The sequence below is a fragment of the Taudactylus pleione genome, unplaced genomic scaffold (assembly GCF_031769625.1).
Source record: "Taudactylus pleione unplaced genomic scaffold, aTauple2 ptg000032l, whole genome shotgun sequence".
Classification (NCBI taxonomy): domain Eukaryota; kingdom Metazoa; phylum Chordata; class Amphibia; order Anura; family Myobatrachidae; genus Taudactylus; species Taudactylus pleione.
Genome location: NW_028284434.1, coordinates 11,576,740 through 11,648,828, shown reverse-complemented (window position 1 = coordinate 11,648,828; position 72,089 = coordinate 11,576,740).

Here is a 72,089-nt window from a genome sequence, read left to right as displayed (position 1 = left end):
TTATACATAAAGTGAATAAATGAATGACTGAGTATATTTTTATTAGAGATGAGCAGTTTGGTTTTGGCTCGGATGCTTGGATCTTCCCACCAAGTTCAGATCTCAGAACGATGCAAAACTTCATCTTTCTTGGACATTTGTACTGAGATCTCTAATATTTAGGGTAAATACTGTATATTGGAATATATGTTAATATTATTTTGATTATGTACAGTAAGTGAAAGAAGCATAAATGTTAAAAAATATCCCCCTAGCCTTTTTATTTTCTGTTATTTTCATGCAGTTAGAGCAAACTCATACATGTAAATCGAGAAAACCTGTACATTGATTTGTGAATAAGGATGGAAAATACAGTATATCTTTTATACAAGAGGTTGAGACTAAGCATATGGGAATAAGATTTGTGTTGGTTAATTCATTTGTATCTGTTTCCTATTTGTGTTTTTATGTTGAATTCATGTTTTCTCTTTTGTGGGCAGGTCTTTACAAAGATCATTTGTCAGTACACTATAACATAAGCTTAAATGTCAGTGACATATATGATCATCACTGGCGTAACTGGGGCAGGGCCGCTGGGGCTCGTGCCCTGGGTGCCGTGGGATGCCCCTGAGCAGTTACCCAATAGCGCCAGATGAAGGGTGGGAGGTGGGCTCAGGCTAGCCAGTGCATTTACACACATTGCCGCCAATGCAGTGGTAATGTGTATGTTTCAGCAGCCAATGAGAGTCAGACAGACTCTCATTGGCTGCTGCTGCACCCACTGCAAAAGTTGGGCTGGAGTTCACTCATGAGCTCCGCCTTCCAGCTGCAGCTGTGAGTTATGGGAGAGACTTCATGATGTCATGCCATCTCTCCCATAATGCAGAGCATTCCTGCCCGGGAAGACCAACGTGCAGATGGCGGCAGAAGGCCTGAGCGGGGATTCAAGTAAGTGGGGTTTTTTTTTATATAACTTGTGTGTCTGCACTACTGGGGGCACTGCATCAGGGGGGACCACTATTAAGGGCACTGCATAGGGGTACCACTATTGGGGGCACTGCATGGGGGGACTACTACGGGTGGCACTATATAAGGTGCACTGCATAGGGGGGACCATTACTGGGGGCACTGAATAGGGAGGACCACTACAGGGGGCACTGTATAAGGATCACTGGATATGGGTGATCCCTACTGGGGCCCTGCATAAGGGGGAACACTACATGGGGCACTGCATAAGGGGGATCACTGCTGGGGCCTGCATAAGGGGGACCACTATTGGGGGCACTGTATAAGGGGCACTACTGGGGGCCAGTATAGTGGGGACCACAACTGGGGGCACTGTATAAGGGGAACTAATGGGGGGCTGCATAAGGGGGACCACTATTGGGGGCCTGTATAAGAGGGACCACTACTGGGGACATTGCATACTTGGGGTACTGTATAAGGGGCACTACTGGGAGGCCACTACTGGGGGCACTGCATAGGGGGGACTGTATAAGGGGCACTGCATTAAGGTGCAAATGGAATGGAAAGCAATGTTCAGAGTGATGAGAAAGGGGTGTGTGTCATGTTGACACGCCACATTTTTAAACGGCCACGTCCATTTTTTGGTGCACACGCACAGAGGTGGGGGGCCTCAATTTTTAATTTTGCCCTGGGCTCCAAATACCCTAGTTATGCCACTGATGATCATGTTCAAGTATGGTGTGTCATCAGCTAATGTTGGCTCCTCTGGCACCAAAGTTTTGACCCCTGCGCTTCCAGAATGTGTGCGTACCTAGAAAGGGAGTGTGACTGCTTAGACTACACCAAAACTAGAGAACTGGCAATGTATCCTCATCACTACATCTTCTTCCTTATGGGTTGTCAGCCTGTTACACATATTTCCATGATTTCCAAATCTATACTTAGGGCCATATTCAATTAGGTGCGAAAAGTTGCGTTTGATGAAAAGTGTTCTCCAGTGCATACATGCGTATCATGCTATCCAATTGCTTGCAAGTTGTTCGCATGTGCAAAAACTCCATAGGCAGAAACAGGCAAAAAGTTTTCAACATCTCAGAACAGGTGATAAAATGTGCAAAATCTCTATTTGTTGCTAAAAATGTGAGGATTTGGGGCCTGATTCACTACAGTACACAACTGTGAATACGCACACAATCTGCCGATTGCTTTGCTCTGTGTATGAGTATGCATCACAGTGCGCGTGCGCAAAATGGCCACTGCGATCGGGACTGCAATCGCAGTGACTATGCAGACCCATCACAGAGTGATTGACAGAAAGTACCGTTTGTGGGTGGTTATGGGGGGTGGTCTGCAAAATGCAGGCATGCCAGGGCATTTGAATGCCGTTGCAGGGGCATGCATAAATTATCCTATATGCAGCATGAGGCCTGATAGTGCGTGCTGAAGGGGTTGGGTATGAAATCCCGGCTGTCCAGATGCCACAGGTCAGAATACTGACAGCGGCATCCCAACAGCCAGTATCCCATAAGAACTAACGGAGTCTCCCACTAACGTCTACCCTAACCCTCCCTCCCCGGTGCCAACCCTAACCTACCCCCTAGTGCCTAAGTCTAACCTTCCCCTCCCTGCACCCTAAACCTAAAACCCCCTTCCCGATGCCTAAACCTAACCTTTCCCCCTAGTGACTAAACCTAACCTCCCCCTCCCTGCACCCTAACCCTCTATCCCCGGTGCCTAACCGTAGCCCTGCCTCTAGTGCCTAACCCTAACCCCACTACCTAACCCTGACTTCCCCCTAACACTTCGATACTTACTTTCAGGATGCCGGCAGTGGGGATACTGGTGCCATGATCCCGACCTGTCAGAATTTTGGTGTCGGTATTCAGACCATCTGCATCCCGCACGCCGGGATGCCAACTATATCCCGTGCTGAAGTTGGAAATTTCTGAGTAAGGTCAGGGCTTGTGCAAGTGTGCATGAGGCTGCGATGGTACTCGATTGTACAAGTGGTTTCGCTATTCTGCTAAACATTACAGATGTGTGTGAGGTCAAGTGGGCATCCTTATGTTGTGCATTGTGATCACAGTAGATTAGCTTGCTATTGCAGTTGAACTGCATGCGTACACAGAATTGATATCCGTAGTGAATCTGGCCATTGGTTCAGAACCCTTTGGACACCCCCCTAATGACTAATTAGGTAAACAAAAATTAATTGAGCTTAATTCACCCTAATAATGACATGTCATTTTTGGGGTGAAAATCTAAAAAGTGTTGGAAAATGGGCTTAAAGTACTAGTAAAAAATCTCAGCGCCTGATGACCAACTGCTGATAGATCCTCTATGCACACCTGCAGCAGAATAGTATGAGGTGTTGCCAACCTCACAAACTTGAACAATAAAGAAAAAAGATTCTGCGCTGGAGTGCAAATTCAATCAATTACGTTTATTCATACCATATGTTATCTCAATAAAAACAGCATATCATAGCATATATATAAGTGTGTAACTCTCTCTTATTAACTCTTATATGTAGTGTCTAAAATAGAAGGCAAATTAAATCACTACCTCTACATGTATATTCAGGTTGGAATGTGATCTTAGCGGCACAGGAAAGATATGAAAGCACCAGGAACAACAGTTGTTCCTGTTGTTCCTGGTGCCTTAATATCTTTCCTGTGCTGCTATCCTTGAATACCTACCTGAATGGTACACAGCAGTCATTGGCATAGAACCAGCATATCTGACAAAGTGACGACGGCCAGTGCTCCTGCTCAAAAGCTGGATTGATTGCGACGCCGTCAGGGCTGCCATCAGAAATTGTGGGGCCTGGTACTGGCAAAATAGGCAGGGCCCCCCCCCGGGATGGACGGAGCAGAGGTGGTGGGGTGGGACATCAGGTGGCGTGTAAACCAGTTTAAATACTGCTATAAAATTCACACACACATAAACTAAATTGTGTATATATATATATATATATATATATATATAGTGAAATCAACATTGATTCTTATATATATATATATATATATATGTATAGGATGTGTAGAAGGGCGCTCTGGTTCAAGTCACAAGTGATATTGCAACGTAGTGCAAAAATAAAGTCCAGTTAGTGCTAACAGGTGAGACACTTAAATCCCTCTGGTGAAGGTGGCAGCAGTCTTCCCGTATTCCTGAATGGCAGTCAGGGTGAATGTGATCTGGAAATAGGGTATGGAAAGAACATGCGCCTAATAGTGTAGTATTTCAAAATGTTTTTAGCACCTGCTCGAATATAAATGTGCATACCAGAAAATAAATCTTTAACGCTTATCTGTAAGTCTTTTGGGTGTATTCACAGCTTCAGGGTGACCAGGAACCTTAAATAAGATTGGCTCGCATCGAGCTAGAACAAGCACATATAGGGCCAAATGTAATAGGTAGTCTGTTTTGGTAAATTGCGAGTTTGGTGCTAAACTCGCAATTTTTCACAACTCTCCAATGTAATAGGGTGTCTGTTCACTAAAACTCGCATTTTTCAGAGTTACTAAAACTCTCCATTCTCAAACTCGCATCCAGATGTTTTCACATTGAAAACAATCAACTCGCCCAATGTAATAGAGTGTCTGTTTCAGACTTGCAAAAAAAAGATTACCAAAAGTCCCCAAATAATAGACCTGTTTCAGGCTAGCGAGTTCATCCTGAGCAGGTCAGATTATCACAGAAACATGCACATAACCATGAGATATGTACATGCTTCTGTGTGTACTTATGTTAAATGTTATAAAATAAAAAAAAAATTATGTGCACCCCCTCCCCAAAAGCATAACCAGCCCCGGGCTTTATAAAGCCTGTTCTGGTTCTAAAAATACAGGGGCCAAAATGCGTAGGGGGCCCCTGTATATTAAGAACCAGCACAGGGCTTTGTTGAGCTGGTCCTGGTTCTGGAAAATCTGGGGACAAAACAAGTAGGGGTCCCTTGAAAATTCCAGAACCAGCACTGAACTCTTTCTAGCAGGGGGATAATGCCACAGCCAGGGAAAACCTTTCACCGGTTTCTCCGGCCAAAGCATTATCCCTGACTGCTAGTCAGTCCAGGCCGGGGATCCCTGGGGAGTTGGGTACCCCCCCAATAAAGGGGTACTCCTCTCCAGGGCACCCCAGGCCTAGACAGATAGCCCGGGGCTTTCCCCGGCACCCTAGGGCGATGGGTGCCGGGTTGATAGTGTAAAGTGTAAAGTGTAAAATTAAATTTTCCATATTATCTTTATTTGTAGAACCACACATCGCGACATTGTATCATTGATGTAACCACAAGATTAACATCAATTAATCTTGCGGCTACGATGTAGCGGTTCCCACAATAGACGTCTATGGGGATTTCTCACCATAGACGGCTATGGGACACACAGGCTGGCCGCATTCAGCTAATCAGGGAGCTGCTCCGACGGAGATGCTCCCTGATTGGCTGGTGGCCCCTTCACTGACGGGGCACATGTGTGCCCCGGTCATTTACGCGGAGCAAAGGTATGTGTACACACATACCTTTGCTCGGTCCGTATGGTTCGGTTTTTTTGCGTTTTTTTATTTTAACCCCTGGATTGCCTACTTGCAGAAGAGGACGTGATTGACGCATAGTAGAGGTGAGAATGGATTTTTTTTTCAGGTCCACCCCTATGGATTACTTTGGATACTAGGTGAGTATGTGTGAGTGTGAGTGTGCATGTATTTTTTATTAAAATTATACTTTCACTGTCAGTTTGTTTATTTACGTATTTCTTTAGTTGTGGAACTACAAGTGCCAGCGGGCCCGTAATGCCCCGCATGCTGGTATTTGTGGTTCTCCAAATACCAGCATGCAGGGGAGGCTTGCTGGTACTTGTGGTTCTACAAATAAAGACAATATGGAAAATTTAGTTTTACACTTTACACTATCAACCCGGCACCCACCGCCCTAGGGTGCCGGGGATAGCCCCGGGCTATCAGTGTAGGCCTGGGGTGCCCTGGAGAGAGGGACCCCTTTATTGGAGGGGTCCTCAACTCCCCAGGGATCCCCGGCCTGGACTGACTAGCGGTCAGGGCTAATGCTTTGGCCGGGGAAACCGGTGAAAAGTTTTCCCTGGCTGTGGCATTATGCCCCCGCTAGACCGAGTTCGGTGCTGGTTTTGGAATTTTCAGGGGACCCCTACTCATTTTGTCCCCTGATTTTCCAGAACCAGGACCAGCTCAACAAAGCCCTGTGCTGGTTCTTAATATAGAGGGCCCCCCCACGCATTTTGGCCCCTGTATTTTTAGAACCAGAACAGGCTTTATAAAGCACGGGGCTGGTTATGCTTTTGGGGAGGGGGGTGCACGTTTTTTTTTTTAACACACACAGAAGCCATCACGGATCTCACTGATCTGTGATGGCTTCTCTAAAACTCACACCTTTTAATGCTACTCGCATTAAAAGGTGTCAGTTTACATAGTCCTAAACTCGCCTGCACTCGCAAATGCAGTAGCCTCGAGCAGAAAAGTTCGCAGGCTATTGAATTTGCGAGTTTCAGTACAAACTCACACTTTTTAAAAGTGCGAGAAATTGCGAGTTTGTACTGTTACTAAAACTGACACCCTATTACATTTGGCCCACAGTGTAGTAATTTTATGTCCAAATAGAATAGTGTGATAAACAGTTAAGAATGCATACCAGAATGTTACTTGAATCTCTGCATAAAGTACTAAGTCACCTCTTCAAACTCCTACAATGGCCCCAGCATTAGCATGTGCAGGTGGAGTAGGTCAACTTAAAATAAGCAGAAAATGACCCTTACTCAAAGGAGCTTCAACAAGTGTTTTTTTTAATAATACTTAGTACATGAGGAATACAAGGTACACAAAGGGTTTAAAAAACATAGAAGTAAGATAAAGGAATGCTTATCTGAATAATCAGTAGCATGGAGAGGAGCTGGAACAGGGGTCCCAATGCATTTCGTCCAAATAGACTTCTTCAGGGGTTGCTAGTTTAATTAGTGTTAACGCTAGGCTGTTTTAGCAGGGTGCTGCGCCCTGCCCCAATTTTTAAAGGGCAAAATAAGCCCTGCCCTTTTTAGCGGCACCCTGCTAAAACAGCCTGGCCACTTCTGTTCTTCTGCCGCATGAATAGATGCCGGCATCTATTCACATTAAGGGTGAGCTCCGTAGGTGCTGGGCACGCCCCCATTAGTGACACTGCTGGCTGGGCACGCCTTATTTAGTGACATCGGTGGGGCCACATCGCCCCCAACAGTGACGTCAGTGGGGCCATGTTCCCTTCACCGTCTGGTCCCCGCACTCCTGCACCCTGCCTGTCCCAAATCCTGCCGGGAGCACTATTAATTATAACAACAAAGGAGCTGCTTGAGAGATGAACATTATTTGAATGGATCAGCCCATTTTTCTGTGTACTGTGCATGCTGTGGAGCCAAATGCAGATATCTATGGGAAATTCAGAGTCGTACCCACTCATTCACATCTCCACTGACTGAAAGGGCATAACTGCTATGGTAAATGGGTGTTTGCACAAGTGTAACGTGGGACTGCTGACAGAATTGTGACCTATAAGGAGCTGTGAGGGCACAAAGATAAGTCTATTTTCAGAAGGATCTCCTGCACCAAGGATAGCGCTGGTGCAAGTGCACACCACATGTATGGAGAGGGGCAGTGGTCACATAGATTCGTACAGTGCCGAAAACAGGCAAATATTTGCATTTGGTTTCGTATACGCTATGTGGAACCATTTACTGACGGCTTGAGTGCAACTAAACTAATTTGCTGGGTTTTTCAAAATTGAGCACATTGTGGAGTGGCCTGGATGTCAACAGATGCAGATGTGCCTAAGCTGTCTTCCTGTATTTCAACATTAAATGTATGACCTTCACAGGAGGAGCAGTGCAGGGAGGTGGTGTCAAGTCTCGTTACCGGCTGCAGAAGTCCTCTGGCAGCTCTCAGCGGCTTGCTGATGGGTTCAGCGCTCCAGCTTAGGACGGCAACTAACTTGTGAACTCCATTACCTGCAGACACAGGGTTCTCTGCAGCACCTGCATGCCTTCTAAGTGCCCGCACTATTTGTGTCCCCTGAGAAGGCTGTCTCTTACAAGGCTGCCGGGTGAATGTGAAGATCTCCTCATTGTCTATTCCTTCTATGGGTTGCTGCCCTGATTAACTGCTTTCTTTGGCACTGCTGAGGGCTGGTCACACAGCTGGCTATATTGCACACAAGGAGTCTTATGGACTGTCCCTATATGGTACAACCCTTCCAGCTGTTATGTAGTTGTACAGGTGTTGGGGTTACCTGCCAGAATGTCTTCTATCTAATGGCCTGTACTCAATAACACTACTTGTATTATTGCCACACCTCTTAGTCTGGTTTCTGAAGTTTTCATTGTTATTGCCTATCTACTATGGCCCCTACAGAGCAAAGTTGTCCTGTACAGTCTCACAGGTGGCTGTTTTCAAACCTTCCCCCAGGCATAACAAGTATAAAAGCACGGGAGATTCTACTTCACAGAGGAAGTGTCAATCTACTAACTCCGTTGACATCTTCACGTCTTCTGCTTCTGGCTCTCCGCTGTGACAGATTAGTGACAGTAAGGCCCTCATGTTGGACTCCATGAAACACCTTTTGTCCCTTTTTAAAGAGGAAGTAGTGGCTGAATTTAGAGCAACCCTCCAGTCTTGTCAGCAATCTATAGATGATTTGGGAGGTCAGACAGATCACCTGGAAACTAAATTGGAAGAAAGTTGTGGCTCCCATAATGACCTGATCATTCTACATTAAACACTGCAGACAGAGGTAGTGGCTCTTAAAGAAAAAAATCACGATTTGGAATACAGATTACTCCACAACAATATTAAATTGTGAGGATGCATTAGTTTCATATTAAGGAGGCAATTCATAAGGTAACTAGGCCATCAGAAGAGTCAGCAGTGATCTTGGGCCAACTTCAAGTATTCAAAGTATTCAGAGTCCTCTCGCTGGCCACCCTAGCTAGGTGTTGAACCCTCCAGCCCATCACCATTGCTTTACGGAAAGCTAACATCCTCTACCATTGGGGATTCCCAACCAAGTTGCTTGTCTCTCACAATGGCTCCACAGTCATGATCTCTTCTTTGTAGGAAAGCACAAAAGTACTGGCCACATGGAATCTGGTTGGGACTTCTCCGCAATCCAGTTCTAGCCCTATGGTTCAGCAGTACTGGCCATATTGAGACCAATGGGATGAAGTCAGGTTCCTTGTTGCAGATACTTGCATTTATCTTTTCACTGTATCTCATTTGACAAGGCTGCTATGCAATTTTTCCTTACAGGTATTTGACATTGTTACATTTGGTCATTCCTTATAGTTCCCTTAGTGTATCGTTTTGTTCACTATGTTATCCAGTACAGATTTCAAATGCTGAGCATTGCATACTTTATTTCTGTACAAATTGGAGTCCCGACTGGATACTTTGTAGTTAGCTATCCTCCTATACGGGCCAGCTAGAACCTAGAGCAATGAATTTAACCTGTCCTAGTTAGTTAGCTTTGATACTGCATACCCCATATTTTCAGCTCGACTTTCTACCTGTCACCATATGTTAATTTTGAGTTGCTTTGGTTAGTTGATGTTATACATTTTTATGGGAAGTTAAGCTTTTATGTGATAGGAGACAGGCCTGTCATGGTTTGGTGGCCACTCTTGGCTTCAAGTGAAGCCAAATTGAGTTGTTTTTGTTATTTTTTCCTTCTTCCCTTTTCACTTTTGTTGGCTCTTCAATCTTTTCATGTATGTTTTATAATGGTGAGTATTGTATCAATTAATACAAGGGCTAACTCTCCGCACAAACGGAAACCCGCTCTGAACCATTTTGACAGACTGAAAGTACATGTATTTGCAGTTCAGGAAACTCACTTCCAACAATCTGCTCCACCAATGTTCACCAATCCAAGCTTCCCTTTCTGCTATACAGCAAACAGTATACATAAAAAAGCAGGTGTGGCCATTCTGATATCTAAACATTGCCCCTTTGTACTGGCAAGCAAACACAGATTTAAATGGCAGGTATTTAATTCTAAATGACTGTTTAGATAGGATAGAGATCACATTGGTGTCAATTTATGCACCTAACACCTGTCAGCTGTGTTATTACTTGATAATTTATATATGGTTCTAGATCCAGTACTGGAAAGGTCTCAAACTATTTCTCCTTGCACTTGTCAACTCCATGAGTTTCTACAGGTTTCCGACAACTCATAGCAGAGTACGAGCTACGATGTGTGGAGCTAAACACCGGCACCTAGGAACTATTTATTCTTTTCACATGTGCATAGCTCATACTCTAGGATTGACTTAGCCCTGTGATAAGTGGACTTTGCACTCTATTAAGAAATTGTATATTTTACCAATGTGATGGTCAGATCATTCCCCTTTGTTTCTTGTCTGAGATATTAGTCATAGGTGTCGGAATGGAAGGTGGGGGGGTGTAGCTCACCCCCCAAAACATCTGAAAGGCTCAGTGGATGGTCACGGGCTGTGCATTAAAGCAATAGGCTACACAGCCCCTGCACTGCATGATGGAGGTGTAATGTGTGATCTTAAAAGACCGCACATTACTGTGCAGCCTATTGCTATAAAGCACAGCCCCTGACCATCTGTGGTGTCGCTTCTTTCCCTGCGTGCCCAGCAACAGCCAGGTAAGTTGGAGGGATGGAGGTGGGGAGCGGCAGAGGCATCAAAATGATTTTTTGTTGCCCCCAAAATAAAATTGTTCCATTGCACCTGATGCTAGTGTTAGGTATGTCCCCCCTGGTGACTAAATGACTATTGCTATCACAAGTAGAATCTAAACAGGCTCTCCAGCAATCAATGTTCTTTTTTCTAGACACCAATAAACCTGATGATGCCTGTCTATAATTTCTGGTGTTCCTTGAAGGCAGTGGTTGGAGGTGCTGCAATTCAGGCAGTGTCTAGGCTCATATTCAACATAGGCTAGAATTAGAATCTGTAGTTGCTAAGCTGGAGGAGGGGCATAAAGCAAACCCTAATAATAGGGGACAATTTAAAAAATTACTCCAAGCGAAGGAGAAAGTTCATTTTTACTCTTTAGGAAGTCCATCTTTCTCGCCTCAACTAAAAATTCTTTGTTTCTGGTAATCGAGCCAATAAACTATTGGTATGCAGGATAAGGGGAAAGCAAACAAGAGAAAGAGTGCAGAACAAATTTAATTCCAAAGGGGTTAAGGTTTCTGATCCTCTAGTGATTGAAAATATGTTCACTGACTACTATTCTCGTTTGTACAACCTTGAGATCGATTCTAATACCCCCAAGCCCCCTGTGAGGGTATTGAAGAGTTCTTGAAAGGGATAAATCTTCCTTCTCATGGTCCCAAATTCTATCTCTCCCTGGATTCCCCTTGGTCGGTGGAAGAGGTTGAATGAGCTATTTATTTATATTTTTAATTTTTAGAAGACCTTTACGGGAGATTTGGTGTTGGTGTCTGCGTTCAAAGAGGCTTGTAAGGGACGTTCCCCCAAGAGATGTTAGAAGTACAGATTCTCGCTCTCTCCCCAAACCTGAGAAGGCTCCAACCTCTGTTCAAAATTACCATCCCATAGTCTTGTTGAACACGGATGTTAAACTGTAAGCTAAATTGGTTGCTATCAGATTATAGGCCTGATTCAGCTTGGATCGCAGTTGCTAATACGCACGCAATCTGGCGATTGTTGCATTCTGCGCATTTGTATGCATTGCAGTGCATGTGCGTGAACAGGCCACTGTGATTGGGACTACAATCGCAGTGACTACGCAGACCCATCGCAGAGTGGTTGACAGGAAGTGCCGTTTGTGGGTGGTGACGGGGGTGGTCGGCAAAACGCAGGAATGCCAGGGCGTTTGAATGCCATTGCAGGGGTGTACATAAATTATCCACTACGATGCTCTACGCAGCCTGAGGCCTGATAGCGTGCACTGAAATTAGCAATTTCTGAGTAAGGTCAGGGCTTGTGCAAGTGTGCGCGAGGGTCCGATGGTACTAGTGCTATGAGGGCATAGCGATCACAATGCAGTAGCATAATTTTTTGCAGTGGAAATGCGTACGTATTAGCAATTTCATTAGCAGTTGTGTTCCTTGCTGAATCAGGTCCTATGTCCTTTACTTCCCTCATTGATACATGCGGACCAGGAGGTTTTCATTATGGGCAGACAGGCTCCGGATAACTTCTGCCATGTCCTTAATATCATAGAGTATTGCGAGACATGCAGGGAGCCTCTACTTTTGACAGTCTCCATTGGGGTTACCTTAAAGCTGTCCTACTCCATTTTGGGTTTGGAGGTTGGATTTTTGTCTCAATTCTAGCCTTATTCTTCCCTTTGGCGAGAATATTTGTAAATAGTTTTCTTTCTGCTGGTTTTACTTTATTCAATGGTACTTGCCAGGGTCGTCCACTTTCCTCTGATTTTTATGCTTGTAATGGAGCCTCTAGCTGCAAAAATTAGGAACATGGATTCCATCCAAGTCCCCCAGAGAGGCAGTGCCTCATACAAGATGTATGTTCGCAGAAATATCTTGCTCTGCCTTTCAAACCCAGAGTTATCCCTCCCATCTTTACATTCAGTGTTTAAAGATTTTTCGCAAGACTCATTTTACTAAAGAAATACTAATAAAACTGAGGCCCTTCCCTTATATATATCACACTCTATGGGGGGTATTCAAATAGGCTGCAAAAAGTTGGAATCGGCGATCATTTATTGCCGATGACGTCATTTTCACCTATTTCAATTATCCCTGTATTCAATTTCAAAGACTTATCGCAGGTTCGAAAAGTTTTTGAAAAAAAAACGGGGATAACTTTTCACCATGTTATACATGGCGAAAAGTACAGAATTGGGGTTTAGGGGTGCAGGCTTAAAAAAATTAGCCTGCACCCCTGGGAATTACATTTAAAAATAAACTGTGTCAAAAAAAGTTTTAAAAATAAATAGGGACAACCCAAAAAAAGAAATATAAAATTCGGGGTGAAATAAAAAAAAAGGTACAACAGTGTTTAAAAATAGGGAAATAGGTTCAGGGCTATTCTGCAAGTATGCGGCAGGTGTATTCTAAAATAGATTATTAGCGGCAGATGCATTTTTGCAGAATTTTTAAAAAATGACTTTAGGGACTTAAACATATATGCTAGTACCCATTTTCATGTACCCCAAATTGCATGGGACCACTTAAAAAAATGAAAAAAGTAACCTAAGTGCTCTTCTGCATCACTTCTTATCGGGAAAAAACACCTGCCGCGGCTATTTAAAAATCGACTTTCTTTTGCAGGCAAAAACGGGGGTACCAATAGTGATCCCCCATGTCTGGACATCTTAAAGGGGGTCCTACAATTTTTCCCTGAAAAGTCTCGTTTTTTTTCGTACATTCCAATTCGCCGGGTCCCGTTTTCACTGATTTTGAATTGAATACGGGGATAAATCGGGCACACGCCCGATACTTTATCCCAGGAAAAGCTCAGATGTGGAGCGAAAAGTCCAACACAGACTTTTTGCTCCCAAATTGAATATGGGCCTATATTGGTTAATCTGCGTTCCACTTATAAATATGCCGCAAACCCAATCTCTTAGTTATCTGGTGGTTTATATATCTTGTAAGCAGGATCTCATGGCCTGTAATTATAACCCGCTTCTTAAGGTTTTTGATAAGAGCACTAAAGATTGGATGTTTCATATACACCATATACACACAGCCTATAGGTCAATTTATACTTTATTTTTAATAATTTTGTGCCTTAAACAAAGTTTGGGTGCATTGAACCATCAAAAATCTAAGTTTTCACCATCTCAGTCATGCTAAAAATATTCCATATTTCGGAATATTTGGATATGGGATACTCAACCTGTAATAGTTGTGACTTTACCTGCTTCCCGTTAGTCACTTTGTTTTATTACTATATACGGGGGAGATGACATCAAATGACTGGTACCTTTTAGGTCATATTTTGATAGCCACACAAGATGCCATTGCACATCACAAAGGGTAAGATACAGAAATTTTTTTAATTTGAGACAGCAGCTTGTAAATATTCATTCTCAGCCTCATCTCCTCTTGATTCAGTAGAGGTGAACACCGAGAAACACAGGGAATCCCCTCCTCACATTGTAGGACATCGATCCTAGCATCCTGGATTCCGCTCGTCCTCGTAACTGAGAAGTGGAACTTAGCTACTGCCCTCTTTGCTGTGTGCTTCCTTTCCAGGTAGAGTTCGTATATCTACACATCTGTAGATTTCATAAAGCACTTACCGTATATACTCGAGTATAAGTCGACCCGAATATAAGCCGAGGTACCTACTTTTACCACAAAAAACTGGGAAAACTTATTGACTCGAGTATAAGCCTAGGGTGGGAAAAGCAGCAGCTGGTAGTGCCCCCAGTAGTAATTCCCCCTGGTGGTGCCCCCAGTAGTAATCCCCCCTGGTAGTGCCCCCAGTGGTAATCCCCCCTTTCAGTGCCCCCAGTAGTAATCCCCCCTGGTAGTGCCCCCAGTGGTAATGCCCCCTTTCAGTGCCCCCAGTAGTAATCCCCCCCTGGTAGTGCCCCCAGTGGTAATGCCCCCTTTCAGTGCCCCCAGTAGTAATCCCCCCTGGTAGTGCCCCCAGTGGTAATCCCCCCTTTCAGTGCCCCCAATAGTAATCCCCCCTGGTAGTGCCCCCAGTAATAATCCCCCCCTGGCAGTACCCCCAGTGGTAGTCCCTTTTAGTGCCCCCTGTAGTAATCGCCCCCTGGTAGTTCCCCCAGTAGTCCCCCCCCAGTAGAGAGAGATGTAATAATATAAAAAAAAATCACTTACCTGAAACACCCGCTCCTGGTCCCGCCGCTAACAGCTCCTCCGGCCGCTTTACATTGGAGAGACATCATTACTCAAGACATCTCTCCCGTTACCCACTGCGGGAGCCAGAAGATGGCTCCCGCAGAGGGAGCAGCAGCCGTTGAGAGTCTGACAGACTCTCAGCGGCTGCTGATTACAACAAACACGCAGCTGCCAGCTCCGGCGGCTGTGTGAAGTGTAGCACTGACTCCATCCAGTCAGCGCTACACTTCACTCAAGTATAAGCCGAGGGGGTACTTTTTCTGCACAAAAAATGTGCTGAAAAACTCAGCTTATACTCAAGTATATACGGTACTGTGGTTTCCTGCATCATTTATATCATTATTATGTATTCATGCCTATCCCGGTATAGGTGTATTCTGTATGTTGTATAGAAATTACAGTCTATGACTTGCTGGGCTGCTGGCATAATCAGGATGTGATTGTTGGGATATAAATATCACAACATCCCAAGATAGCATTTATTGGTGCAATTGTTTGTGACAGTCACTTCAAATGCATTATATGGGTACTTGAGATAGGGTATAGGTTTATTCTGTATGTTGTATACCCCTTCCTTTGGCCTTGGCGTGCCCTATATTATGCTCCCATTGTCCCCTTCTCTTTTCTGTAGCCTTTTTTCCTTATGTGTGAAAAATGTGATAAAATATGTTTTTTTTATCTTTTTATTAAGATTTTCAAAATAGGGAAATACAAATCAAGAGAAAATAATATAGTACAAGGTGCATTACAGAACATTTTTCATGAAGAAAATTTGACAAAAACAATTGTCTTTAGCTGATCTACGTTCAGAGCACGATATTATGTTATTATCTGAGTCATTTAAAATCAACAAAATTTAAGCAGTGAATTTATATGCAAATAAACTCAGAGTCTTACAATATAATCAAGCAACCAATAAACTAACCATGCAATGATTTAAATAGATTACAAAAGTAAATTTGAATGAACATAAACTGGATCATACAATGCCGGTTAAGGAGATTGTATTACATTGAATGACATAAAGTGAAATGGAATGGGACAAACTGAATTTTGGGCCTGATTCAGAGCCACTCGTAAGTGGCAGCTCGTTCGCTCCGAGCGATGTTTGCCCAACTGCGCATGCGTACGGATCGTTATACGCATGCGAGAACCAGTCAGTGCGGTCGAAATTCATGTGCTTGCAAAATAGCGAATGCCTGATAATTTGAGTGACAGAATGAGGTGTATGTGGGTGATAACAGGGGAAAGTGCTTGAAAACGGGGAGAGGAAATCCGATCGAGGGTGTGCTTAAAGGTCAAAACGGGCATTTTAAGGGAGTGCATAATTAATCCAGCCGCATCATTGACAACGTCACTTGGTTGTTTTATAGTCAGAACTGCTCGCAAAATAGTGGTTGAAAAAACCAACCACAAGAATAGCGAGCAGTTCATACGCTGGTCGATGTACTCGATTAATCTAATAAATAGCGGACATGACGTATGGTGCGAGCGGCCAGGGAGTGTATTTTTCAAATTTACGTTCGCATGTTTTGCTCGCTCGTTCAGACTTAGAGGCGTGAACAGACCGCAAAGTGCGAGCGGTTCATTCGAATAGCCACCCCTTTTTAGAAAACGAATGACCGCAGATAGCGAGCGGCTCTGAATGAGGGCCTTTGTTCAATGTAAATGATATGATTTAAACTGAAATGAAACAAGACAAACTATAATAAAATTAAACAAAATAAAATAAAATGAGAGGGAGAAGGGAAACACATGAGGGAAGCAGGTGGGGGGACATTACTATGAATCGAGTAGTAATTGTTGATGAAGGTAAAAATATAATGTTTAAAAAAAGTAAACACATTACTCGTATTAACATATATCTAACATCTAGAAAAGGAGGAATACAGTCACACCAGTACAAGTCATTCACCACATACAGTGCAAAAGAATAAATATTACCCCATCGGTACAATATTAAACCAGGGAAAGTTCCAATGTATTAAATATAATCCAAGTAACTGTTATTTAGGACTCCATAGTATTTTATAAATTCTGTGATGTCCCCCCAGGAAACTAGATCAGTGTTTATTAACCTTTTAAAAGTGATCTTAACCCTCCAGTTTTCATAAAAAAAATTTCCAGACCCCATGTCAATTATTATGTAAGATAACTTTGCAGTAGGTAAATGAGTATATAGGGCATAAGCCAAATATGTGGATACACCTATTATTCTAATATATATAATGTTAGAGGAATGAAGAAGCATCCATCACAAGCTCAATGAACAATTTACCAAAAACTAACTAAATCCCCATTCTCCCTATCAACAATATTGAATTTATGATAATGTCATCATTTTAGTCACATCAAGAAATGCAGAAAGATAAACTTCAACCGTAATACGCAGTACGCACAGACACAGAGCTAGTGGGTCTTTTGTTGTTATTTTTCATCAGTGATGATCCTGAAACAAGATTCTTTGAAAAAAAAAAAATAGCCACACACGTCGCCACATACAAACGGTTCCTGGCCCCTCGCTTTGATAGGCACAAGTGTTGAGTAGCTGGTCACAAATGGCATGACCTTCAGAGTTCTCTCCGTTAACTGGGGGAATGTTTGAGTTGTGTATACTAGAAGGTTCTTGGGACATAATACTAGTGCCAAGTGCTGGAACGGAACACGTAACCAGCATGCACTGTACAAGTAGAAATTACAGTGTATGACTTGCTGAGCTGCTGGCATAAGCAGGATGTAAGGGTTGGTATATAAATATCACAACATCCCAAGATAGCATCTGTTGGTGCAATTGTTTACTGTGACAGTCACTTCAAAAGCATTATATGGGTACTCGAGATACAGGTAGATTAGCAAAATAGAATTTTCTTGATTAAAAAAAAATAAAAGTAAGACAAAGTTGATATTTGTCAACGTAAACCTTGTGGATGGATACAATAAATACATCTTTTATACGTAAATCTTGTATTTTGTTAATATTCTAGCAGATAGATATTCATTGTGATACATTTTTGAGGTTGCAATATTATCTTGTATGTTGTTTATATCAGAATATCTTTGTACAGGTATGAAGCAAAGGTGAATAGTTACATAACATAAATGAAAGTACAACTGGCCGACACACAGTTGCAACTTCTGCACCAAATTCAGAACACGAAGAGTTGGCCCTGTCCAATTTTGTGTCCTAGGCAAGATTTTAGCTGGTGTCACTCTAACAACATGGTTACTGGCCATTATACATGCTATGCACCTCCTTGGAGCAATGGCGCCTTAGGCATTTACCTATATGACCTATGCGCAGTGATGGATCTGTGCCCCCGTGTTATGCAACAAGGAACTTGAACTTAGACAATACCAACCTGGTACCCCAAAACAGAAGGCACAGCTGCCATAAACCTCTCTGCCAGTGCTAGTCCCCAATAAAATCAGAACACATCTCTTATGGCCTGTTACCCCAGCACACTTCTATTACTGCCAGGCATGTCATCATTCGCTATAGCAGATGAAAACCTCACTATATAATATCAATAACCTATACTGAAGCCTGGTTGTTCATTATATCAAATCTCTACCTTCAGCAAATAAACACAAAGTGTTACTAAGATAAAGTTAAGTCATGTCTTAAGCTGGGTACGGAATGGATCAATCGGTACACCGATCTCCCGTCAGAGCAGACGATTGGTAAGCTATAAACACTTACCAATCGGCAACTCTGAAGTGTCTGGGCTGACATTACAACGGGGCGGGCATTTAAATTTCCCATCCTATTGAGATGTCAGAGTCGGCGGTCTCCTGCAGCCAGTGTACGGGTGGTCAGCAGGTTGCCTGTGCACACAGCCAGACGTACCAATATATCTGCAAGATATATCAGCATCGGCTATGCTGCCGGGCAGACCTCATATATCTGTGAACTACATACTTCACAGGCATATCAGGTATACACACCTGCCGATACACTACCGTTATATTGCGCGTTGATGCAACGAGAGCTAAATTGACTAGTGTGCACCCTGCCTAACTTGGTATCCAACCACATCAGTATTATATTAATCAACCCCCTAGTCCAGGGTGACATTATAGAGAACAAGCAAGTAAGCAAAGTCACAATGTGCGCATAATTCAGGAAAAGACAGCATACATATCACATTTATTATGTGCAACATAAAATGTTTTCAGATGGTTCAGCAAAATCTTGTTTAAAATAAATGGAGAGTTTGTGCTTAAAGATAAAGGAGCTCATCCAGATATGCTCGCTAATTGCAGGCGCTCGCTCCCAGCGTATTTACATTTTGCAAAGTGTCGTCAAGGCAGCCGCTTGCTCGGCAAGGCATGTGCACGCTCACTATTTTTTGGCGAGCGATCAATTGTCAAAGTAGACGCCCATTAGCGTGTATTTAGACGCCCACTAGTGCACGTCATCTCCAGGAGGTGTCTTAAAACATTGGTACATCGAAGACCATCGGAAGCGATCGCAGCGCTTCTGGTTGACTCTACCCTCCCGCAAGCACTGCGAGCAGTTCAGGCTAAAAAACAACCAAGTGACGTGTTCAATGACGCTACTCTGCTAATTATGCACACCCATTAAACTACGTTCTGACAGCCAGACATGCCTGCGTTCACAAATCCACTCCCCCGTTCCCAAGCACCTTCCCGTTACCACCCACAAACGGCACATTCTGTCACTCAAAGTAGAGGGCAGTCTGTGTACTACGAGGGCACGATTCCCCATCACTGAGACTGGTTTGCGCATGCGCACTGCGAATTATACGCATGCGCAGACAGGCTACTATCGGTCAGTGCAAGCGGCTGCAGCTTAGTGAGCAGGTCTGAAGCAGGTCCAAAGTGTGGACTACAAAAAAATAAATCAGATGTGCTTTTATTAAAGTTTCAGTTATTTTAATAAATGTATTGATCCAAACCAGATAATGGCGTGTGGTTGCAATTATTTTGTTGTTTCATATTAATATATTGTTAATATTATTGTTATATTAACAATATTATTGTTTTTAAATCATATAGTTGTATATTTGACATAACACAAAATATACACTATCATACAGCCAATGTAATATACTAAAGAATAAGGGAGGACAGGAATAGAGGGTTCATATATAGTTTGCATGCTCCTGTAGGTAGTGCAGTCAGTACTCTTTGTCATCAATTTCCTTGAGATATAACCTGTGATTTGGTTAAAAAAATATTATCCAGTCCATGCACATTGGTGTCCTTATATAACCTCAATAATTCCCGGGTTGAGGAATGTAATTTATATAGACATTAGTGCTCCTTATAGTTGCACTCCTTCATCCTGTATATGAATGTTTTTAGGTAAGATAAGTCTCACTTAATACTATACGCAATAAAATGAGCAGCCTATTAATTAACTGCATGCGTTACATGTACAGTATCAACTATATGACAAGTATTTATCGTAGTACATAGGTGTGTCACGTGATAACTATTCCTGTTGTGACGTCATAGTACACTAAGTTCTGATTATGACACTACACACAGCTCCAGCCACAGGCACCGCAGTGCACCAAGCCATTGTTACTCCGCATCGCTCTCCTTTACCCCGGGAAGGACACCCCCCCTCCAACGCCGTTACACCGGGCAGGGCATCCCCACTCCTTTAATCTGGGTAGGGCTCCCCCACTGCTTTACTCCAGGCAAGGTCCCTCCCACTTATTAGCCCAGTTCCAACCACACCGCTATCCGCGCAGTGATGGGCCATGCTAGAGAGCGGAAAGGGTGAGGCTGGAGAGGAGCGGCTACCTGCGAGCCAACACACCGACCCGGCTTCCGTTCCAGGACCCCTGGGTGAGTGATAACAATAAGCGCCTACCCCCGTACAGTCCTCCGCTCAGCAGCATCGGCACCGCCCACTCCTATGTTCACCAATGACTGACCGAGCAGTAGCAGCGGCTGCGCCACCACCACCAGGATCACCGACACCGATCATCTATCAGCTGAGACAGTGCAGCGCGAGACAAACACTGGTTGCTAGGGGGCGCTTCTACAGACTGGCTCCGCCGACCGCTAGGAACGCGCGCTCATCGTCTACCCCGCCCATTGTTGTAACCACGCCTACTCGAAAGGCTCTTTCACTATCCAGTGTCCACCATTGACGGACAGACCGCAAGTCCTTCCACCTCCACACCTATGGTAAGTATTATATTCTATTGTATATATACCAGAGTCACAATGTAATGAGGTAGTCAGTGCTATGCTATATACCACATAGGGGCATATTCAATTAGATGCGATCATAGCAAAAGTTTACTCTTCAATTAGGTGCAGGATTATTTAGATATTGAGCACCAGGAGGTATTTGTTAGCGCACCTCCAGATTAAGTCTGATTTCTCCTACAATTGTAAATTTTAAGAAAAACCAACGGGACTTGTTCTGGGACCTGGCGGAACACCCCATAAAGACTAATTAAGCAATTGGAAGTTTTTAATTAACTTAATTAGTCCTTACACACCGTCTGCAGCGCTGTCTTCTTCCTCCAGCGTCGGGTTCCGGTCTCCTGCAGCAGCGGTGAGTATGTCAGTGTATGAGTGCTTGTCTGTATGAGTGAGTGTGTGTGTGAGTTACCCCCCCCCCCGTGTGAATGTACACCCCCCTGTACCGAGCGCTAGGAGAACTACATCTCCCAGCAGCCCTTGCACTACCCAGCACCCCCGGAGGCTTTCAGCAGCCCCCTCCCCAGTGATAAGAAGGAGGAGAGGCCACCGGGAGCCGAAGAGTCCACCCGACATGCAAGTTTTTTTTTTTTTTTTCACATGCCGCAGGGTTTTTTAGAGCCGAAAACCCTGCAACCACTTTTTTTGGGGGAGATACCGCTGATATCAGGAGTAATTCCAAATTAGGAGCAAGATTTTTTACCTAACTAAACCCCGCTCCCAAATGAATATGCCCCATAGTGTGATGAGGTAGTCAGTCATATATACCACATAGTGTAAGGAGGTAGTCAGTACATCTGCCCCACTATGTGTTATACAGTATATGTCTAAGCTCTGGAAAGTGATAAATTGGAGAGTGATGAAGTATCAACCAATAAGCTCCTAACTGTCATTTTTCAAATAGCCTGTAACATGACAGGAGCTGAGTGGCTAGTAGTTTATCACTCTCCAATTTATCACTTTTTGGAGCTTAGTACATTGCCCTCCAGTGTAAGGAGGCAGTCAGTTATATATACAGTACCACATAATGTAAGGAGGCAGTCAGTTATATATACAGTACCACAGTTTAAGGAGGTAGTCAGTTATATATACAGTACCACATAGTCTAAGGAGGTAGTCAGTTATATATACAGTACCGCATAGTGTAAGGAGGCAGTCAGTTATATATACAGTACCGCATAGTGTAAGGAGGCAGTCAGTTATATATACAGTACCACATAGTCTAAAGAGGTAGTCAGTTATATATACAGTACCACATAGTCTAAGGAGGTAGTCAGTTATATATACAGTACCGCATAGTGTAAGGAGGCAGTCAGTTATATATACAGTACCACATAGTGTAAGGAGGCAGTTAGTTATATATACAGTACCACATAGTCTAAAGAGGTAGTCAGTTATATATACAGTACCACATTGTGTAAGTAGGTAGGTAGTCAGTTATATATACAGTACCACATAGTGTAAGTAGGTAGTCAGTTATGTATACAGTACCACATAGTGCAGGTTTGGCCAACCTGTGGCTCTCCAGCTGTTGTAAAACTACAATTCCCAGCATGCCCTGCCACAGTTTTGCTATTAGGGAATGCTAAAAATCTGGCAAGGCATGCTGGAACTTGTAGTTTTACAACAGCTGGAGAGCCACAGGTTGGCCAGGCCTGACATAGTGTAAGTAGGTAGTCAGTTATATATACAGTACCACATAGTGTAAGCAGTGCCAGATTAAGGTCCACATGGGCCTGGAGCCAGGGCCGGATTTACAATGGGGCTGGTGGAGCTACAGCTCCAGGTCCCCAATGAAAATAGGCCCACATGAACCAGTGTAGTGTAGTCTAGAAAGTGCTGACAGGAATTTTTTTTCCTGTTCCCTCCACCAGCATTGCAAAGCCCCACCCACTCTCCTCCGATAGTCGTTAGCCACGCCCATCTATTCACCCACATTAGCTGAAGCCCCGCCCACCCACGGTAGTCAGAAGCCCCGCCCACCAGCGGCAGTGCGAAGCCCAGGCGACCCGTGACCATCCGAAGCCCCACCCATCTCTCTCCCTTGTCAACCGATGGGATCTGGGAGCCGCACAGGCTGAGCTGCTGGTGGAAATACCAGGCTGAGGAACACAAAGGCACAAGGCAGCTGTCACAAAAATCAACAGGTCAGTGTAATGTCTGGTTCTATTCTGACTGTATGTCTGTCTGTCTGTCTCTCACTCGAAGATATGTCTATATCTATGTACCTATCTCTCTTTCTCTATATCTATCTATATATATATATATATACATACATATACAGTACACACACATATATATGTGTGTATATATATATATATATATATATATACACACACACACACACATGTACAGTATGTACATGTGTGTGTATGTAGTATATGTGTGTTTGAATATATGACCTCTCTTTATCTGCTGTCTGTGTAGCTCCGATATATTTATTTATTTAAAATATATATTTAAAAAAGATGGACGTTCCAGTAGTCCAATGTAGGTAGAGTGACAGAAATTAAACAATGTTGGTGATCAACATTTACAATATCAACAGCATTGATAACCTCAATAACAGTGCCGCCTGCAAAATATCGACATTATCAGAATATAGACATTGTAAATGTTGATTTTGTCATAAGGTGACATTTCCAGCAGGGTTAGAGTTGCCGTTAGGGTTAGGGACAGGAGAAGAAAACCTGCATTATAACAATGTCGACATAACATCCGTGTCAACTAGCTGCTGTCAACATCATTTACTATATATGATGATTGTCAACATTGTAATGCTCTAATTAATATATCAAACCCTTTTGAACTATACCTTGGAGTACCGTTCGCATCAGCAATCCATCCATCCATCCATACACATAATGGGCCTGATTCTGAGACAGACAGGTCTCTGTTCAAGGGCATAGATGGCGAGTGTTTGCATGCAGCGCATGCGCAGATGTAAATTGAAGGTTTATTTTTTGTATCACACCTTTCCGGCGACGTTCAAAGAAGTCATCACGCACAGACGCAACCGCGCACTGTGCTGACAACAAGTGGACCATACCCATAGGAACTGTATAACAAAACACAGGAACAAATCAATACACGCCAATCACATGGTATCAAAAGACAAAACAAACATAATAAATCAGGCATTGAATACAGACAAACAGATGGATTCATTTAAACCCCTAGGTGAAATTAAATCCTTGCGGTGGATCCAGTGAGATTCACAGCATAGGGGCATCAGATCACGGTTCCCACCCCGCATCGGTGTGGGAACGTGATCTATCATCCTATATTTTAGACTAGCCAAATTATGTTTGAATTCAGCAAAGTGGCGTGCGACAGGTTGGTCACTACTGCCACTGAGGAGTGCTGCCCTAATCGAAGAACGGTGGGTAGCCATCCGTTCTTTGAACTTACGTTGTGTCTTCCCAATATAGGATAATCCACATGGGCAAATAATCTGATAAATAACGTAAGAACTATTACATGTCAGTTGAAAATGAATAGAATATTTTTTACCAGAATGCGGATGACAGAACGTATCACCCTGGATCAAATACTGGCAGGTAACACAGTCACAACGAAAGCAGCCTAATTTTTTGTTCACCTGAAAAAATGCAGAAAAACTATCTACTTTCTGTTTACAAGTAATGTCCGATTTCACCAAAAGGTCATGGAGATTGCTACCACGTGAAAAACATGGCAGCAAATGGGTGGTGGATAGGCCTATGGAAGAATCAGATGTAATAATGGGCCGATGTTGCTTAACCGCATTCTTAATAACTGGTGACAACACATTGTACTGATTAACCCATGGGAACATGGCCTCAGAACTGGTATTCGTATGCTTGTTAAGCAGTGATTCCCTCTCAAAACACATAACTGTATCCTTAGTCTGCATCAACACATCTCTAGAATAACCCCTATCAACAAACTTATCAATAAGGAGATTGATTTGGCACTCAGCCATCTGCACATCAGAATTGATTCTTCTGATTCTGATCATTTGGGAATATGGTAACCCTTTCTTTAAATTAAAGGGATGGCAACTCTGAGCCTGCAACAAAGTGTTACGATCTGTATCCTTATAATGAACAGATGTAGATAGTTGGGTACCATCCCTCCTGATCAGAACATCCAGAAAGTCAATTTGTGTCTGACTCAACCTAACAGTCAGTTTAACCGGACAATCACTGGCATTATGGGCTTCAATCACCTCTGAAAAAGCAATATCTGTGTCCTTCCAAACCACAAAGATATCGTCTATATACCTAGTATATAATATAATCTTAGACGATATCAAAGGGTCACCAAAGAACAACAGACGCTCCACATCGAACACATAAGCATTGGCATAGCTAGGTGCCACGCAGAGCCCATGGCACATCCATTGACCTGCCTATAAAAGGTACCATCAAAGAAAAATAAATTATTAGTTAAAATAAATTCCAATAACAAAAGGCAAAAGTTAATAAAGGCAGCATCATATAAGCCACTAGCAGTCAGCAACGCCCTCGTAGCTCTCATGCTAGCACCATGTGGAATGACCGTATATAAACTGGTAACATCCACACAGATTAACCTGGTATCCACAGGAATCTGTCCTAGACCTTTTAATTTATTAAGGAAAGATGTAGTATCCAATAAACAGTTCTCATGACTTTGTACTACAGGCTGTAATATTGTTTCCAAAAAAATTGATATAGGTTGTGCTAATGAGCCTCGGGCCGCAATAATAGGGCGGCCAGGTGGAGGATTGACCTTTTGGTGAAATCGGACATTACTTGTAAACAGAAAGTAGATAGTTTTTCTGCATTTTATCAGGTGAACAAAAAATTAGGCTGCTTTCGTTGTGGCTGTGTTACCTGCCATTATTTGATCCAGGGTGACACGTTCTGTCATCCGCATACTGGTAAAAAATATTCTGTTCGTTTTCAACTGACATGTAATAGTTCTTACGTTATTTATCAGATTATTTGCCCATGTGGATTATCCTATATTGGGAAGACACAACGTAAATTCAAAGAACGGATGGCTACCCACCATTCTTCGATTAGGGCAGCACTCCTCAGTGGCAGTAGTGACCAACCTGTCACACGGCACTTTGTTGAATTCAAACATAATTTGGCTAGTTTAAAATATAGGATGATAGATCACGTTCCCACACCGATGCGGGGTGGGAACCATGATCTGATGCCCCTACGCTGTGAATCTCGCTGGATCCACCGCCTGGATGTAGTTGCACCTAGGGGTTTAAATGAATCCATCTGTTTGTATGTATTCAATGCCTGATTTATTATGTTTGTTTTGTCTTTTGATACCATGTGTATGGTGTGTATTGATTTGTTCCTGTGTTTTGTTATACAGTTCCTATGGTGATGGTCCACTTGTTGTCAGCACAGTGCACGGTTGCGTCTGTGCGTGATGACTTCTTTGAACGTTGCCGGAGGGGTGTGCGGTCCTGTCTACGGCGCGATGTGTGCACTTGGGTGATGTGTCTACTTAAGGTAAGACGTCTTTTAATCTTTGTATCCTGATGATAGTGTCGTGAACACTGAAACGTTGATGACCAAACTTGTGTAGTTGTGTTCATTTATGGAGCTGAGTGCCGCACCTCTTGTTCTCTGTTGTCTTTATTTATGAGGGCACCAGTCATACTTGCTGGTTGTACAGAGAGTGCCGGACCATTGGAATTGCTATATATATATATATATATATATATATATATATTTGATGGTGGGCTATTTAATTTAATAGTGCTGCTCCAAGGGAGGGTACTCCACCCATACACATCTGCAAAGCAGTACATTAACCCTTAACACCCTAGACCAGTATTGCCATTGCAGCTATTTATTTTTTGAAAAAGGCTACAGATAAAGCAGTTCATATATCATTTGCTTCAGTGGCTAGTGATGTGTGATAAACACTTCTAGAAATATGGCAATAAACAGTGAACAGTTTTAGATATTTTTCTTTTTTATTAATCTAAACTATTCTGGCCCTCAAAAAAAGGCAGACAATACAGTTCGCAAAAAAAAAAATTGTTATACAGTAGCTGCACTATAAAGAAAACTGGCTAAAGGTAGGCGCTAGCTATGTCTTCCATGGCACTAGTCACATTCCCCATGCAGACCACATACACACAGCACTGGTCACACCTCCACATGACTAGTCTCCGCCACCACAGCTCCAATCACCACCTCCCCCACAGTGGCACACAATAGGCCCTTCATAAATTTCAGCTCCAGGCCCATATCAACCTTAATCTGGCACTGCCTGGAGCTGAACTTTATCAAGGGTCTATTGTGAGATGTTCTGCCGGGTGAACATTGGGGGTGTGGTGGCACAGTACATCACTACGCTACCTCTCCACAGTACATCACTACGCTACCTCTCCACACTACATCACTAAGCTACCTCTCCACACTACATCACTACGCTACCTCTCCACACTACATCACTACGCTACCTCTCCACACTACATCACTAAGCTACCTCTCCACAGTACATCACTACGCTACCTCTCCACACTACATCACTAAGCTACCTCTCCACACTACATCACTGTGCTACCTCTCCACACTACATCACTGTGCTACCTCTCCACACTACATCACTACGCTACCTCTCCACACTACATCACTACGCTACCTCTCCACACTACATCACTACGCTACCTCTCCACATTGAGGGCCGGTGCGAGGTTTGCAGGCACTCCAGGCACAGCTACACAACCCTCCCCCCATATAGAAATTGTATTCAATGAGGAAAACTTATGTTATGTAATATTATATTTATATATATATATATATATATATATATATATATACATATTCACTTGAAAAAAGAACGTACCCACCAGGGCTTTGTAACCTGAAGAGAAGCCCTGGTGAATGCGTTCTTTTTTTCAAATGCTTTGTATTTTGGTACCTTATTGGGTACCAGTGAATGATCACCCTAGGCAACATGTCTGGGTCTTCCAAGTGAGTGCTGATCCTTTCTGGATATATATATATATATATATATACAGGGTTTGCAAAATATGCGCTATAGCGCGTATTTACGTGCTACAGGCTGTTGGGGACCCAATTTTTAAAACCAAGAGGGTCCCGCAGGATGCGCTATTTGCAGCCGATCATCGCCGGTGGCGGCGTCCTCACAACCAATTGCCACCGGCAGCATTTCCTGATCTACATCTAGTCCCTGCACCTCACCCAATCTCCAGGCAGCTCCGACCAGACACCAGGACAGCCAGGCTCCGCCCACTCCCCGGGAGAAACAGCAGCAGCACCTCCAGCCAATCACTGGCTTTGTCTCTTTAGCCAATTGTAGCCTACATTGTCTTCCTCCCCCTCTCTGAGCCAGCCAGCGCAGCGCGTCGATCTGCTCATCTCTTTCCTCCAGCTCTGGTCTGTCTCCTGTGGTGCCTCTGCATCCTCCACAGGACGCGCTGATCCCAGCCACAGAGACTGTCCCGACTCACCCAGTACTGTGCAGCCACCCTCCTTCTCCGCAAAGGTAAGCGCTGCTCTCTGTCACTGCCCCATGATGTGTGGTCTGGTCTGTCTGCCTGCCTGCACTCCCCTACATTGCATCTATGCCAGGAGAGATGGTTAGGCTTAAGGCTATGACCCTGTATGTGTAGATGTGTCTCCCCTGCAGTAGTGTGTGCCTGCAGTGCCTTAGAGCATATTCCCAGTACTGCCTGTACTATCTATCCATCTGCTATCTACCCTTACCCCTTCCCTACTCCTCACCTAACCCCATCCTTGCCCCTCAGTCCTGCCCAGCTGCTTTCTACCCTTGCCCCCTCCCTATCCCCATAGTGCCTGCCCCTAACGTAATCCTTGCAACCCAGTACTGTCCTAGCTGCTATCTACCTCCTCCCTTCCCCCAAAGCACTGTCCCCAGTGCTGCCTGCCCCAAACCCCTCCTTGCTCCAATGCTGTCCTAGATGATTTCTACTCTTACCCCCCTACCCTTAGCAATGTCTGCCCCTAGCTCTATCCTTGCCCCCATCACGTTTCCAACTGCTGTCTGCACATACCTCCTCCCTGCCCCCAGCACTACCTGTCCTTACCCCCACTTCTCCCTGCCTCTGTATCCAGCTCTACCCCAACTACTGCTTACCCTTAACCCTCTATACCCCAACTGCTACCTTCCCCCAGGATTGTATCAATATAATGTGAAGGGACCCAGAAAAAGAGGAATAGGACCCCAGTTTTTTAAAGTTTTTTCGCTCACCGCGATCACTGATATATATATAAGCAATGTATGACAAATTGCATGTTAATATATAAATATATGTATATATATATATATATATATATATATTCATAATGTGTCCACACAGCTCTTATGTACAGCCAATATGCCAGGGTGCTTACCACAATATGGTGTAGATAGGTCCACATCCAGCATGCATAGTTCCTCAAATTAGGGGTGCACTCACCAGCCTTTAAGTTGCAGTAAAAAAGGCTTTTATTCCATAATATCAGAGCATGACAACACCAACGTTTCGTTCTCTTCTGGACCTTTGTCAAGGTACAAAGGCCCAGAAGGGACCGAAACGTTGGTGTTATCATGCTCTGATATTATGGAATAACAGCCTTTTTTACTGCAACTTACAGTCTGGTGAGTGCACCCCTAATTTTAGGAACTATATATATATATATATATATATTTATATATATATATATTTTTTTTTAGAGCAGTCCAGATACTCACTACTACCTAAATGAATTGCAACGGTGGTCGGTGCCTTCCTCCAAATCAAATACCGACATGTAACAAAGTTTTAGGTGGCACTTGGACAGTTAATAAAAAATTAAGACACGGACATCCCGCAAGTCACTGTCATTACAAAACATACATACTGATTACACATGAGTCCACTCAAATACAGTCCCTCTCCCAGCGCGGGCGTCATCTATTCCCCGCTCATCTCTGAGAGGAAGAGAGGAGGAGCAAAAGGGGAAGTATAGAGAGCCAGGGGGGCGGGAAATGAGAAAGTGTACAGCGCTGCTGCTGCACACTGTCTCAATCACTGACAGAGGGGTGGCTGGCTTTACAAGTGCTGCAGGCGCCGCTCGGACTGTACTGTACACAGTAGGGATGTGACGGGGTCTGTCACTATTGGCTTTACAAGTTCAGCAACCATAGCCTGGCTTTACAAGTGCCATGGCAGGAGGTCTGTCACTGCTCAGTAACACAACAGGACGGCGAGTGGCGCCCTCCAGTGGCCGGCACCTGAGGCAGCTGCCTAATGGTGGGGCCGGCCCTGTCCACATTACATCACTATGCTATCTCCCCACACTACATCACTATGATACATTCCTGCACTATATCACTGCACAGCCTTCCCAGGCTATATACCTACACTGCCTCCCTACACTACATAACTACACTACATCACTACACTAGCTGGTGTGTGCAGATCAAGTTTGTAAGTCCCAAATACATTATGACAACTGAAGATGGTCACAATTTGATTTTGTTATCATTTAAACTTGTCACTTTGAATCAAGTTATAATTTGTTATAGAAAATTGCTGCTTGAAGATAACTTGGTTTTTCTGGGCAGAAAAGCTGAATTATGATTGGTTTATGAATACACAGGAGGCAGACCCAGCACCTTGCTTTATCTGGAAAAGTGGAAGAAGGTGCACTGCTTGATATGGAGTGATCTGTGTTGTAGTGCTTGGTATGGAGGGTCAATTATTTAGGGCTACGTGATGTAGTGCTAGTTAGTGAAAAATCAATTATGTAATGCAGAGAGGTAGTGTTGGGTATGGAGAGGTTTGAGCAGTATGGCAGAGAGGTAGTGGTTGGCATTGAGAGGTCATTGGGGTAATGCAAAGAGGTAGTAGTTGGCATAAATATGTCAGGGAAGGGGTAATGCAGTGAGGTAGAAGTGGGCATGGAGATGTCAGGGGCATTAATGCAGAGAGGTAATGGTGGGCATGGAGGGGTCAGGGGGTAGTGAAGAGAGATAGTGGTGGGTATGGAGGGGTCACGTTGGTAGTGCAGAGAGGTTGTAGAGAGCATGAAGTAGTCAGGGAATTGAAGCAGAGAAGTGGAATCTATGAAAGTGTGAGGGAGGTAATTCAGATTCGTATTGGGTGGGTATGGAGGGGTCAGGTAGCTGGTAAAGGGGAACACACAGACTTTGGGACTGGCTATGACATGTCTCCACCTTTAGCTTCATGTAAGTTAGTAACATGTATAATAGGTGACAATTACACCTCAGCCAGACTGACACTGTTCACAGCCCCCCTCCCCCAATGATGTCATGCAGGTGGGCAGGGGGTGGGAGAGTAAAAAACTGAATGGGGAATATTTTGGACTGGAGTCAATTCCACATCATGAATGGGCCTGAGACTGCTGGGAGAATGCTCCCTGAACCTGTTGCTGCTCTGCATTTGGTGACAGGCTGGGAAGAGGTCGGAAGAGGGTAAAAGCCGGAAACATAGTAAATGCATTGAAAAAGCCGGAAAGCCATAGTAAATGTATTAGATAAGCCGGAAATTATATTACATGTATTGAAAAAGCAGGAAATCCATAGTAAATGCATTATAAAAGCCGGAAATCATAGTAAATATATTACAAAAGCCAAAAATCATAGTAAATGTATTAGAAAAGCCGGAAATCCATAGTAATTGTATTAGAAAAGCCAGAAATCATAGTAAATGTTTTAGAAAAGCCGGAAATCATATTACATGTATTGAAAAAGCCGGAAATCATAGCACATGTATTAAAAAATTTAAAAAATTTGCATGTACGAAAAGCCGCGGCTAATTGGATAGCATGATACACATTTTTGGTGAAAAGTTTGCGCAAGTGTAAACTTTGACAAACTGCAGCTTTTTACACCTAGTTGGATCTGGCCCTCAATATGATTTCCAGATTTTTTCAATACACTTTACATGGTTTCCGGCTTTTTCAATGCATTTAATAAGATTTCCGGCTTTTTCAATTCATTTACTATGGTTTCCGGCTGTTTCAATGCATTTAATAAGATTTACGGCTTTTTCAATACATTTACTATGGTTTCCGGCTTATTCAATGCATTTAATAACATTTCCGGCTTTTTCAATGCATTAACTATGGTTTCCGGCTTAATCAATGCATTTAATAAGATTTCCGGCTTTTTCAATACATTTACTATGGTTACCGGCTGTTTCAATGCATTTAATAAGATTTCCGGCTTTTTCAATACATTTACTATGGTTTCCGGCTTATTCAATGCATTTAATAACATTTCCGGGTTTTTCAATGCATTTACTATGGTTTCCGGCTTATTCAATGCATTTAATAAGAATTTCGACTTTTTCAATACATTTAATAAGATTTCCGGCTTTTTCAATACATTTACTATGGTTTCCGGCTTTTTCAATACATTTAATAAGATTTCCTTGTTTTTCAATACACTTTTCATGGTTTCCGGCTTTTTCAATGCATATACTAGGGTTTCCGGCTTTTTCAATACACTTTTCATAGTTTCTGGCTTTTTCAATGCATTTACTATGTTTCCGTCTTTTACCCACACCCGAGAGGTCTCAGTCTGATTGTGTAGGAATGGGGGATTGCTGCTACTGACTGTGCATACTGTGCCTCCCCTGTGAATTAGGAGCAGGTACTGGAACAATCAAATTACAAGCCTCTTGTACATTTCACTTACATTTGCTGCTTCCAGAGGCATAGTAGCCAGTTCTGTGACACAGCCAGGCAGCAGCAGAAGACTCCCCAGTGTGCAGTCACACTACATCAGCTGACTCATGTGTTTCTTCATGTGCCCCGGACCCAGATGGTGGAGGTGAGAATCTCCCCTGCCCCTATGTAGCCCAGTACAGTAGCCCCTGTACAATGACTAACCTCTTGCTTCAGGCTATGTGCCTTCATGCAGTTTGTCCTTCTAGCTCCTCCCACCATGCTCCTTCTGCCTTTCTGTTCTCCTCTGCGATGGCTGGACCTGGTAGTCAGTAAAGAGGTACTTAGTGATATATACCACCAGAGATGTAGCGTGAAGCCACGGCAGCCTGAGAATGTCTATGTAACTGCGCCCCACCTTGTCCCTTTTAACTGAATTTCACCAAAGACAACATGGCTAGCATATTAGGCTAATTTGAGGTGGACGAACAAATCATAAATAGTCTACGCTCTTCTGCTGTATGATTGCCCCTAATATGCCATCACAGTACTCAACATACCCCTTTTATACCACCAGACCCCTCCTGGTGCCACTTTTATGCCATCAGAATTCTATACATGTGCATTTTATGCCACCAGACTACAACACGTTTCCAGTTTAGGCCACAAGACCATGCAACATGCACCTAGTAGGCCATCACACTTCTCCACATGCCACTTTTATGCCACCAGACTCATCCATGCCCCTTTTATTCCACCAAAATCTGCCACATGCCCCTATGAGATAGTCACTGGAATACCCTTTCCCCCTATGAGATAGTCACTGGTATATATCACCACAACAGTAATAGTCTATGATATAGCTATGAGATAGTCACTGGAATATACCACACCAGTAATAAATCTATTAGATAGTCCAATGGTTCCCAAACTTTCTTGAATCACGGCACCCTACAGTATTAGCATAGTTTTTACGGCACCCCGAAGCCAAAAGTTTGTTACTGAGAAATTCAGAAAAATATGTAGTAAAGTAGTAAAGTGAGGTAAATTGTGCTTACCTCTCATCCTTTCGTTCAGTTATGTGTTGGTGGACAGGTTTGTCCATATATTTACATTACATTGACCATTCATAATTTGATTTGGTGCTGTACCACCAACCTGAGGCACCCCTGCAAGTGTCCTGATGCACCTCTGGGTGCCACGGCACACAGTTTGGGAACCACTGAGATAGTTACTGGTATATACCACAACACTTAATAGTCTATAAGATAGCTATGAGATAGTCACTGGTATATACCACAACAGTAATAGTCTATAAAATAGTTAAGATATAGTCACTGGAATATACCACAGCAGTAATAAATCTATGAGATAGTCACAGTTATATACCACAACACTAATAGTCTATGAGATAGCTATCAGATAGTCCCTAGTATATACCACAACAGTAATAGTCTATGAGATAGTCACTGGAATATACCACAGCAGTAATAAATCTATGAGATAGTCACTGGTATATACCACAACGGTAATAGTCTATGAGATAGTCACGGGAATATACCACAGCAGTAATAAATCTATGAGATAGACACTGGTATATATCACAACAGTAATAGTCTATGAGATAGCTATGAGATAGTCACTGGTATATACCACTCTAATAGTCTATGAGATAGCTATGTGATAGTCACTGGTATATACCACAACACTAATAGACTATGATATAGCTATGAGATAGTCACTGGAATATACTACAGGAGTAATAAATCTATGAGATAGTCACTGGTATATACCACAACAGTAATAGTCTATGAGATAGCTATGAGATAGTCACTGGGATATACCACAGCAGTAATAAATCTATGAGATAGTCACTGGTATATACCACTCTAATAGTCTATGAGACAGCTATGAGATAGTCACTGGTATATACCACAACACTAATAGACTATGAGATAGTCACTGGAAAATACCACAACACTAATAGACTATGATATAGCTATGAGATAGTCACTGGAATATACTACAGCAGTAATAAATCTATGAGATAGTCACTGGTATATACCACAACAGTAATAGTCTATGAGATAGCTATGAGATAGTCACTGGGATATACCACAGCAGTAATAAATCTATGAGATAGTCACTGGTATATACCACAACAGTAATAGTCTATGAGATAGCTATGAGATAGTCACTGGAATATACCACAGCAGTAATAAATCTATGAGATAGTCACTGGTATATACCACAACACTAATAGTCTATGAGATAGTCACTGGTATATACCACAACAGTAATAGCACATGAGATAGGACCTGATTCAGAGTAGTATGCAAACCCGATGGTTTACATACTACAATCATGAGAGACCTGCGCATGCGCAGGATCTGTACTGCACATGTGCAAGTCTCCCTCTGCAAGAACTCTGCAGTTCCCCCAACCTGATTAACAGGTTGAGGCAGTTTAGGGACGGCTAGTGGGTGGGGACAGCCTCCATTCCCAGAAACATTGTCTTGAGAGTGCCAAAACCTGGGTCTGCGACTTAATGGACTTGGTACCAGAGCTGCAAGGGGCAATCTGAGTAATCTCATGGTTACTCAGATTGCCAATGGTTTTGCAGAATATTCAATGCTGCTTCTTAGGACGCAGAGCTCTGATCTGTGATGCAGTCAGGAGGTGTCTATTTACATCAAACACCTCCTACTGCATTTGCTTATGAGTTGTATGGTATTACATAGCCGCTTCCCTGAGGCAGTCACTGGCATATACCACACCAGTAATAGTCTATGAGGTAGTCACTGGCATATACCACAGCAGTAATAGTCCCTGGGACCCACAATTTGTTGCACTCAGTGAGATCACTGCTATATTGAGTATTTCTGGGGAGAAAATGTGAAGGGGAATATTTCCGAAGTGGTCTCATGTTAGACTTTGATGTGACGTGTTAAAGTATTGAAAAGCCTATCTGCAAACCTGCAAATGTTCGTGCCAACTGTTTTTACGTGCATGTTTCCAAGATTTTTGAGTGTATATATACGCCTTAACGTGTTAGATGAACAAGAAGGCGGACTGTGTATATAAAGAAGCATTGGCAGTTCACACTATTTGCATTTTGTAAGTAATCATTAATGTATCCCAGTATGTTACTGGTTAGGAGAGGAAAAATATTTTTTAACAGAGGATTTCACCTGTACGAGCCCTGTGCTCTAGGGGGTGTTGGGTATGTATTCTCGGCGGTCAGGATGCTGCTGGTAAGATTACCGACAGCGGCATCCAGACAGAATCCTGACACCCATATGTAAGTATAGTAACCCTACCCTAACCCTCCCTCCCTTGTGCCTAAACATAACCTCAGCGCACCCTAAACCTAACCCCCCTTAGTGCCTAACCCTAACATTCACCTAGTGCCTAAAGCTAACCCTGCCTTAACTCCCGATACTTACCTTTGGGATGCCAGCGACCAGGATACTGGAGCCAGGATCCTGTTGCTGTCGGGATTTCAGCACCGGTATTTAGACCGTCTGCATCCTGCATGCCGGGATGCTGACTACATCCCCTCTATGAGTGTGGACCAGCATTGATATTTAACATATAGGGGCTGATTTAGAGTTAGGATCGAATCAAAAAAAGGAGCAGTTTGCTTGTGGAACAAACCATGTTGCATTGCAAGGGGCACAAATGTATTTGTTTTGCATGCAGGGATAATACAGTCTGCTTTTGCATGTAGAAAACAAATATTGTACAGCTCTATTCACACTTGTCTACTCTCCCAGAAGGTGTGGTAGGCTCACAATTTTTCCTGGAAGAGTGGATTTATGTGCCGCATCCTGCCCAATTCCCAGTTAAGTGGGCAGGATTGGAAGATAATTACCAGGAATCACGACATTTAGCCCAGAACGGTCAGCTGCATCACTTCTTTAGGCTTCTCAAATTACTATTTGGGCGCCATAACCACATCTTTAGATGGGTTTGGCAGCTTTGCGCAACTAAACCATGTGCTTTTAGGTGCAATAATTACTAAATGGCGCCCGAACAGCGAAGCAATTGAATTGCTATCCATATAGATACCCAGTATGTGTACCTCTGTATGTATGTGTCGGTTATCTTAGGTATAACTCCCTTACACAGAGTGTGTAGATGCAAATCAGATCCATTATACAGCCTTGTGTAATGTATCAAACAAAATGCCTGATTCAGCAAGGATCGCAGTTGCTAATTTGCACGCAATCGTCCATATGTTGAGTATTGCATATGAATCACAGTGCGCATGCGTGAACCGCCCTCTGCGATCAGGGCTGCGATTGCAGTGACTACGCAGATCCTTCACAAAGTGACTGTCCGGAAGTGCCATTTGTGGGTGTTGACGGAGGGATGGTCAGCATTATGTGTTTTAACGCTGTTTCGTGGGCATGCAGTAATTATCCACTGCAATGCTCTACCCAGCCTGAGGTCTCATAGCGTGCGCTGAAGTTAGCAATTTCTCAGTAGTGTCAGACCTTGTGCAAGTGTGCATGAGGCTGCGATGGTACTCGATTGTACAGATGGTTTCGCAGTCTTGTAAACATTACGGATGTGTGTAAGGTAAAGTGGGTGTCTTTGTGTAGTGCTGCGACGGCATAGCGATTGCAATGGATTAACATATTATAGCAGTGGAACTGCATGCATAATCGTAGCTGCCACTGCAATAGCGATCCGTAGTGAATTAGGCCCAGAATCCACAGAACTGTGTCAGCATGCTTAATTCATTTCATTTTCAGGATTGTGTTATGCTCGTACAAACTGATGAACTTTAGTGCATGGAATTAGGGTTGACAGAGTTGCATTTTTTTTTTAGTTCAAATGTGTTTTTTCTCAGTGCACCTTTTTTAGCATTTGCAAGTCTGAATTGTGAATGTGTGCGGCTAGGGTGCAGGAGTGGAAAGGTATGTTGAAAGGTTGGGAGCTGGACCGAGGGTATTGGGGGGAGCAAGGGTGGCATTTACGTAGCTTTGCCTAGGGTGACTAGAAACTCTACATGGATGGATTATGTATGGATGGATGGCAACTTCTAGATCTAAATAGTTGTTTCTATTGTTTTCTCTTTTTTTAAAACCATAGGGCCTGATTCAGACCCACTCGCGAGCGGCTGTCCGCTCGCAAGTGGGTCGATGGTGTGCACTGAGCATGCGCACGACGGAGGGAGCTCCGTCGTGCGCATGCACCAGACGCGACGAGCGAAGGAAAGTCCTTCGCTCGTTGTGTCCGATCAAAGGGGGCGTGCCGGGGGCGTGCCTCCCTGATGGGGGCATTCCTAAGGGAACACCTCCCGTCTGAAGCCGGCCCACTGACATCACTAGTGATGTCAGTGGGAGTGATTTTGGCTCTGATAGAGCCAAAATCACTCCGGAGCTTGCGGTTGAAAACCTCAACCGCAGGCTCCGGCTCACAAATTCGATGGTCGCGATGGTCTCGACCATCGCGACCATCACAATGCACGCTCGTATAGCCTGTGGGTGGTGACCCACAGCTATACGAGCGTCCAGGAGGACGCTCCATGAAAATGGAGCCCGGCCCTCATTCAGAGCGTGCGCTCTGCTCAGAGCGTACGGCTCTGAATGAGGGCCATAGTTGGCAGCAGTGATTTGCCTTTACTTTTCAGTGCCATTAGGTCCTTTCCGTCTCTTTTTTTTGCAGGATATTTCATGGGCTTACTCTCCCTGTTTTTATGCAGATATTGTGCTTAGGGATTGAAGTCCTAAATAGCATTGAACTCGTATATCTCAACCATGAGTCCTGTGGCTCTTTGAAGACACTTGTGGATCACTTTGGGAAATGTGACTATTTGTGATTTGTTGGTTTGTTCCCAATCTTATAGTATAAAATCTCTTTGCCCAATCCTGGTATGGGTGTTAAATCAATCTGCAAACAGGGGCATGTGTAATGTGATGTATATGCATTTTCAGTGTATCACAGGAACATTATTAAAACTCTAGGTTTTTCCAAGTGGGACCATTCCATCCAACATTATGTGAGGTCAACAGCCAAGCAATATTCATTGCCGATTAGTTCACCCTTAACTTCACCTCAGGACAACTGTGAAGTTGTCTCTGTCACAAAACGTTTACTCATGATAGGGTGAAGTAAAATATTTATGTTAGGTATGGACATTTTAACTTAGGCAAAACTACCTGTATATGTGCATGTATAGTGTATAGCATGAACATATTATCACGCCTCTAACTTTTTCCAGGTGGGCCTTCTCCATGGAACAAAATGTGAGGTCAACAGCCAAGCATACTACATTGCTGGACTATTAGAAGGTCACCTTCAATCCAAATGTCTACTTGGGACAACTGTGAGCTCATCTTTACCACAAAACATATACTAAAGAAATAAGTTGAGTCACGTGCCTCTGCTGACACCACAGGAGCAAAGCTTGGATCTGGAGGAGAAACACAAGATAAGAAGACACAGGACAGGTAATTAATTATTATTAATTACTGGTAACTCCCAGGCTGGACCCTTGTTCTAGACCTGCAGAGACATGATAATATGTTCCTGCTATACATTCATACTGTTATGGCTCACCTTGGAAACCACATGAACTCCTAGAATCAAGCTAGAGAGGTCTTCACCTATAGCAGCTGCCGTTCCCATAGAGATTTATATTCTCACAAGTACTTAGATGCCCCCCAAGACTTAATCTCAATATAGTTGGAGCTTAAGTAAGAAACGAGGTTGCCGCAGAGAGTTAAGCTGGAGTAGCAACGGGCAGTAAAGTAATCTGAGGCAGGTAATTGTACAGGTAGTTATAGACCAGAGACTGAGTCAGATTGAGTAAAGGTATGCCAGGAACACATGCTAAACCATCACCTGAGTGTAGTTTTGCAGCAGCAGTCTGCCTGTGGGCATCAGAATCAGAAGAGAAGAGGCTACCCTCCACCAACGGGTGTATCTGTGTAACTTTATATATGTGTCTATGTAACTGTTTATATGTATCTGTATGACTGTAGTTATGTGTCTGTAACAATATATATATATATATATATATATTTGAGTTACTGTATATATATAAATGTGTCTGTATATATGTATCACTGTAACTATATGTGTCTGTAACTATGTAACTGGTAACTACATGTACCAGCATGTCCCTGGGGCCTTCCCCAATAAAAGGTTCCCCCTCTCCAGGGCACCCCTAGCCCAGGCTGGTGGGTGCCGGGTTGATTATGTAATTTTTAGTGCATAATAAAGATATAATTTATTGTCTTTTGTAGAAGCACTACAGGCCCCAGCAAGCCTTCCCCACATGCTGGTATATGTCTTTTTAACTGTATATATCTGTCTGTGTATAAGTTTCCGAGTCACTATGTATATTATAAGGGCACAGTCGTGCCCTTATATTAAGGCTGAATTTAAAAAAACTGAATTCTCCCATAGAGAACTCCCGAGGAAGGGCATGGTGTTTAAGGGGCTACACCCCCAAAGTTATCGGAGGTACTGTGCTGAAATTTGGCATGGGCGGGTAGAACTGATGCTCATTGCTGCATTCCAAATTACATGGCAAAAATATAAAAATTAGGTTTTGGAAGTAATCTGAATGTCCAAATGTCAGTTTTTTCTGACACTCTCAATTAGGACCACTTTTCTGCTATTCTCTATAAGGGATTTTTGGGAAGGCATAACTCATGGTAGGGGTGAATTTAGACTTGGGTTTGTTTGATTATGTACCCTTTTGTTCCAAGATAGGTACTTTTGGGGTTTAGGTTACTGAGAAAGTAACCGTATTACCTCACGAATCTGCCATTGTAGAGATAGGGAGTTCCAACTTGTTTTGCAGCATCAGTAGGAGCCTCCAGCAGGTGTACTCACTGTGGCTTCACTTGGGTGCACCAAGATGGCTGGCCAGTGCGGGCAGTAGTGGTGCTGGGCTCGGGGGATGAAAGTGGCCGCTAGCTGCAGCCTGGATCTGGGGGAGGCGGGGTAGCAGTCGTTAGCTGCAGTTGGGATGCAAGGACGGTATCGGGTGTTAGTGGTGGAAGTGCAGCGGCAGTGCAGGCTGCAGTTGTGCATGTGGCAGGACCTGAGTTAGGTAGCAGCAGACAAATGCAGGCTCGGATTTTAAAGATCTGTGATACCTGCATTTGTGTATATATAAACAAACAGAAGCACAGACGGGATCTGTGAGACCCGTCTGTGCTTCTTTGTTTAAAAAAAAACCTGTGTAAAAAAAAATATGGCGTGCCCCACCCCACCCCCCCCAAAAAACAAAATAAACAAAAACCAGTATCGGGCTTTGGAAACCCAGGACTGGTTGTGCTAATAATTACAGTGGACAAACAACGTAGGGGTCCCCCATATTTAGCACAACCAGCAACAGGCTTTTCAGAACCAGTCCTGGTTGCCAGAATATGGGGGACAAATGACGAAGGGGTCCCTTGTATTCAGCGCAACCAGCACTGGGCTCTGAGTTGTTTCTGGTTCTCTAAATACTGGGGGGAAAACATGGGCAGGGTCCCGCTGTATTTACCAGAACCAGCACTGGACCCTTTCTAGAGGGGGCTAATGCCACAGCCAGGGGAGCCCTTTGGCAGCAGAGAAGACCTGCCGAAGAAAGAAGACGCCGGGAAAGTCCTGGATGGGTGGCGGCCATGAAAAAGAGCTTAAAGGCCACCACCCTCCAGGTGAAGACGCCGGAGAAGTCCTGGGGGTAGCGGCAGCCATGCAAAAGAGCTTAAATGCTGCCATCCCCCAGGTGATGGTACAGATAAATAAAATTTTAAAACAATCGGTGTCTGTGTTTTTTCTATAAATTTCTTTTACAGGGGTATTATAGGTATCAGCGGAGCTCTTTATGCCGTGCTTGTTGATACTTGTGGTTCTACAAGTACCAGCATGTGGGGAAGGCTTGCTGGGGCCTGTAGTGCTTCTGCAAAAGACAATAAATTATATCTTTCTTATGCACTAAACATTACATAATCAACCCGACACCCACCAGCCTGGGCTTGGGGTGCCCTGGAGAGGGGGAACCCTTTATTGGGGGAAGTCCCCAGGGATCCCCGGCCTCTTCTGACTAGCGGTCAGTGTTGATGCTTCTGCTGGGGGTCCCAGTGAAAGGGCTTTCCTGGCTGTGGAATTAGCCCCAGCTAGAAAAAGTCCTGTGCTGGTTCTGGTAAATGCATGGGGACCCTACGCATGTTTTTCACCTGTATTTCCAGGACCGGCTCAAAGCCTAGTGCTGGTTACACTGAATTCGGGGGACCCCTACATCGTTTGTCCCGCCGTATTTTGGCAACCAGGACTGGTTCTGAAAAGCCTGGTGCTGGTTGTGCTTAATATGGGGGACCCCTATGTCGTTTGTCCCCTGTATTTAGCACCACCAGTACTGGGTGTCCAAAGCCCGCTGCTAGTTGTTGTTTTTTGGGGGCCATACCCTGAATAATAGCTACCTAATAAAATAAACCCCAAATCTGAATTCGCTACATAGACTGCATGTGTGTATTCCAATGAGCACACAATTTTGTGAATTAGCATTTCCACCATTTTGTGAGTGACAGCAATTTCACTCTGTGAGAGTGCTGAATCTGCAGTTAACCACGGTGTGATGGCATACCATATTTTTTTTGCGCAAGGAACCCTTCCATTAAGGTGATCGGAATTTCATTGCTTTTTTTAGTTTAAGTGGCACAAATTTAGTAGGTTTTGTGAAATTTCAGATCATGTCTAAGAAGCCTTAATGGGACATGTGAAACCGTAAGGTTTTTTGTCTAAGGAATATTTATATATACAATATATATATATATATATATATGTGTATGTGCCTGTGTCACTGGATTATTATTTCTGTGTACCTACAGTATATATGTGTCTGTAACTGTAAATATCTGTTTGTATATGTTTTTGTGTAACTATACTGTATATGTGTTTCTACATGTTTTTATGCAACTGTATATACTGTATGTCTGTACGTATTTTTGTTTCCATGTAACTGTATAAATGTGTATGTGTAAATAGGTTTCTGAAACTGTATATTTGTGTCTGTGTATATGTCAGCATAATTACATATGTGTGTAACTTTCTTTTTTTAAAAACACCATGTTTTTTTCTAGTGGGCTGCAGTGATTGCCTGTATTTTTTAGTGCCATTGGTTCCTTTCTGTCTCTTTTTTCTGTGCAGGATATTTATTGGGTTCACTCTCCCTATTTTTATGTAGATATTGGGCTTGGGTGTCAAAGTACTAAACAGCATTGCACTCACATTTCCCAACCATGAGACCTGTGGGTGTTTAAAGACACTTGTGGATTGAGGTGGGAAATGTGGCTTTAAAGTATCGGTGTTAAATCAACCTGCAAACAGAGAGAGGTGTAATGTGATATATATGCATTTTACTGCATCGCAGGAACATTATTAAAACTCTAGGTTTGTCCAAGTGGGACCATTCCATCCAACAATATGTGAGGTCAACAGCCAAGCAATATTCATTTATGAATTATTCACCCGTAATTTCACCTCAGGACAACTGTGAAGTTGTCTTTACCACAAAACATTTACTCAAGATAGGGTGAAGTAAAATATTTATGTTAGGTATGGACATTTTACTTAGGCAAAACTACCTGTATATGTGCATGTATAATGTATAGCAGGAACATATTATCACACCTCTAACTTTTTCCAGGAGGGCCTTCTCCAATGAACCAAATGTGAGGTCAGCAGCCAAGCATACTACATTGCTGGACTATTAGAAGGTCACCTTCAGTCCAAACGTCTACTTGGGACAACTGTGAGGTCATCTTTACCACAAAACATATACTACAGAAACAAGTTGAGTCACCTGCCTCTGCTGACACCACAGGAGCAAAGCTTGGACCTGGAGGAGAAGCACAAGATAAGAAAACACAGGACAGGTAATTAATTATTATTAATTACTGGTAACTCCCAGGCTGGACCCTTGTTCTAGACCTGCAGAGGTGTGATAATATGTTCCTGCTATACATTCATACTGTTAGGGCTCACCTAGGAAACCACATGAATTCATAGAATCAAGCTAGAGAGGTCTTCACCTAAAGCAGCTGCCATTTCCATACAGTTGTATATTCTCACAAGTACTTAGATGCCCACCAAGACATAAGCTCAAGATAGTAGGAGCTTAAGTAAGAAACGAGGTGGCTGCAGAGAGTTAAGCTGGAGTAGCAACGGGCAGTAAAGTAACCTGAGGCAGGTAATTGTACAGGTAGTTATAGACCAGAGACTGAGACAGACTGAGTAAAGGTATGCCAGGAACACATGATAAACCATCACCTGAGTGTAGTTATGCAGCAGTAGTCTGGCTGAGGGGATCAGAATCAGAAGACAACTGGTGTATCTGTGTAACTGTATATATGTGTCTATGTAACTGTTTATATGCATCTGTAACTGTAGTTATGTGTCTGTAACAATATGTATGTCTGAGTTACTGTATATATATATATATATATAAATAAGTCGGTATATATGTATCACTGTAACTATATGTGTCTGTAACTGTATACATGTGTCTGTGTAACTATATGTTCTGTGTACCTGTATATGTCTTTGTAACTGTATATATCTGTCTGTGTATAAGTTTCCGTGTCACTATGTATATTATAAGGGCACAGTCGTGCCCTTATATTAAGGCTGAATTTAAAAAAACTGAATTCTCCCATAGAGAACTCCCGAGGAAGGGCATGGTGTTTAAGGGGTTACACCTCCAAAGTTATCTGATGTACTGTGCTGAAATTTAGTATGGGTGGGTAGAACTGTCGCTCGTGCTGCATCCAAATTTCATGGAAAAAACATAAATAAATAGGTTTTGGAAGTAATCTGAATTTCCAAATGTCAGTTTTTTCTGACTCTCAATTAGGACCACTTTTCTGCTGTTCTCTATAATGGATTTTTGGGAAGGCATAACTCAGGGTAGTGGATGAATTTAGACTTGGGTTTGTTTTATTAGGTTGCTTTTGTTCCAAGATAGGTACTTTTGGGGTTTAGGTTACTGAGAAAGTTACCGTATTACCTCACAAATCCGCCATTGTAGAGATAGGTAGTTCCAACTTGTTGCACAGCATCAGTAGGAGCAGATGTACTCACTGTGGCTTCACTTGGGTGCACCAAGATGGCTGGTCAGTGCGGGCGGTAGTGGTGCTGGGCTCTTTCTAGAGGGGGCTAATGCAATAGCCAGGGGAGCCCTTTGGCAGCACAGAAGAACTGCCAAAGAAAGAAGACACCGGGAAAGTCCTGGATGGGTGGCGGCCATAAAGAAGAGCTTAAAGGCCGCCTCCCTCCAGGTGAAGGCGCCGGAGAAGTCCTGGGGGAAGTGGCAGCCATGCAAAAGAGCATAAAGGCTGCCATCCCCCAGGTGATGGTACAAAAAAATAAAATTTTAAAACTATCAGTGTCTGTGTTTTTGCTATAAATTTCTTTTACAGGGGTACTATAGGTATCAGCGGAGCTCTTTATGCCGTGCTTGTTGGTCATTGTGGTTCTCCAAGTTCCAGCATGTGGGGAAGGCTTGCTGGGGCCTGTAGTGCTTCTGTAAAAGACAATAAATTATATCTTTCTTATGCACTAAACATTACATAATCAACCCGGCACCCACCAGCCTGGGCTTGGGGTGCCCTGGAGAGGGGGAACCCTTTATTGGAGGAAGTCCCCAGGCTTTCCCGGCCTGGGGGCTGACTAGCGGTCATTGTTGATGCTTCGGCCGGGGGTCCCTGTAAAAGGGCTTTCCTTGCTGTGGAATTAGCCCCCGCTAGAAAAAGTTTGCTGCTATCTCTGGTAAATACATATGGACCCTTCGCATATTTTTCACCTGTATTTCCAGGACTAACTCAAAGCCCATTTCTGGTTACGCTGAATACGGGGGCCCCCTACATCTTTTGTCCTCCTGTATTTTGGCAACCAGGACTGGTTCTAAAAAGCCTGGTGCTGGTTGTGCTTAATATGGAGGACCCTATGTCGTTTGTAACATGTATTTAGCACAACCAGTACTGGGTGTCCAAAGCCCGCTGCTAGTTGTTGTTTTTTTGGGGGGCCATACCCTGAATAATAGCTACCGAGTAAAACAAACCCCAAGTCTAAATTCGCTACATAGACTGCATGTGTGTATTCCAATAAGCACACAATTTTGTGAATTAGCATTTACACCATTTTGTGAGTGACAGCAATTTCACTCTGTGAGAGTACTGAATCTGCAGTTAACCACAGGGTATGATGGCATACCATATTTTTTTGCGCAAGGAACACTTCCATTAAGGTGATCAGAATTTCATTTTTTTTTTAGTTTAAGTGGCAAAAATTCAGTAGGTTTTGTGAAATTTCAGATCATGTCTAAGAATCCTTAATGGGACATGTGAAACCGTAAGGTTTTTTTTCTAAGGAATATATATATACAGTATATATATATATATATATATATATATATATATATATCTGTGTATGTGCCTGTGTCACTGGATAAATGTTTCTGTGTACCTACAGTATATATGTGTCTGTGTAACTGTAAATATCTGTCTGTATATGTTTTTGTGTAACTGTATACTGTTTATGTGTTTGTACATGTTTTTATGTAACTGTATATGCTGTATGTCTGTACCTATATTTGTTTCAGTGTAACTGTATAAATGTGTATGTGTATATAGGTTTCTGAAACTGTATATTTGTGTCTGTGTATATGTCTGCATAATTACATATGTGTGTAACTTTCTTTTTTAAAAATCACCATGTTTTTTCTACTGGGCTGCAGTGATTTTCCTTTAATTTTTAGTGCCATTAGTTCCTTTCTGTCTCTTTTCTGTGCAGGATATTTATTGGGTTCACTCTCCCTGTTTTTATGTAGATATTGGGCTTCGGTGTCAAAGTCCTAAACAGCATTGCACTCACATTTCCCAAACATGAGACCTGTGGGTGTTTAAAGACACTTTTGGATTGAAGTGGGAAATGTGATTATTTGTGATTTGGCGTTTTGTCCCCAATCTTATACTACAAAATCTCTTTTGCCTAATTCCAGTATCGGTGTTAAATCAACCTGCAAACAGAGAGGTGTAATGTGATATATATGCATTTTACTGCATCACTGGAACATTATTAAAACTCTAGGTTTGTCCAAGTGGGACCATTCCATCCAACAATATGTGAGGTCAACAGCCAAGCAATATTCATTTATGAATTATTCACCCGTAATTTCACCTCAGGACAACTGTGAAGTTGTCTTTACCACAAAACATTTACTCAAGATAGGGTGAAGTAAAATATTTATGTTAGGTATGGACATTTTACTTAGGCAAAACTACCTGTATATGTGCATGTATAATGTATAGCAGGAACATATTATCACACCTCTAACTTTTTCCAGGTGGGCCTTCTCCAATGAACAAAATGTGAGGTCAACAGCCAAGCATACTACATTGCTGGACTATTAGAAGGTCACCTTCAGTCCAAATGTCTACTTGGGACAACTGTGAGGTCATCTTTACCACAAAACATATACTAAAGAAACAAGTTGAGTCACCTGCCTCTGCTGACACCACAGGAGCAAAGCTTGGACCTGGAGGAGAAGCACAAGATAAGAAAACACAGGACAGGTAATTAATTATTGTTAATTACTGGTAACTCCCAGGCTGGACTCTTGTTCTAGGCCTGCAGAGGTGTGATAATATGTTCCTGCTATACATTCATACTGCTAGGGCTCACCTAGGAAACCACATGAATTCCTAGAATCAAGCTAGAGAGGTCTTCACCTATAGCAGCTGCCATTTCCATAGAGTTTTATATTCTCACAAGTACTTAGATGCCCCCCAAGACATAAGCTCAAGATAGTAGGAGCTTAAGTAAGAAACGAGGTGGCTGCAGAGAGTTAAGCTGGAGTAGCAACGGGCAGTAAAGTAACCTGAGGCAGGTAATTGTACAGGTAGTTATAGACCAGAGACTGAGACAGACTGAGTAAAGGTATGCCAGGAACACATGATAAACCATCACCTGAGTGTAGTTATGCAGCAGTAGTCTGGCTGAGGGGATCAGAATCAGAAGACAACTGGTGTATCTGTGTAACTGTATATATGTGTCTATGTAACTGTTTATATGCATCTGTAACTGTAGTTATGTGTCTGTAACAATATGTATGTCTGAGTTACTGTATATATATATATATATAAATAAGTCGGTATATATGTATCACTGTAACTATATGTGTCTGTAACTGTATACATGTGTCTGTGTAACTATATGTTCTGTGTACCTGTATATGTCTTTGTAACTGTATATATCTGTCTGTGTATAAGTTTCCGTGTCACTATGTATATTATAAGGGCACAGTCGTGCCCTTATATTAAGGCTGAATTTAAAAAAACTGAATTCTCCCATAGAGAACTCCCGAGGAAGGGCATGGTGTTTAAGGGGTTACACCTCCAAAGTTATCTGATGTACTGTGCTGAAATTTAGTATGGGTGGGTAGAACTGTCGCTCGTGCTGCATCCAAATTTCATGGAAAAAACATAAATAAATAGGTTTTGGAAGTAATCTGAATTTCCAAATGTCAGTTTTTTCTGACTCTCAATTAGGACCACTTTTCTGCTGTTCTCTATAATGGATTTTTGGGAAGGCATAACTCAGGGTAGTGGATGAATTTAGACTTGGGTTTGTTTTATTAGGTTGCTTTTGTTCCAAGATAGGTACTTTTGGGGTTTAGGTTACTGAGAAAGTTACCGTATTACCTCACAAATCCGCCATTGTAGAGATAGGTAGTTCCAACTTGTTGCACAGCATCAGTAGGAGCAGATGTACTCACTGTGGCTTCACTTGGGTGCACCAAGATGGCTGGTCAGTGCGGGCGGTAGTGGTGCTGGGCTCTTTCTAGAGGGGGCTAATGCAACAGCCAGGGGAGCCCTTTGGCAGCACAGAAGAACTGCCAAAGAAAGAAGACACCGGGAAAGTCCTGGATGGGTGGCGGCCATAAAGAAGAGCTTAAAGGCCGCCGCCCTCCAGGTGAAGGCGCCGGAGAAGTCCTGGGGGAAGTGGCAGCCATGCAAAAGAGCATAAAGGCTGCCATCCCCCAGGTGATGGTACAAAAAAATAAAATTTTAAAACAATCTGTGTCTGTGTTTTTGCTATAAATTTCTTTTACAGGGGTACTATAGGTATCAGCGGAGCTCTTTATGCCGTGCTTGTTGGTCATTGTGGTTCTCCAAGTTCCAGCATGTGGGGAAGGCTTGCTGGGGCCTGTAGTGCTTCTGTAAAAGACAATAAATTATATCTTTCTTATGCACTAAACATTACATAATCAACCCGGCACCCACCAGCCTGGGCTTGGGGTGCCCTGGAGAGGGGGAACCCTTTATTGGAGGAAGTCCCCAGGCATTCCCGGCCTGGGGGCTGACTAGCGGTCATTGTTGATGCTTCGGCTGGGGGTCCCTGTAAAAGGGCTTTCCTTGCTGTGGAATTAGCCCCCGCTAGAAAAAGTTTGCTGCTATCTCTGGTAAATACATATGGACCCTTCGCATATTTTTCACCTGTATTTCCAGGACCGACTCAAAGCCCATTTCTGGTTACGCTGAATACGGGGGCCCCCTACATCTTTTGTCCTCCTGTATTTTGGCAACCAGGACTGGTTCTAAAAAGCCTGGTGCTGGTTGTGCTTAATATGGAGGACCCTATGTCGTTTGTCCCATGTATTTAGCACAACCAGTACTGGGTGTCCAAAGCCCGCTGCTAGTTGTTTTTTGGGGGGGCCATACCCTGAATAATAGCTACCGAGTAAAACAAACCCCAAGTCTAAATTCGCTACATAGACTGCATGTGTGTATTCCAATAAGCACACAATTTTGTGAATTAGCATTTACACCATTTTGTGAGTGACAGCAATTTCACTCTGTGAGAGTACTGAATCTGCAGTTAACCACAGGGTGTGATGGCATACCATATTTTTTTGCGCAAGGAACACTTCCATTAAGGTGATCAGAATTTCATTTTTTTTTTAGTTTAAGTGGCAAAAATTCAGTAGGTTTTGTGAAATTTCAGATCATGTCTAAGAATCCTTAATGGGACATGTGAAACCGTAAGGTTTTTTGTCTAAGGAATATATATATACAGTATATATATATATATATATATATATATATATATATGTGTATGTGCCTGTGTCACTGGATAAATGTTTCTGTGTACCTACAGTATATATGTGTCTGTGTAACTGTAAATATCTGTCTGTATATGTTTTTGTGTAACTGTATACTGTTTATGTGTTTGTACATGTTTTTATGTAACTGTATATGCTGTATGTCTGTACCTATATTTGTTTCAGTGTAACTGTATAAATGTGTATGTGTATATAGGTTTCTGAAACTGTATATTTGTGTCTGTGTATATGTCTGCATAATTACATATGTGTGTAACTTTCTTTTTTAAAAATCACCATGTTTTTTCTACTGGGCTGCAGTGATTTTCCTTTATTTTTTAGTGCCATTAGTTCCTTTCTGTCTCTTTTCTGTGCAGGATATTTATTGGGTTCACTCTCCCTGTTTTTATGTAGATATTGGGCTTCGGTGTCAAAGTCCTAAACAGCATTGCACTCACATTTCCCAAACATGAGACCTGTGGGTGTTTAAAGACACTTTTGGATTGAAGTGGGAAATGTGATTATTTGTGATTTGGCGTTTTGTCCCCTATCTTATACTACAAAATCTCTTTTGCCTAATTCCAGTATCGGTGTTAAATCAACCTGCAAACAGAGAGGTGTAATGTGATATATATGCATTTTACTGCATCACTGGAACATTATTAAAACTCTAGGTTTGTCCAAGTGGGACCATTCCATCCAACAATATGTGAGGTCAACAGCCAAGCAATATTCATTTATGAATTATTCACCCGTAATTTCACCTCAGGACAACTGTGAAGTTGTCTTTACCACAAAACATTTACTCAAGATAGGGTGAAGTAAAATATTTATGTTAGGTATGGACATTTTACTTAGGCAAAACTACCTGTATATGTGCATGTATAATGTATAGCAGGAACATATTATCACACCTCTAACTTTTTCCAGGTGGGCCTTCTCCAATGAACAAAATGTGAGGTCAACAGCCAAGCATACTACATTGCTGGACTATTAGAAGGTCACCTTCAGTCCAAATGTCTACTTGGGACAACTGTGAGGTCATCTTTACCACAAAACATATACTAAAGAAACAAGTTGAGTCACCTGCCTCTGCTGACACCACAGGAGCAAAGCTTGGACCTGGAGGAGAAGCACAAGATAAGAAAACACAGGACAGGTAATTAATTATTGTTAATTACTGGTAACTCCCAGGCTGGACTCTTGTTCTAGGCCTGCAGAGGTGTGATAATATGTTCCTGCTATACATTCATACTGCTAGGGCTCACCTAGGAAACCACATGAATTCCTAGAATCAAGCTAGAGAGGTCTTCACCTATAGCAGCTGCCATTTCCATAGAGTTTTATATTCTCACAAGTACTTAGATGCCCCCCAAGACATAAGCTCAAGATAGTAGGAGCTTAAGTAAGAAACGAGGTGGCTGCAGAGAGTTAAGCTGGAGTAGCAACGGGCAGTAAAGTAACCTGAGGCAGATAATTGTACAGGTAGTTATAGACCAGAGACTGAGACAGACTGAGTAAAGGTATGCCAGGAACACATGTTAAACTATCACCTGAGTGTAGTTATGCAGCAGCAGTCTGGCTGAGGGCATCAGAATCAGAAGACAACTGGTGTATCTGTGTAACTGTATATATGTGTCTATGTAACAGTTTATATGTATCTGTAACTGTAGTTATGTGTCTGTAACAATATGTATGTCTGAGTTACTGTATATATATATAAATATGTCTGTATATATGTATCACTGTAACTATATGTGTCTGTAACTGTATACATGTGTCTGTGTAACTATATGTTCTGTGTACCTGTATATGTCTTTGTAACTGTATATGTCTGTCTGTGTATAAGTTTCCGTGTCACTATGTATATTATAAGGGCACAGTCGTGCCCTTATATTAAGGCTGAATTTAAAAAAACTGAATTCTCCCATAGAAAACTCCCGAGGAAGGGCATGGTGTTTAAGGGGCTACACCTCCAAAGTTATCGGAGGTACTGTGCTGAAATTTAGCATGGGCGGGTAGAACTGTCGCTCATGCTGCATTCCAAATTTCATGGAAAAAACATAAATAAATTAGTTTTGGAAGTAATCTGAATTTCCAAATGTCAGTTTTTTCTGACACTCTCAATTAGGACCACTTTTCTGCTGTTCTCTATAATGGATTTTTGGGAAGGCATAACTCAGGGTAGTGGATGAATTTAGACTTGGGTTTGTTTTATTAGGTTGCTTTTGTTCCAAGATAGGTACTTTTGGGGTTTAGGTTACTGAGAAAGTAACCGTATTACCTCACAAATCCGCCATTGTAGAGATAGGTAGTTCCAACTTGTTGCGCAGCATCAGTAGGAGCAGATGTACTCACTGTGGCTTCACTTGGGTGCACCAAGATGGCTGGCCAGTGCAGGCGGTAGTGGCACTGGGCTCTTTCTAGAGGGGACTAATGCAACAGCCAGGGGAGCCCTTTGGCAGCACAGAAGACCTGCCAAAGAAAGAAGACACCAGGAAAGTCCTGGATGGGTGGCGGCCATAAAGAAGAGCTTAAAGGCCGCCGCCCTCCAGGTGAAGACACCGGAGAAGTCCTGGGGAAGTGGCAGCCATGCAAAAGAGCTTAAAGGCTGCCATCCCCCAGGTGATGGTACAGAAAAATTAAATTTTAAAACAATCGGTGTCTGTGTTTTTTCTATAAATTTCTTTTACAGGGATACTATAGGTATCAGCGGAGCTCTTTATGCCGTGCTTGTTGGTACGTGTGGTTCTCTAAGTACCAGCATGTGGGGAAGACTTGCTGGGGCCTGTAGTGCTTCTGTAAAAGACAATAAATTATATCTTTCTTATGCACTAAACATTACATAATCAACCCGGCACCCACCAGCCTGGGCTTGGGGTGCCCTGGAGAGGGGGAACCCTTTATTGGAGGAAGTCCCCAGGCATTCCCGGCCTGGGGGCTGACTAGCGGTCATTGTTGATGCTTCGGCCGGGGGTCCCAGTAAAAGCGCTTTCCTTGCTGTGGAATTAGCCCCCGCTAGAAAAAGTTTGGTGCTATCTCTGGTAAATACATATGGACCCTTCGCATATTTTTCACCTGTATTTCCAGGACCGACTCAAAGCCCATTTCTGGTTACGCTGAATACAGGGGCCCCCTACATCTTTTGTCCTCCTGTATTTTGGCAACCAGGACTGGTTCTAAAAAGCCTGGTGCTATTTGTGCTTAATATGGAGGACCCTATGTCATTTGTCCCATGTATTTAGCACAACCAGTACTGGGTGTCCAAAGCCCGCTGCTAGTTGTTGTTTTTTTGGGGGGCCATACCCTGAATAATAGCTACCGAATAAAACAAACCCCAAGTCTAAATTCGCTACATAGACTGCATGTGTGTATTCCAATAAGCACACAGTTTTGTGAATTAGCATTAACACCATTTTGTGAGTGACAGCAATTTCACTCTGTGAGAGTACTGAATCTGCAGTTAACCACAGTGTGTGATGGCATACCATATTTTTTTGCGCAAGGAACACTTCCATTAAGGTGATCAGAATTTCATATTCTTTTTTAGTTTAAGTGGCAAAAATTCAGTAGGTTTTGTGAAATTTCAGATCATGTCTAAGAATCCTTAATGGGACATGTGAAACCGTAAGGTTTTTTGTCTAAGGAATATATATATACAGTATATATATATATATATCTGTGTATGTGCCTGTGTCACTGGATAAATGTTTCTGTGTACCTACAGTATATATGTGTCTGTGTAACTGTAAATATCTGTCTGTATATGTTTTTGTGTAACTGTATACTGTTTATGTGTTTGTACATGATTTTATGTAACTGTATATGCTGTATGTCTGTACCTATATTTGTTTCAGTGTAACTGTATAAATGTGTATGTGTATATAGGTTTCTGAAACTGTATATTTGTGTCTGTGTATATGTCTGCATAATTACATATGTGTGTAACTTTCTTTTTTAAAAAACACCATGTTTTTTCTAGTGGGCTGCAGTGATTTGCCTTTATTTTTTAGTGCCATTAGTTCCTTTCTGTCTCTTTTCTGTGCAGGATATTTATTGGGTTCACTCTCCCTGTTTTTATGTAGATATTGGGCTTCGGTGTCAAAGTCCTAAACAGCATTGCACTCACATTTCCCAAACATGAGACCTGTGGGTGTTTAAAGACACTTTTGGATTGAGGTGGGAAATGTGACTATTTGTGATTTGGCGTTTTGTCCCCAATCTTATACTACAAAATCTCTTTTGCCTAATTCCAGTATCGGTGTTAAATCAACCTGCAAACAGAGAGAGGTGTAATGTGATATATATGCATTTTACTGCATCGCAGGAACATTATTAAAACTCTACGTTTGTCCAAGTGGGACCATTCCATCCAACAATATGTGAGGTCAACAGCCAAGCAATATTCATTTATGAATTATTCACCCGTAATTTCACCTCAGGACAACTGTGAAGTTGTCTTTACCACAAAACATTTACTCAAGATAGGGTGAAGTAAAATATTTATGTTAGGTATGGACATTTTACTTAGGCAAAACTACCTGTATATGTGCATGTATAATGTATAGCAGGAACATATTATCACACCTCTAACTTTTTCCAGGTGGGCCTTCTCCAATGAACAAAATGTGAGGTCAACAGCCAAGCATACTACATTGCTGGACTATTAGAAGGTCACCTTCACTCCAAACGTCTACTTGGGACAACTGTGAGGTCATCTTTACCACAAAACATATACTAAAGAAACAAGTTGAGTCACCTGCCTCTGCTGACACCACAGGAGCAAAGCTTGGACCTGGAGGAGAAGCACAAGATAAGAAAACACAGGACAGGTAATTAATTATTATTAATTACTGGTAACTCCCAGGCTGGACCCTTGTTCTAGGCCTGCAGAGGTGTGATAATATGTTCCTGCTATACATTCATACTGTTAGGGCTCACCTAGGAAACCACATGAATTCCTAGAATCAAGCTAGAGAGGTCTTCACCTATAGCAGCTGCCATTTCCATAGAGTTTTATATTCTCACAAGTACTTAGATGCCCCCCAAGACATAAGCTCAAGATAGTAGGAGCTTAAGTAAGAAACGAGGTGGCTGCAGAGAGTTAAGCTGGAGTAGCAACGGGCAGTAAAGTAACCTGAGGCAGATAATTGTACAGGTAGTTATAGACCAGAGACTGAGACAGACTGAGTAAAGGTATGCCAGGAACACATGTTAAACTATCACCTGAGTGTAGTTATGCAGCAGCAGTCTGGCTGAGGGCATCAGAATCAGAAGACAACTGGTGTATCTGTGTAACTGTATATATGTGTCTATGTAACAGTTTATATGTATCTGTAACTGTAGTTATGTGTCTGTAACAATATGTATGTCTGAGTTACTGTATATATATATAAATATGTCTGTATATATGTATCACTGTAACTATATGTGTCTGTAACTGTATACATGTGTCTGTGTAACTATATGTTCTGTGTACCTGTATATGTCTTTGTAATTGTATATGTCTGTCTGTGTATAAGTTTCCGTGTCACTATGTATATTATAAGGGCACAGTCGTGCCCTTATATTAAGGCTGAATTTAAAAAAACTGAATTCTCCCATAGAGAACTCCCGAGGAAGGGCATGGTGTTTAAGGGGCTACACCTCCAAAGTTATCGGAGGTACTGTGCTGAAATTTAGCATGGGCGGGTAGAACTGTCGCTCGTGCTGCATTCCAAATTTCATGGAAAAAACATAAATAAATAGGTTTTGGAAGTAATCTGAATTTCCAAATGTCAGTTTTTTCTGACACTCTCAATTAGGACCACTTTTCTGCTGTTCTCTATAATGGATTTTTGGGAAGGCATAACTCAGGGTAGTGGATGAATTTAGACTTGGGTTTGTTTTATTAGGTTGTTTTTGTTTCAAGATAGGTACTTTTGGGGTTTAGGTTACTGAGAAAGTTACCGTATTACCTCACAAATCCGCCATTGTAGTGATAGGTAGTTCCAACTTGTTGCGCAGCATCAGTAGGAACAGATGTACTCACTGTGGCTTCACTTGGGTGCTCCAAGATGGCTGGCCAGTGCAGGCGGTAGTGGCGCTGGGCTCTTTCTAGAGGGGGCTAATGCAACAGCCAGGGGAGCCCTTTGGCAGCACAGAAGACCTGCCAAAGAAAGAAGACACCGGGAAAGTCCTGGATGGGTGGCGGCCATAAAGAAGAGCTTAAAGGCCACCGCCCTCCAGGTGAAGACACCGGAGAAGTCCTGGGGAAGTGGCAGCCATACAAAAGAGCTTAAAGGCTGCCATCCCCCAGGTGATGGTACAGAAAAATAAAATTTTAAAACAATCGGTGTCTGTGTTTTTTCTATAAATTTCTTTTACAGGGATACTATAGGTATCAGCGGAGCTCTTTATGCCTTGCTTGTTGGTACTTGTGGTTCTCTAAGTACCAGCATGTGGGGAAGACTTGCTGGGGCCTGTAGTGCTTCTGTAAAAGACAATAAATTATATATTTCTTATGCACTAAACATTACATAATCAACCCAGCACCCACCAACCTGGGCTTGGGGTGCCCTGGAGAGGGGGAACCCTTTATTGGAGGAAGTCCCCAGGCATTTCCGGCCTGGGGGCTGACTAGCGGTCATTGTTGATGCTTCGGCCGGGGATCCCAGTAAAAGGGCTTTCCTTGCTGTGGAATTAGCCCCCGCTAGAAAAAGTTTGGTGCTATCTCTGTTAAATACATATGGACCCTTCGCATATTTTTCACCTGTATTTCCAGGACCGACTCAAAGCCCATTGCTGGTTACGCTGAATACGGGGGCCCCCTACATCTTTTGTCCTCCTGTATTTTGGCAACCAGGACTGGTTCTAAAAAGCCTGGTGCTGGTTGTGCTTAATATGGAGGACCCTATGTCGTTTGTCCCATGTATTTAGAACAACCAGTACTGGGTGTCCAAAGGCCGCTGCTAGTTGTTGTTTTTTTGGGGGGGCCATACCCTGAATAATAGCTACCAAATAAAACAAACCCCAAGTCTAAATTCGCTACATAGACTGCATGTGTGTATTCCAATAAGCACACAATTTTGTGAATTAGCATTTACACCATTTTGTGAGTGACAGCAATTTCACTCTGTGAGAGTACTGAATCTGCAGTTAACCACAGGGTGTGATGGCATACCATATTTTTTTGCGCAAGGAACACTTCCATTAAGGTGATCAGAATTTCATTTTGTTTTTTGTTTAAGTGGCACAAATTCAGTAGGTTTTGTGAAATTTCAAATCATGTCTAAGAATCCTTAATGGGACATGTGAAACCGTAAGGTTTTTTGTCTAAGGAATATATATATATACAGTATATATATATATATATATCTGTATGTGCCTGTGTCACTGGATAAATGTTTCTGTGTACCTACAGTATTTATGTGTCTGTGTAACTGTAAATATCTGTCTGTATATGTTTTTGTGTAACTGTATACTGTTTATGTGTTTGTACATGTTTTTATGTAACTGTATATGCTGTATGTCTGTACCTATATTTGTTTCAGTGTAACTGTATAAATGTGTATGTGTATATAGGTTTCTGAAACTGTATATTTGTGTCTGTGTATATGTCTGCATAATTACATATGTGTGTAACTTTCTTTTTTAAAAAACACCATGTTTTTTCTAGTGGGCTGCAGTGATTTGCCTTTATTTTTTAGTGCCATTAGTTCCTTTCTGTCTCTTTTCTGTGCAGGATATTTATTGGGTTCACTCTCCCTGTTTTTATGTAGATATTGGGCTTCGGTGTCAAAGTCCTAAACAGCATTGCACTCACATTTCCCAAACATGAGACCTGTGGGTGTTTAAAGACACTTTTGGATTGAGGTGGGAAATGTGACTATTTGTGATTTGGCGTTTTGTCCCCAATCTTATACTACAAAATCTCTTTTGCCTAATTCCAGTATCGGTGTTAAATCAACCTGCAAACAGAGAGAGGTGTAATGTGATATATATGCATTTTACTGCATCACTGGAACATTATTAAAACTCTAGGTTTGTCCAAGTGGGACCATTCCATCCAACAATATGTGAGGTCAACAGCCAAGCAATATTCATTTATGAATTATTCACCCGTAATTTCACCTCAGGACAACTGTGAAGTTGTCTTTACCACAAAACATTTACTCAAGATAGGGTGAAGTAAAATATTTATGTTAGGTATGGACATTTTACTTAGGCAAAACTACCTGTATATGTGCATGTATAATGTATAGCAGGAACATATTATCACACCTCTAACTTTTTCCAGGTGGGCCTTCTCCAATGAACAAAATGTGAGGTCAACAGCCAAGCATACTACATTGCTGGACTATTAGAAGGTCACCTTCAGTCCAAACGTCTACTTGGGACAACTGTGAGGTCATCTTTACCACAAAACATATACTAAAGAAACAAGTTGAGTCACCTGCCTCTGCTGACACCACAGGAGCAAAGCTTGGACCTGGAGGAGAAGCACAAGATAAGAAAACACAGGACAGGTAATTAATTATTATTAATTACTGGTAACTCCCAGGCTGGACCCTTGTTCTAGGCCTGCAGAGGTGTGATAATATGTTCCTGCTATACATTCATACTGTTAGGGCTCACCTAGGAAACCACATGAATTCCTAGAATCAAGCTAGAGAGGTCTTCACCTATAGCAGCTGCCATTTCCATAGAGTTTTATATTCTCACAAGTACTTAGATGCCCCCCAAGACATAAGCTCAAGATAGTAGGAGCTTAAGTAAGAAACGAGGTGGCTGCAGAGAGTTAAGCTGGAGTAGCAACGGGCAGTAAAGTAACCTGAGGCAGATAATTGTACAGGTAGTTATAGACCAGAGACTGAGACAGACTGAGTAAAGGTATGCCAGGAACACATGTTAAACTATCACCTGAGTGTAGTTATGCAGCAGCAGTCTGGCTGAGGGCATCAGAATCAGAAGACAACTGGTGTATCTGTGTAACTGTATATATGTGTCTATGTAACAGTTTATATGTATCTGTAACTGTAGTTATGTGTCTGTAACAATATGTATGTCTGAGTTACTGTATATATATATAAATATGTCTGTATATATGTATCACTGTAACTATATGTGTCTGTAACTGTATACATGTGTCTGTGTAACTATATGTTCTGTGTACCTGTATATGTCTTTGTAATTGTATATGTCTGTCTGTGTATAAGTTTCCGTGTCACTATGTATATTATAAGGGCACAGTCGTGCCCTTATATTAAGGCTGAATTTAAAAAAACTGAATTCTCCCATAGAGAACTCCCGAGGAAGGGCATGGTGTTTAAGGGGCTACACCTCCAAAGTTATCGGAGGTACTGTGCTGAAATTTAGCATGGGCGGGTAGAACTGTCGCTCGTGCTGCATTCCAAATTTCATGGAAAAAACATAAATAAATAGGTTTTGGAAGTAATCTGAATTTCCAAATGTCAGTTTTTTCTGACACTCTCAATTAGGACCACTTTTCTGCTGTTCTCTATAATGGATTTTTGGGAAGGCATAACTCAGGGTAGTGGATGAATTTAGACTTGGGTTTGTTTTATTAGGTTGTTTTTGTTTCAAGATAGGTACTTTTGGGGTTTAGGTTACTGAGAAAGTTACCGTATTACCTCACATATCCGCCATTGTAGTGATAGGTAGTTCCAACTTGTTGCGCAGCATCAGTAGGAACAGATGTACTCACTGTGGCTTCACTTGGGTGCTCCAAGATGGCTGGCAAGTGCAGGCGGTAGTGGCGCTGGGCTCTTTCTAGAGGGGGCTAATGCAACAGCCAGGGGAGCCCTTTGGCAGCACAGAAGACCTGCCAAAGAAAGAAGACACCGGGAAAGTCCTGGATGGGTGGCGGCCATAAAGAAGAGCTTAAAGGCCACCGCCCTCCAGGTGAAGACACCGGAGAAGTCCTGGGGAAGTGGCAGCCATACAAAAGAGCTTAAAGGCTGCCATCCCCCAGGTGATGGTACAGAAAAATAAAATTTTAAAACAATCGGTGTCTGTGTTTTTTCTATAAATTTCTTTTACAGGGATACTATAGGTATCAGCGGAGCTCTTTATGCCTTGCTTGTTGGTACTTGTGGTTCTCTAAGTACCAGCATGTGGGGAAGACTTGCTGGGGCCTGTAGTGCTTCTGTAAAAGACAATAAATTATATATTTCTTATGCACTAAACATTACATAATCAACCCAGCACCCACCAACCTGGGCTTGGGGTGCCCTGGAGAGGGGGAACCCTTTATTGGAGGAAGTCCCCAGGCATTTCCGGCCTGGGGGCTGACTAGCGGTCATTGTTGATGCTTCGGCCGGGGATCCCAGTAAAAGGGCTTTCCTTGCTGTGGAATTAGCCCCCGCTAGAAAAAGTTTGGTGCTATCTCTGTTAAATACATATGGACCCTTCGCATATTTTTCACCTGTATTTCCAGGACCGACTCAAAGCCCATTGCTGGTTACGCTGAATACGGGGGCCCCCTACATCTTTTGTCCTCCTGTATTTTGGCAACCAGGACTGGTTCTAAAAAGCCTGGTGCTGGTTGTGCTTAATATGGAGGACCCTATGTCGTTTGTCCCATGTATTTAGAACAACCAGTACTGGGTGTCCAAAGGCCGCTGCTAGTTGTTGTTTTTTTGGGGGGGCCATACCCTGAATAATAGCTACCAAATAAAACAAACCCCAAGTCTAAATTCGCTACATAGACTGCATGTGTGTATTCCAATAAGCACACAATTTTGTGAATTAGCATTTACACCATTTTGTGAGTGACAGCAATTTCACTCTGTGAGAGTACTGAATCTGCAGTTAACCACAGGGTGTGATGGCATACCATATTTTTTTGCGCAAGGAACACTTCCATTAAGGTGATCAGAATTTCATTTTGTTTTTTGTTTAAGTGGCACAAATTCAGTAGGTTTTGTGAAATTTCAAATCATGTCTAAGAATCCTTAATGGGACATGTGAAACCGTAAGGTTTTTTGTCTAAGGAATATATATATACAGTATATATATATATATATATATATATATATATATATCTGTGTATGTGCCTGTGTCACTGGATAAATGTTTCTGTGTACCTACAGTATATATGTGTCTGTGTAACTGTAAATATCTGTCTGTATATGTTTTTGTGTAACTGTATACTGTTTATGTGTTTGTACATGTTTTTATGTAACTGTATATGCTGTATGTCTACCTATATTTGTTTCAGTGTAACTGTATAAATGTGTATGTGTATATAGGTTTCTGAAACTGTATATTTGTGTCTGTGTATATGTCTGCATAATTACATATGTGTGTAACTGTCTTTTTTAAAAATCACCATGTTTTTTCTAGTGGGCTGCAGTGATTTTCCTTTATTTTTTAGTGCCATTAGTTCCTTTCTGTCTCTTTTCTGTGCAGGATATTTATTGGGTTCACTCTCCCTGTTTTTATGTAGATATTGGGCTTCGGTGTCAAAGTCCTAAACAGCATTGCACTCACATTTCCCAAACATGAGACCTGTGGGTGTTTAAAGACACTTTTGGATTGAGGTGGGAAATGTGACTATTTGTGATTTGGCGTTTTGTCCCCAATCTTATACTACAAAATCTCTTTTGCCTAATTCCAGTATCGGTGTTAAATCAACCTGCAAACAGAGAGAGGTGTAATGTTATATATTTGCATTTTACTGCATCACTGGAACATTATTAAAACTCTAGGTTTGTCCAAGTGGGACCATTCCATCCAACAATATGTGAGGTCAACAGCCAAGCAATATTCATTTATGAATTATTCACCCGTAATTTCACCTCAGGACAACTGTGAAGTTGTCTTTACCACAAAACATTTACTCAAGATAGGGTGAAGTAAAATATTTATGTTAGGTATGGACATTTTACTTAGGCAAAACTACCTGTATATGTGCATGTATAATGTATAGCAGGAACATATTATCACACTTCTAACTTTTTCCAGGTGGGCCATCTCCAATGAACAAAATGTGAGGTCAACAGCCAAGCATACTACATTGCTGGACTATTAGAAGGTCACCTTCAGTCCAAACGTCTACTTGGGACAACTGTGAGGTCATCTTTACCACAAAACATATACTAAAGAAACAAGTTGAGTCACCTGCCTCTGCTGACACCACAGGAGCAAAGCTTGGACCTGGAGGAGAAGCACAAGATAAGAAAACACAGGACAGGTAATTAATTATTAATTACTGGTAACTCCCAGGCTGGACCCTTGTTCTAGGCCTGCAGAGGTGTGATAATATGTTCCTGCTATACATTCATACTGTTAGGGCTCACCTAGGAAACCACATGAATTCCTAGAATCAAGCTAGAGAGGTCTTCACCTATTGCAACTGCCATTTCCATAGAGTTTTATATTCTCACAAGTACTTAGATGCCCCCCAAGACATAAGCTCAAGATAGTAGGAGCTTAAGTAAGAAACGAGGTGGCTGCAGAGAGTTAAGCTGGAGTAGCAACGGGCAGTAAAGTAACCTGAGGCAGATAATTGTACAGGTAGTTATAGACCAGAGACTGAGACAGACTGAGTAAAGGTATGCCAGGAACACATGTTAAACTATCACCTGAGTGTAGTTATGCAGCAGCAGTCTGGCTGAGGGCATCAGAATCAGAAGACAACTGGTGTATCTGTGTAACTGTATATATGTGTCTATGTAACAGTTTATATGTATCTGTAACTGTAGTTATGTGTCTGTAACAATATGTATGTCTGAGTTACTGTATATATATATAAATATGTCTGTATATATGTATCACTGTAACTATATGTGTCTGTAACTGTATACATGTGTCTGTGTAACTATATGTTCTGTGTACCTGTATATGTCTTTGTAACTGTATATGTCTGTCTGTGTATAAGTTTCCGTGTCACTATGTATATTATAAGGGCACAGTCGTGCCCTTATATTAAGGCTGAATTTAAAAAAACTGAATTCTCCCATACAGAACTCCCGAGGAAGGGCATGGTGTTTAAGGGGCTACACCTCCAAAGTTATCGGAGGTACTGTGCTGAAATTTAGCATGGGCGGGTAGAACTGTCGCTCGTGCTGCATTCCAAATTTCATGGAAAAAACATAAATAAATAGGTTTTGGAAGTAATCTGAATTTCCAAATGTCAGTTTTTTCTGACACTCTCAATTAGGACCACTTTTCTGCTGTTCTCTATAATGGATTTTTGGGAAGGCATAACTGAGGGTAGTGGATGAATTTCGACTTGGGTTTGTTTTATTAGGTTGCTTTTGTTCCAAGATAGGTACTTTTGGGGTTTAGGATACTGAGAAAGTTACCGTATTACCTCACATATCCGCCTTTGTAGAGATAGGTAGTTCCAACTTGTTGCGCAGCATCAGTAGGAGCAGATGTACTCACTGTGGCTTCACTTGGGTGCACCAAGATGGCTGGCCAGTGCAGGCGGTAGTGGCGCTGGGCTCTTTCTAGAGGGGGCTAATGCAACAGCCAGGGGAGCCCTTTGGCAGCACAGAAGACCTGCCAAAGAAAGAAGACACCGGGAAAGTCCTGGATGGGTGGCGGCCATAAAGAAGAGCTTAAAGGCTGCCACCCTCCAGGTGAAGACACCGGAGAAGTCCTGGGGAAGTGGCAGCCATGCAAAAGAGCTTAAAGGCTGCCATCCCCCAGGTGATGGTACAGAAAAATAAAATTTTAAAATAATCGGTGTCTGTGTTTTTTCTATAAATTTCTTTTACAGGGATACTATAGGTATCAGCGGAGCTCTTTATGCCGTGCTTGTTGGTACTTGTGGTTCTCTAAGTACCAGCATGTGGGGAAGACTTGCTGGGGCCTGCAGTGCTTCTGTAAAAGACAATAAATTATATCTTTCTTATGCACTAAACATTACATAATCAACCCGGCACCCACCAGCCTGGGCTTGGGGTGCCCTGGAGAGGGGGAACCCTTTATTGGAGGAAGTCCCCAGGCATTCCCAGCCTGGGGGCTGACTAGCGGTCATTGTTGATGCTTCGGCTGGGGGTCCCAGTAAAAGGGCTTTCCTTTCTGTGGAATTAGCCCCCGCTAGAAAAAGTTTGCTGCTATCTCTGGTAAATACATATGGACCCTTCGCATATTTTTCACCTGTATTTCCAGGACCGACTCAAAGCCCATTTCTGGTTACGCTGAATACGGGGGCCCCCTACATCTTTTGTCCTCCTGTATTTTGGCAACCAGGACTGGTTCTAAAAAGCCTGGTGCTGGTTGTGCTTAATATGGAGGACCCTATGTCGTTTGTCCCATGTATTTAGCACAACCAGTACTGGGTGTCCAAAGCCCGCTGCTAGTTGTTGTTTTTTTGGGGGGCCATACCCTGAATAATAGCTACCGAGTAAAACAAACCCAAAGTCTAAATTCGCTACATAGACTGCATGTGTGTATTCCAATAAGCACACAATTTTGTGAATTAGCATTTACACCATTTTGTGAGTGACAGCAATTTCACTCTGTGAGAGTACTGAATCTGCAGTTAACCACAGGGTGTGATGGCATACCATATTTTTTTGCGCAAGGAACACTTCCATTAAGGTGATCAGAATTTCATTTTTTTTTTAGTTTAAGTGGCAAAAATTCAGTAGGTTTTGTGAAATTTCAGATCATGTCTAAGAATCCTTAATGGGACATGTGAAACCGTAAGGTTTTTTGTCTAAGGAATATATATATACAGTATATATATATATATATATATCTGTGTATGTGCCTGTGTCACTGGATAAATGTTTCTGTGTACCTACAGTATATATGTGTCTGTGTAACTGTAAATATCTGTCTGTATATGTTTTTGTGTAACTGTATACTGTTTATGTGTTTGTACATGTTTTTATGTAACTGTATATGCTGTATGTCTGTACCTATATTTGTTTCAGTGTAACTGTATAAATGTGTATGTGTATATAGGTTTCTGAAACTGTATATTTGTGTCTGTGTATATGTCTGCATAATTACATATGTGTGTAACTTTCTTTTTTAAAAATCACCATGTTTTTTCTAGTGGGCTGCAGTGATTTTCCTTTATTTTTTAGTGCCATTAGTTCCTTTCTGTCTCTTTTCTGTGCAGGATATTTATTGGGTTCACTCTCCCTGTTTTTATGTAGATATTGGGCTTCGGTGTCAAAGTCCTAAACAGCATTGCACTCACATTTCCCAAACATGAGACCTGTGGGTGTTTAAAGACACTTTTGGATTGAGGTGGGAAATGTGACTATTTGTGATTTGGCGTTTTGTCCCCAATCTTATACTACAAAATCTCTTTTGCCTAATTCCAGTATCGGTGTTAAATCAACATGCAAACAGAGAAAGGTGTAATGTGATATATATGCATTTTACTGCATCACTGGAACATTATTAAAACTCTAGGTTTGTCCAAGTGGGACCATTCCATCCAACAATATGTGAGGTCAACAGCCAAGCAATATTCATTTATGAATTATTCACCCGTAATTTCACCTCAGGACAACTGTGAAGTTGTCTTTACCACAAAACATTTACTCAAGATAGGGTGAAGTAAAATATTTATGTTAGGTATGGACATTTTACTTAGGCAAAACTACCTGTATATGTGCATGTATAATGTATAGCAGGAACATATTATCACACCTCTAACTTTTTCCAGGTGGGCCTTCTCCAATGAACAAAATGTGAGGTCAACAGCCAAGCATACTACATTGCTGGACTATTAGAAGGTCACCTTCAGTCCAAACGTCTACTTGGGACAACTGTGAGGTCATCTTTACCACAAAACATATACTAAAGAAACAAGTTGAGTCACCTGCCTCTGCTGACACCACAGGAGCAAAGCTTGGACCTGGAGGAGAAGCACAAGATAAGAAAACACAGGACAGGTAATTAATTATTATTAATTACTGGTAACTCCCAGGCTGGACCCTTGTTCTAGGCCTGCAGAGGTGTGATAATATGTTCCTGCTATACATTCATACTGTTAGGGCTCACCTAGGAAACCACATGAATTCCTAGAATCAAGCTAGAGAGGTCTTCACCTATAGCAGCTGCCATTTCCATAGAGTTTTATATTCTCACAAGTACTTAGATGCCCCCCAAGACATAAGCTCAAGATAGTAGGAGCTTAAGTAAGAAACGAGGTGGCTGCAGAGAGTTAAGCTGGAGTAGCAACGGGCAGTAAAGTAACCTGAGGCAGATAATTGTACAGGTAGTTATAGACCAGAGACTGAGACAGACTGAGTAAAGGTATGCCAGGAACACATGTTAAACTATCACCTGAGTGTAGTTATGCAGCAGCAGTCTGGCTGAGGGCATCAGAATCAGAAGACAACTGGTGAATCTGTGTAACTGTATATATGTGTCTATGTAACAGTTTATATGTATCTGTAACTGTAGTTATGTGTCTGTAACAATATGTATGTCTGAGTTACTGTATATATATATAAATATGTCTGTATATATGTATCACTGTAACTATATGTGTCTGTAACTGTATACATGTGTCTGTGTAACTATATGTTCTGTGTACCTGTATATGTCTTTGTAACTGTATATGTCTGTCTGTGTATAAGTTTCCGTGTCACTATGTATATTATAAGGGCACAGTCATGCCCTTATATTAAGGCTGAATTTAAAAAAACTGAATTCTCCCATAGAGAACTCCTGAGGAAGGGCATGGTGTTTAAGGGGCTACACCTCCAAAGTTATCGGAGGTACTGTGCTGAAATTTAGCATGGGCGGGTAGAACTGTCGCTCGTGCTGCATTCCAAATTTCATGGAAAAAACATAAATAAATAGGTTTTGGAAGTAATCTGAATTTCCAAATGTCAGTTTTTTCTGACACTCTCAATTAGGACCACTTTTCTGCTGTTCTCTATAATGGATTTTTGGGAAGGCATAACTGAGGGTAGTGGATGAATTTAGACTTGGGTTTGTTTTATTAGGTTGCTTTTGTTCCAAGATAGGTACTTTTGGGGTTTAGGTTACTGAGAAAGTTACCGTATTACCTCACAAATCCGCCATTGTAGAGATAGGTAGTTCCAACTTGTTGCGCAGCATCAGTAGGAACAGATGTACTCACTGTGGCTTCACTTGGGTGCTCCAAGATGGCTGGCCAGTGCAGGCGGTAGTGGCGCTGGGCTCTTTCTAGAGGGGGCTAATGCAACAGCCAGGGTAGCCCTTTGGCAGCACAGAAGACCTGCCAAAGAAAGAAGACACCGGGAAAGTCCTGGATGGGTGGCGGCCATAAAGAAGAGCTTAAAGGCCGCCGCCCTCCAGGTGAAGACACCGGAGAAGTCCTGGGGAAGTGGCAGCCATGCAAAAGAGCTTAAAGGCTGCCATCCCCCAGGTGATGGTACAGAAAAATAAAATTTTAAAACAATCGGTGTCTGTGTTTTTTCTATAAATTTATTTTACAGGGATACTATAGGTATCAGCGGAGCTCTTTATGCCGTGCTTGTTGGTACTTGTGGTTCTCTAAGTACCAGCATGTGGGGAAGACTTGCTGGGGCCTGTAGTGCTTCTGTAAAAGACAATAAATTATATCTTTCTTATGCACTAAACATTACATAATCAACCCGGCACCCACCAGCCTGGGCTTGGGGTGCCCTGGAGAGGGGGAACCCTTTATTGGAGGAAGTCCCCAGGCATTCCCGGCCTGGGGGCTGACTAGCGGTCATTGTTGATGCTTCGGCCGGGGGTCCCAGTAAAAGCGCTTTCCTTGCTGTGGAATTAGCCCCCGCTAGAAAAAGTTTGGTGCTATCTCTGGTAAATACATATGGACCCTTCGCATATTTTTCACCTGTATTTCCAGGACCGACTCAAAGCCCATTTCTGGTTACGCTGAATACGGGGGCCCCCTACATCTTTTGTCCTCCTGTATTTTGGCAACCAGGACTGGTTCTAAAAAGCCTGGTGCTGGTTGTGCTTAATATGGAGGACCCTATGTCGTTTGTCCCATGTATTTAGCACAACCAGTACTGGGTGTCCAAAGCGCGCTGCTAGTTGTTGATTTTTTGGGGGGCCATACCCTGAATAATAGCTACCGAATAAAACAAACCCCAAGTCTAAATTCGCTACATAGACTGCATGTGTGTATTCCAATAAGCACACTATTTTGTGAATTAGCATTTACACCATTTTGTGAGTGACAGCAATTTCACTCTGTGAGAGTACTGAATCTGCAGTTAACCACAGGGTGTGATGGCATACCATATTTTTTTGCGCAAGGAACACTTCCATTAAGGTGATCAGAATTTCATTTTTTTTTTAGTTTAAGTGGCAAAAATTCAGTAGGTTTTGTGAAATTTCAGATCATGTCTAAGAATCCTTAATGGGACATGTGAAACCGTAAGGTTTTTTGTCTAAGGAATATATATATACAGTATATATATATATATATATATATCTGTGTATGTGCCTGTGTCACTGGATAAATGTTTCTGTATACCTACAGTATATATGTGTCTGTGTAACTGTAAATATCTGTCTGTATATGTTTTTGTGTAACTGTATACTGTTTATGTGTTTGTACATGATTTTATGTAACTGTATATGCTGTATGTCTGTACCTATATTTGTTTCAGTGTAACTGTATAAATGTGTATGTGTATATAGGTTTCTGAAACTGTATATTTGTGTCTGTGTATATGTCTGCATAATTACATATGTGTGTAACTTTCTTTTTTAAAAAACACCATGTTTTTTCTAGTGGGCTGCAGTGATTTGCCTTTATTTTTTAGTGCCATTAGTTCCTTTCTGTCTCTTTTCTGTGCAGGATATTTATTGGGTTCACTCTCCCTGTTTTTATGTAGATATTGGGCTTCGGTGTCAAAGTCCTAAACAGCATTGCACTCACATTTCCCAAACATGAGACCTGTGGGTGTTTAAAGACACTTTTGGATTGAGGTGGGAAATGTGACTATTTGTGATTTGGCGTTTTGTCCCCAATCTTATACTACAAAATCTCTTTTGCCTAATTCCAGTATCGGTGTTAAATCAACCTGCAAACAGAGAGAGGTGTAATGTGATATATATGCATTTTACTGCATCGCAGGAACATTATTAAAACTCTAGGTTTGTCCAAGTGGGACCATTCCATCCAACAATATGTGAGGTCAACAGCCAAGCAATATTCATTTATGAATTATTCACCCGTAATTTCACCTCAGGACAACTGTGAAGTTGTCTTTACCACAAAACATTTACTCAAGATAGGGTGAAGTAAAATATTTATGTTAGGTATGGACATTTTACTTAGGCAAAACTACCTGTATATGTGCATGTATAATGTATAGCAGGAACATATTATCACACCTCTAACTTTTTCCAGGTGGGCCTTCTCCAATGAACAAAATGTGAGGTCAACAGCCAAGCATACTACATTGCTGGACTATTAGAAGGTCACCTTCAGTCCAAACGTCTACTTGGGACAACTGTGAGGTCATCTTTACCACAAAACATATACTAAAGAAACAAGTTGAGTCACCTGCCTCTGCTGACACCACAGGAGCAAAGCTTGGACCTGGAGGAGAAGCACAAGATAAGAAAACACAGGACAGGTAATTAATTATTATTAATTACTGGTAACTCCCAGGCTGGACCCTTGTTCTAGGCCTGCAGAGGTGTGATAATATGTTCCTGCTATACATTCATACTGTTAGGGCTCACCTAGGAAACCACATGAATTCCTAGAATCAAGCTAGAGAGGTCTTCACCTATAGCAGCTGCCATTTCCATAGAGTTTTATATTCTCACAAGTACTTAGATGCCCCCCAAGACATAAGCTCAAGATAGTAGAAGCTTAAGTAAGAAACGAGGTGGCTGCAGAGAGTTAAGCTGGAGTAGCAACAGGCAGTAAAGTAACCTGAGGCAGATAATTGTACAGGTAGTTATAGACCAGAGACTGAGACAGACTGAGTAAAGGTATGCCAGGAACACATGTTAAACTATCACCTGAGTGTAGTTATGCAGCAGCAGTCTGGCTGAGGGCATCAGAATCAGAAGACAACTGGTGTATCTGTGTAACTGTATATATGTGTCTATGTAACTGTTTATATGTATCTGTAACTGTAGTTATGTGTCTGAAACAATATGTATGTCTGAGTTACTGTATATATATATAAATATGTCTGTATATATGTATCACTGTAACTATATGTGTCTGTAACTGTATACATGTGTCTGTGTAACTATATGTTCTGTGTACCTGTATATGTCTTTGTAACTGTATATGTCTGTCTGTGTATAAGTTTCCGTGTCACTATGTATATTATAAGGGCACAGTCGTGCCCTTATATTAAGGCTGAATTTAAAAAAACTGAATTCTCCCATAGAGAACTCCCGAGGAAGGGCATGGTGTTTAAGGGGCTACACCTCCAAAGTTATCGGAGGTACTGTGCTGAAATTTAGCATGGGCGGGTAGAACTGTCGCTCGTGCTGCATTCCAAATTTCATGGAAAAAACATAAATAAATAGGTTTTGGAAGTAATCTGAATTTCCAAATGTCAGTTTTTTCTGACACTCTCAATTAGGACCACTTTTCTGCTGTTCTCTATAATGGATTTTTGGGAAGGCATAACTCAGGGTAGTGGATGAATTTAGACTTGGGTTTGTTTTATTAGGTTGCTTTTGTTCCAAGATAGTTACTTTTGGGGTTTAGGTTACTGAGAAAGTTACCGTATTACCTCACAAATCCTCCATTGTAGAGATAGGTAGTTCCATCTTGTTGCGCAGCATCAGTAGGAGCAGATGTACCCACTGTGGCTTCACTTGGGTGCACCAAGATGGCTGGCCAGTGCAGGCGGTAGTGGCGCTGGGCTCTTTCTAGAGGGGGCTAATGCAACAGCCAGGGGAGCCCTTTGGCAGCACAGAAGACCTGCCAAAGAAAGAAGACACCGGGAAAGTCCTGGATGGGTGGCGGCCATAAAGAAGAGCTTAAAGGCCGCCGCCCTCCAGGTGAAGACACCGGAGAAGTCCTGGGGAAGTGGCAGCCATGCAAAAGAGCTTAAAGGCTGCCATCCCCCAGGTGATGGTACAGAAAAATAAAATTTTAAAACAATCGGTGTCTGTGTTTTTTCTATAAATTTCTTTTACAAGGATACTATAGGTATCAGCGGAGCTCTTTATGCCGTGCTTGTTGGTACTTGTGGTTCTCTAAGTACCAGCATGTGGTGAAGACTTGCTGGGGCCTGTAGTGCTTCTGTAAAAGACAATAAATTATATCTTTCTTATGCACTAAACATTACATAATCAACCCGGCACCCACCAGCCTGGGCTTGGGGTGCCCTGGAGAGGGGGAACCCTTTATTGGAGGAAGTCCCCAGGCATTCCCGGCCTGGGGGCTGACTAGCGGTCATTGTTGATGCTTCGGCCGGGGGTCCCAGTAAAAGCGCTTTCCTTGCTGTGGAATTAGCCCCCGCTAGAAAAAGTTTGGTGCTATCTCTGGTAAATACATATGGACCCTTCGCATATTTTTCACCTGTATTTCCAGGACCGACTCAAAGCCCATTTCTGGTTACGCTGAATACGGGGGCCCCCTACATCTTTTGTCCTCCTGTATTTTGGCAACCAGGACTGGTTCTAAAAAGCCTGGTGCTGGTTGTGCTTAATATGGAGGACCCTATGTCGCTTGTCCCATGTATTTAGCACAACCAGTACTGGGTGTCCAAAGCGCGCTGCTAGTTGTTGATTTTTTGGGGGGCCATACCCTGAATAATAGCTACCGAATAAAACAAACCCCAAGTCTAAATTCGCTACATAGACTGCATGTGTGTATTCCAATAAGCACACAATTTTGTGAATTAGCATTTACACCATTTTGTGAGTGACAGCAATTTCACTCTGTGAGAGTACTGAATCTGCAGTTAACCACAGGGTGTGATGGCATACCATATTTTTTTGCGCAAGGAACACTTCCATTAAGGTGATCAGAATTTCATTTTTTTTTTAGTTTAAGTGGCAAAAATTCAGTAGGTTTTGTGAAATTTCAGATCATGTCTAAGAATCCTTAATGGGACATGTGAAACCGTAAGGTTTTTTGTCTAAGGAATATATATATATACAGTATATATATATATATATATATATATATCTGTGTATGTGCCTGTGTCACTGGATAAATGTTTCTGTGTACCTACAGTATATATGTGTCTGTGTAACTGTAAATATCTGTCTGTATATGTTTTTGTGTAACTGTATACTGTTTATGTGTTTGTACATGATTTTATGTAACTGTATATGCTGTATGTCTGTACCTATATTTGTTTCAGTGTAACTGTATAAATGTGTATGTGTATATAGGTTTCTGAAACTGTATATTTGTGTCTGTGTATATGTCTGCATAATTACATATGTGTGTAACTTTCTTTTTTAAAAAACACCATGT